The sequence below is a fragment of the Aegilops tauschii genome, chromosome 3 (genome assembly GCF_002575655.3).
Source record: "Aegilops tauschii subsp. strangulata cultivar AL8/78 chromosome 3, Aet v6.0, whole genome shotgun sequence".
Lineage (NCBI taxonomy): Eukaryota > Viridiplantae > Streptophyta > Magnoliopsida > Poales > Poaceae > Aegilops > Aegilops tauschii.
Genome location: NC_053037.3, coordinates 79,224,063 through 79,295,592, shown reverse-complemented (window position 1 = coordinate 79,295,592; position 71,530 = coordinate 79,224,063). Strand labels below are relative to the sequence as shown.

The following is a 71,530-nucleotide window of genomic DNA, read 5'->3' as shown; positions in this document are numbered from 1 at the left end:
TGGGACCGATTCGCTCATCTCGGTGAGACTGAAACGTTACGAAGGGGAAACAGAGAGTTTGCATTGCGAACTCGATGGGACCGATCGCTCATCTCGGTTGGACCAAAACGTTACGAAGGGAAACTAAGAGTTTGCAATCCCATCTCGGTGAGACCGAGATCCCTATCGGTGAGACCGAAGTGACTAGGGTTTGTGGCAGTGGCTATGTCAAGTGAACTCGGTGGCGCAGGATAGAATATTTTGGTGGGGCTGAGTTTGACTTTTGGTTTAGAACATATGTGGATATGACAAAGTGGTTGAGGGTTTTTGGAGCATATCACTAAGCATTTTGAGCAAGTAAGCCATTAAGCAACACCTCACCCCCTTTTAATACTATTGGCTTTTCCTATGGACTCAATGTGATCTTGGATCACTAAAAGTAAAATGTAGAGTCTTGAGCTTGAGCCAATATGTGTCCTTAGCATTTTGAGGGGTCCACAATTCTAATCCATGCCATGCCAATCATTGAACTTTCCTGCAATATTTATCTTGAAATAGCATTAGTTCAATGAGCAATATGTTGTCAAATTACTGTCGGTGCACAAAAGGAGGGGTCCTATTTTGTACCCCTTTACTTGTGCGCGGCAATTGGAGCCGCACCTGCGGCCACATTTAGCGGGGCAAAGGAAGGAAGCAAAGCCATGAGACAACCAGAGCAACGCCAAGCCAGAGACACGAAGAGCAGAAGGGTGAGGAGAACTCCCCCGGCAAGACCCTTGCCGGGGCGGCCTCCACAACCCCGGCAAGAACCTTGCCGAGGCAACTTGCCCAACGCTAGCAAAGCTGCCGCCCTTGAGCCTAAAGGTTCCAACGGCCTCAGCCACATTGGAACCAAGGCTCGGGAAGCGCCTCCATGGTGGCATGCAGATCTTTGTGAAGACCAAGAACATACAAGACTAGATGAGAATCAGAAGACGAAGGTCCTCGGCAGGATCCTTGCCGAGGATACCCACGAGACCCCCCCCCCCCGGCAAGACCCTTGCTGGGCACGCCCACGACGCCGCGGCAAGACCCTTGCCGGGGCCCCGGCAAGACCCTTGCCGAAGACATCAGCAGGGCCGCAGCCAGGCCCACATCTGCCAAGACTCCGCCGACGTTCCCATACAGCTGCCAACCTGCCCACTAGGCGAGCACCTGCGTGGTGACATGCGGCCTCTAGGCCAACTCAGCAAGCACCTGCGTGGTGGCATGCAGATCTTCATGAAGACTCTGCCACCGCACCAACTCAGCAGCCAGCCAGCCAGCGTGGCGCTACACGCCTCGTCAGCTCGGACGCGTGTCAAAGCCAGGCGAGGCGGCGACAGCTGGGACGAGCTTCCTTGCCGTCCCCGATAAAGCAAGAAGGGCACGTCGGCAGCGCATTAAATGCGTTTGTCCTACGGTGCCAGGAGATAGACTCGACTGCTGTACAGATTTCCACCTCCTATGTGCCACTGTGGCAACCCCTTTTGGCTATAAAAGGAGGCCCACGGCGTACTGAGGAAGGATTCGGACTTTTTGGACCCTGAACACTTTGTAGCTAGTCCAAGAACACCAGATAAACATAAACTAGCAGGAGTAGGTATTACGCATCACTTGCGGCCCGAACCTGGATAATCCCGCTGCGTTGACCTCTCAATCCCGCTCTTTCCACGGCCCCGCGCCCGCCAACCGTAGCAAACGGGATTCCTCGTGATCCCGTAGGTGGCGTTTCCCCCGACATCTTTGGCGCGCCAGGTAGGGGGCGCAAGCCATGGAAACCTAGTTTTGGAGCCGACGCGTCGACTCTTTCATGGGGATGGCTCGAAGGGAGAGGGCGATGTCGATCAGCCGCCCTCTGGTGTCGTCCGCAGCTTCGACAGCCATCCGCGTGGCCCCGAAAAGCTAAGTCATGCAAAATTTTGGCTAATTTCATTTATATCAGTCTATCTTCCTCGGAAGATCTCGTTCCTTGTATGGAAAACATGCACGCAATGGGATCCTTCCGCTATTGGCAGCGCCCTTTTCTCTGTCTCGAGTCCACTAGACAGTTCATGCGGCCGCGCTGAGAACGGCAAGGTGGCCTACCCGCTACTAGCCACGCTCTTGTCCTGTTTCGTGTCCGCTCGACAGTTCAAGCGACCGCGCTGGGAGCGGCAAGGTGGCTTGCCCGGCAGGCTGCTAAGGATCCGTCCTCAAAGCACCCCGACATGGGTTTACGCGCCGGCAGCCTTATCCAACAAAGCGTAGGGTGCGAACATACAAATAAAGGTCTAACAGGTAGATAGCGTGCTTGATCTCAAAGTACTGCAGAGTTATATTACATCAAATAATTGTTGTGGTTCTAACTTAAGATAAAATTGTCTTGGTCCTAAACTCGCAGCGGCGAAGAGAAACGGGTGCCTAGTCCCGGCGCTGGCCCTCCACCCTCTCAACTCCGTCGACGCAGTCGATGATGGGCTTGATGCGCTCCTTGAGCACCTGTCACAACCGGTTTTTCAATAATATAATTATTGAGAGACCAATCCCTTTTACGGACCAGTAAGGAAGAATTCCTTCTCACTGGTAGACAATATCATGGTCACAGAAGAAAAAATACCAGGAGTACTGAATATAATACAAAGTTGAGCGGCAACTGCCCAACAATTTATTACATGCACGCCGATAAAACAAGACGGCGGATAGGGTGGCATAACTACTAACTCACGATAATAACGGTGGTGGAAATATCACCGCGAAGCGAGTGATATGACTCCTGAAGACTACAGCTCTTCGAGCGTCGGAGTGAGGCTCGAGGAGACTTATTGCGGGTGGCGGAAGCGTATATAATACAAGTGACCAATATCCGGGATCGCGCAGGACTGACTGGGACTCCTCTAGGCATCGGACGCGCTATCAAACTCTTCATCCAAGAGATCGCCTTCGTCAACATCTGGCCAAATCAACAAGCCAGGTGAGTACTATGAAAGTACTTGCAAGACAGTTCGGACATAAGATATAACAAATGCAAACATGAAGCATACGAACAAGTTAACCAGTGCGTTCAGACATAGAGATAATAAATACTGGGTGCCAAGCGAGGGTCTGAATGACTCCTCGAGCGGAAACTGCAGAATAGTAGTACTGGTGCCAAACGAGTGTCTGAATGACTCCTCGAGAGGTAAATGCAAGAATAATAAGACTTGTGCCAAACGAGTGTCTGAATGACTCCTCGAGAGGAAAATGCAAGAATAGTAATACTGGTGCCAAACGAGTGTCTGAATGACTCCTCGAGAGGAAAATGAAAGAATAGTAATACTGGTGCCAAATGAGTGTCTGAATGACTCCTCGAGAGGAAAATGCAAGAATAGTAATACTGGTGCCAAACGAGTGTCTGAATGACTCCTCGAGAGGAAAATGCAAGAATAGTAATGCCGCAGTCGGGCGTCAGGGCGACACCACATAAAGGGCTTTCAACAGAAAGTAAAAGACATACATGCCATAGTCGGACGTCTGAGCGACATCACATAAAGGGCTTATATTGTAACTCAATAATCCAGCAGCTCGAGAACGTAAATTATTACAAGTACGAGACAAAATATAAGATTAGTCCATCCACAGTAACTATAATAAAACTGGGTTTACCACTTGAGTTTGTTCACCGGGAACAATTTTTCCATGCGGATAGAGATGGGTATACTGATCTCACTACTTGATCATGGATACGATGACTTGGAAGGAATTTGACTCTGCAGAGTTTGTACTTAACCACAGCCAACGGATTTCAGTAGTCACGGGGACTAGTTCCGTTTACGGTGTTTTGGAAGAAACACGTCTAACCAGTACACACCCATTCAACATTCCGAAGCCAGGGATCACCCTCGGCAACGTTCAAGAAAAACCTTGAGACGGGGAGGCTACAACCTCGCGTAGCATGGGATCAAATTTCTATACGCGCGCTCTAAGGGGGTGCCCCCCCTCTCGGTCCCAACCGGAAACACCCATGCCCCCTGACCGGATGACTGGCTTTAATCCTGGGCCAAGGTACCATCATCCTGGCCCCTCTGTTTGGTGTGTACACGGAAAGAGGTTACCAACTTACTAAACCGCATCCTGGCAAATGAAACATGTGGTAGCACGGAAGGGGAAAGAACGATAACGTGACTCCGTCCACGTTAACGTCGGAAGTTGTCGGATGACGCAAGGCTGGCATGCTACAACAGTGCCACCTTGCTGCCCTTCATGTCACTACATGATTAGGCCATCTCTCACCAGAGATCATCGCGACTTCGGAAAGATGCGGGTAGTTGCCTCACAAGCAACGGGGAACTCACCGATACTCATATGCCACGCACAAACTTTCGCGCAAACATGCAAAACACTTATCATATAAAATGTTCAAACATGCTTGCCTGGTTCGGAGAAGTCGGAGTCTAGCTCGGCGAAGTTCGCGGCTCCGTCACCTCTTCCGGAACCTACGGCAATAACGAAAACGGGTACTAACGTGAAAATCAACACGTCCACAGAAACTTCTCCAAAAAATTTCCAAATAACTCCCATAAAAAACTAGACAAAATTTTAAGAAGGTCAGAAAAAGAATCACTCAAAAATTCCTTTTTATTAAAAAGTTATAAAGGTTTCTGTCCAGGGACTTATCTGTAATGAAACAGAAAAGTTTCAGGGTTTTAACTGAGAAAACAGAAAACGGTTCGATTGGAAATGCGCAAGCTCAAGAGGGAAAGCGTATTTTGCCCGAAGGCGCCAACAGAAAACGGTTCGCGAGTGGAAACAGAAGAGAGGCTGACAGGGGGTCCCACATGTCAGGTTTAAAAAGCTCGCCGGCGCCCGAAGACTGCGATGGACGCCGGCGTCGAACCACGGCGAGTTAGGAGGATCGGAGGGTACCAAGAGCTTCAGCGTGTTCTTCCGCGTCGGTGGGTGGTGGACTCGACCAACGGGGAGCACCACGTCGACGGCGACACTTTCTCCGGCTTACGGCGGCTTGGGTGGTGGTGGAGAACTCCGGTGGAGGGCTGCAAACCTCGAATTGAAGCGCGGGTCAGAAGGAGGGATGCATAGTGAAGCTACTGGCAAGAGAAGGGAGGCAGAGGCGCACGCACGGGAGCGAATCGAGCCGGATCCCGTGGCGGGTCGCGGCGGCCGGAGTCGAGGAAGGAGACCTCCTCGAGGCTCTTCCAGTGGCTAGGCGTGCTCTAGGTGGAGTGCAGGGATGGTGTGTGCTCGAGTTGAAGTTCGGGGCCTCTATTTATAGGCGGATCAACGGGGTGGCCGTGAACGGAGAATCTCCGGCGAGCAATTACGGCGATGCAGTGGATTGGCAGGAGGTTTGAGTGGCCAGGCAGCATCAGTGGAGGTTACTGGTGTCGTTCCTCCGCTAATCCCGGCTGGTCTTGGCGTAACGGCGTCGGTCCACGGTGGAGTGGCCGCACGGGCACGTCGGCGGCAGAGAGCACGCTCCGCGCCCTGCGGTTCACGACGAGAGTGGCAGCACATTCTGGGGAGTGAAAGGCCACGCGGCGAGCTCCGGTGGCTTGGGCGGCGCTGGGTGGCGCCGTCGGCGCTGCGCCTCTCTCTGGCGGCCGCAAATCCGCCGCTAGCGTCGGTCACGGGGCGGCGCACCTTCTGCTGCTCGTCACCGACGTCCGCAAGGTGCCAGGCATTCGTGCGGAGCAGGAACAAGGAGGAGGGGACGAGGAGCAAGGCGCCAACGCTGCACTGTCGAGATTGACAACATGTTCTGAAGAAAACGACAGTAGCACTGAAATGTTCTCTGAACTTTACTGAACCTGAATTTGACAATGCACTGCAGGTGTTCGACAGAATGATTAGGCAAGCAGAAAAAATTTTCTGGAGCTGGTACTTGGTGAGGTGACCACTCAATGCACCCAGAGGCTGCCTGATTTTACTTGGAATTTTTGGAGAAAGGTTTGAATGAATTTCACCAAATTTGACAAATCTGGTCCAAACTTGCAGTAAGTGTAGTTTGAAAAATTTGAACTGAAGACCAGTGGATCTTCATGGATCTTGGTTGAGGGTTCAAAGGACTAGGGAGGGGAAAAGGTTTGGGGGTAAAAATCAAAGCAGAGATGGTAGCTCCTTTGTAAATCACCAATGGCTAGAATAGAAGACAGAAGTTTATTTGAATAAGTTTTGAATGGAAAAATTTATATGGAGAGGTACCACTTGCTGGATTTGATGCAAAAACATGATCCAAAGATGAGGGGAGGGTTAGGAGAATGGATTTGCACTAAGGCCATGGCAAGGGAGAAAAGTTGAAAGTGGTAAGGGATTATTCCAAAAGCCATAGTGCATTCTCAAGGAGATTTTCAAAAGTCATTTTCCTCAAGTGAAAAGTATTTTGTCTTGAGTCCAAAGTAAAAGCAAGAACCTCCAAGACCAAAAACAAGTCTTGGGTGAATCCAAACAAAACCCTTGTCATGAGAAGAATATTTGAAAGGGAGGGTCCTTATGAAGGAAATTTTTAAATCACCTCCCTCAAGTCAAAAAAAATCTTTTGAAAAATCCAAATAAAAACTTGGGTGTCACAACACCTACCCCCTTAGGAAAAATCTCGTCCTCGAGATTTCTGCTGATCCTCAAATAGATATGGATATTCTGCCTGAAGAAAATCTTCCCTTTCCCATGTGGCTTCATCCTCAGTGTGGTTGCTCCACTGAACTCTGAAAAACTTTGTCGTTTTCTGACGGGTCCTCCGTTCAGACTCTTCTAAAATCTTTACTGGCCTCTCTCTGTAGGTGAGGTCTGGTTGCACATCAATGCTCTCATGGGGTACATGCTTCTCCGGGTTACTCACACATTTTCTCAGTTGAGAGACGTGAAATACGTCATGGACGTCTGATAGCTCCTTGGGTAGATCTAGTTGGTAGGCTACCGTGCCTCTTCGTGCCTTTACACAAAATGGTCCAATAAATCTTGGGGCTAGCTTTCCCTTAATTTTGAACCGTTGCAGACCCCTCATAGGAGATACTCGAAGGTACACGGAATCACCGGGTTCAAAGCTGACTTCACGATGCTTCTGATCATAGTAGCTCTTTTGTCGGCTCTGCGCTGTCTTCAGTCTGTCCCTGATCTGCTTAACTTTCTCCTCGGCCTCCTTAAGCATGTCTGGGCTGAAGATACGGCTGTCACCTGTTCTGACCAATTCAGTGGGGTACGACACCTCCGTCCGTACAATGCTTCAAAGGGTGCCATTTGCAAGCTGGCTTGGTAACTGTTGTTGTAAGCAAATTCGGCATACGGTAAACTCTCTTCCCAACTGGCTCCATAGGTGAGCACACAGGCTCTTAGCATATCCTCTAGGATTTGGTTTACACGTTCTGTTTGTCCATCAGTCTGAGGGTGGTACGCTGTACTGAAAGCTAGTTGTGTGCCCAGAGCTTGTTGTAGGTGATCCCAAAATCTGGAGACGAATTGAGTGCCTCGGTCGGATATTATAGTCTTTGGGACTCCATGCAAACAAACTATACGGGAGAGATAAAGTTTGGCCAGTCTTTGTGTGGAGTAGGTAGTCTTCACGGGAATGAAATGAGCAACCTTGGTTAGTCGGTCTGTGATGACCCATATGGCGTCATTTCCGCGTTGTGATCGGGGTAACCCGACAATGAAGTGCATTCCTATTTCATCCCATTTCCACTCCAGTATCCTGTTTGGCTGGAGTAGCCCTGCTGGCTTTTGATGTTTGGCTTTGATGCGCTGACATGAATCGCAACAAGCACTAAATGTGGCTATATCTCTTTTCATACCGTGCCACCAAAATCTTTCCTGAATGTCCTTGTACATTTTGGTTCCTCCAGGATGGATCGAGTATGGAGCGGTGTGGCTTTCGGTTAAGATTTGTTGCTTGAGTTCCTCAATGTTAGGTACGCAAAGTCTGTCTCCGTACCATAAGGTTCCTTCACTGTCTGTGATGAACTCTGAAGCCTTACCAAGGTTCATTTTCTTCTTTATACCTTCGATGCTGGGATGTCCCTGTTGAGCCTTCTTAATTTGTTCCATCAAGGTGGGTTGTATCTCCAGATTTGATACGGTGCCTTCAGAGACTAACATCATGTTGAGCCTAGCGAACTCTTGCTGAAACTCAGGCCTCAAGTTTTGCGGACCGTCATTGTCCGGGCTGGGGTTTCGACTAAGGGCATCAGCCACTACATTTGCTTTCCCTGGATGGTAGTGAATACCGACATCATAGTCCTTGACCAGTTCCAACCAGCGTCGTTGGCGTAAATTTAGCTCTAGCTGTGTGAAAATATATTTGAGGCTCTTATGATCTGTATATATTTCACAGCGATTTCCCAACAGAAAGTGCCTCCACTCCTTGAGTGCATGAATGACTGCTGCTAGCTCCAGATCATGTGTTGGGTAATTTTCCTCATGTTTTCGCAGCTGCCTGGAGGCATATGCGACAACTTTGCCATCCTGCATTAGCACACACCCGAGACCTTTTTGGGACGCGTCACAATATACTTCAAAACTCTTGTGTATGTCTGGCACAGTTAAGACTGGTGCGGTTGTCAGCTTCTTCTTGAGTTCTTGGAAGCTTTTCTCGCATGCTTCCGTCCATACAAATTTCTTGTCCTTCTTGAGCAACTGTGTCATAGGTTTTGCCACAGTGGAGAATCCTTCAATAAATCTTCTGTAATATCCGGCCATCCCTAGGAAACTCCGCACATCTGTAACGTTGGCGGGCGGCTTCCAGTCAAGTATGGCTTTGACCTTTTCTGGGTCTACGGCCACGCCTTCTTGGTTCAATATATGGCCTAAGAAACCAACTTGTGTTAGCCAAAATTCGCACTTGCTAAATTTGGCGTACAACTGATGTTTCCTCAATTCTCCCAGAACAATTCTGAGGTGCTCAGCATGCTCTTCTGGCGTCCTTGAGTAAACCAGAATATCGTCAATGAATACCACAACAAATTTGTCCATGAATTTCATAAACACTTTGTTCATGAGGTGGACGAAATATGCGGGGGCGTTTGTTAGACCAAAAGGCATCATTGTGAACTCATATAATCCATATCTGGAAGTGAATGTTGTCTTGGGGATATCTTCTGTCCGTACTTTCAATTGGTGATATCCCGATCTCAAATCAATTTTTGAGAATACCTTGGCTTGTGCGAGCTGGTCGGACAAATCATTTATCCGTGGCATCGGATATTTGTTTTTGATGGTGACCATGTTGAGGGCTCGATAGTCTATACAAAGTCTCAGTGTCCCATCTTTTTTCTTGGCGAACAACACCGGCGATCCCCAAGGTGAGGGGCTGGCCCGAATAAATCCTTTGTCCAACAATTCCTTTATCTACTTCTTCAACTCCACTAATTCTGAGGGTGCCATTCTATAAGGCTTCTTATAGATGGGAGCGGTGCCAGGTGCTAGTTCGATGCTGAATTCTATCTCTCGGTCTGGTGGCATGCCTGGCAATTCTTCAGGGAACACGTCAGGAAACTCGCATACCACTGGAACTTTTCTCAGTTCTGCAATGTCCATCTTGTTCAGTTTTGGTTGTTGTGTTCGTGGCCTTTCTTGAGCTGTGACCTTAATGGTCTTGCCATGATGGGAGTGAGAATCACGGTCCGATTGAAACAGTCAATGAATCCTTTGTTGGTGGTCAACCAGTCCATCCCTAAAATGACATCCAGTCCTTTACTCTCCAACACGATGAGATTTGCTTGGAATTGTAGTCCTTCGGACTCAATGACCACTCCTTGGAAGTAACCCTGAGCGATTTGCTTATTTCCGGGGGACTTAATGATCATAGATTTTTCCAAGGGAAGTATCGGAAAACCATGTTGTAAAACAAAACTCTTCGAAACGAACAAATGGGAAGCTCCAGAATCAAACAAAACCGTGGCAGGTACTGTGTTGACAGGGAACGTACCGAGCACGATGTCTGGGGCATTCTGCGCTTCTTCCCTGGTCACATGGTTCAGGTGACCCCTCCTGTGGTTGTTGTTGGGATTAAAATTGTTGCGTTTGGGGGCTGGATTGTTTCCACCATTGTTTGGTTTGGGGGCCGCGTTCCTCGGCTTTGGGCATTGTTTTGCATAGTGCCCTTCTTGACCACAAGCATAGCAGGTGACCCCTGAACGGTACGTGTACTCCTTGTCCCTGGCATGAAACTGTCCGACGGGCCTTGGATCAGTAGTCGTGGATCTCCTTGCTTCTGTTCGTGGAACCTCAGCCTTGCTTCGGTTGTTGCGAGCAAGGGTCGACAAGTCCCTCTTTCGCTTACGGATATCTTCCAGACTACGGCGCTCATTCTCCAAGGTAATGGCCTTGTCCACCAGAGTTTTAAAGTTCGGAAAGGTGTGTACAATCAGTTGGCATCTTAGTGCTGGTGCCAGGCCGTCCAGGAATTTTTCCATCTTTTTGTTTTCTGTCATGTGCTCGTCGTAGGCATAACGAGACAGCTGGGTAAACTGACCATTGTATTCTGTCACTGACATGCCTCTCTGCTTCAGGTCATCAAACTCTCTCTTCTTGATTTTTATGATGCTCCTGGGGATGTGCGCCCCACGGAAGCCTTCCTTGAACTCTTCCCAGGTGATGTTGTGTTCACTGGGATGCATGTGTGGGAAGTTTTCCCACCATGCTGCAGCTGCTCCAGTAAGGTAGTGTGGTGCATAAAGCACCTTCTCGTGATCCGAACACTAAGCAATGATCAGTTTCCTTTCAATGTCACGAAGCCAATCATCGGCTTCCAGTGGCCTATCGGTGTGAGCAAAAGTTGAGGGGCGAGTCTTCTGTAACTCAGATAACTTGGACTGTGGTTGATAGGGCTCACGGTGGTTTCCCATATTGATGACATGATTCATCATCTCTTGGTGCTGTTGCTGGCTTTGCTCGAAGAGACGGCATACTTGAGACAGGGCTGCTTCGCTGTCTTGCTGACTGGACTGACCCTGAGTGAAATTGTTGCTAGTCTGTGTCCCATAAACCTCTTCTGGCTGATTGGGCCTGGAGCGAGTCCACGGACGAGACATTTTTCCAGTCTGGGGGTATTATTTTGCAAAACCCATGAGAAAAACTGTGTAGCACAAGGAAAACTTTTGCAAAGGCAATAATTTAAAAGACCTCAAGGTTTTCACGGAAAACATAAGCGGTTTTGCATGGAGAAAAGACTGCTTAACACAAATCTTACACGCGAAATACAAACACATGATACAGCACTCAGGATGTGCGTACACATTCCTGACATGTTATTAGGACTAGCGTACTCCTCCGGAAGGCAGCAAGCACACCAATACAAACTAGCGTAAAGAGGGAACACATCATACAAGCAGACATAACGCGCGGCTACTCGGTGCTCTCAGTCGGAGATGGTGTAGATTTCCTTCCTCTTGCCGATGGCAAGGCTCAGCGGTCCAGGAGAATCAACCTCCACCTCCTCTCTAGCTGGCTCCTGGCGCGTAACGCTGCGCTGCGGTGACGGTGCGGGAGCGACGGGTGGCAGAGCGGGTGCGGCGGGCGGTGCGGCTCTGACTGGAGTAGGAGCGATGACTCGGTCGAACTCCTCAGTGGTAGGCAGACGGCGAGCAGTGGCCAAAACGGCCGGTGCATACGAGGCTGAAGACGAGACGAATGTCAGAGGCGGTGCCGTGTGGAGAAGCTCCTTCCTGCTGGCAGGACCGCCCCGGACTAAGTCCATGCGGGCAGCCACAAGATCGTCTACGAGGTTGTCGAAAGACTCCTCCAGAGCCTTGAGATACTCCACAACCATCTCGATGGCTTCATCTCGCTCTCCCCGATGGCAGGCGAATGCATAGTGACTGGTGTATGGCACATGGCATGGGAGGTAGCGGTAGCGACGAGTCTTCATCGTAGGAAGGATGTCCCGAAGACGAGCTATCGCCTCACGGGCAGCCATCTGCATGGCATGCCTCTCCGTAGGCATGGCCCTTCCCACAAAACGGAAGTGGCGAGCTGCAGAGCGTCCTCCCTTGAATTGCACCACAGCTTGGTGCATAGACACGTCGTCGCTGAGCTTGTGCTGATAGAGTGTGAACTCCGGGTGAGTTGCTGGCCCGAGCGCGAGCTTGGTGATGGAGACGAGGAGCTTGACAAACCCCTCGGGCACGTTCGTGAACACTCGATTCTCACAGCTGCTGCCAGCCATCTACAAAAGTAGGCAAAAATTCTGAGTAGTCATGTCATAAATTTATGATGACCAACAGAAAATAGCTACAATTGCAAAATGCTGAAAAAGCACAAAAGACGCTAATAACTGATTAGCGATCGCACCTAGTGGCTTCCTACAGTCAGCCTGGCTCTGGTACCAAGCTTGTCACGACCGGTTTTTCAATAATATAATTATTGAGAGACCAATCCCTTTTACGGACCAGTAAGGAAGAATTCCTTCTCACTGGTAGACAATATCATGGTCACAGAAGAAAAAATACCAGGAGTACTGAATATAATACAAAGTTGAGCGGCAACTGCCCAACAATTTATTACATGCACGCCGATAAAACAAGACGGCAGATAGGGTGGCATAACTACTAACTCACGATAATAACGGTGGTGGAAATATCACCGCGAAGCGAGTGATATGACTCCTGAAGACTACAGCTCTTCGAGCGTCGGAGTGAGGCTCGAGGAGACTTATTGCGGGTGGCGGAAGCGTATATAATACAAGTGACCAATATTCGGGATCGCGCAAGACTGACTGGGACTCCTCTAGGCGTCGGACGCGCTATCAAACTCTTCATCCAAGAGATCGCCTTCGTCAACATCTGGCCAAATCAACAAGCCAGGTGAGTACTATGAAAGTACTCGCAAGACAGTTCGGACATAAGATATAACAAATGCAAATATGAAGCATACGAACAAGTTAACCAGTGCGTTCAGACATAGAGATAATAAATACTGGGTGCCAAGCGAGGGTCTGAATGACTCCTCGAGCGGAAACTGCAGAATAGTAGTACTGGTGCCAAACGAGTGTCTGAATGACTCCTCGAGAGGTAAATGCAAGAATAATAAGACTTGTGCCAAACGAGTGTCTGAATGACTCCTCGAGAGGAAAATGCAAGAATAGTAATACTGGTGCCAAACGAGTGTCTGAATGACTCCTCGAGAGGAAAATGCAAGAATAGTAATACTGGTGCCAAACGAGTGTCTGAATGACTCCTCGAGAGGAAAATGCAAGAATAGTAATACTGGTGCCAAACGAGTGTCTGAATGACTCCTCGAGAGGAAAATGCAAGAATAGTAATGCCGCAGTCGGGCGTCAGGGCGACACCACATAAAGGGCTTTCAACAGAAAGTAAAAGACATACATGCCACAGTCGGACGTCTGAGCGACATCACATGAAGGGCTTATATTGTAACTCAATAATCCAGCAGCTCGAGAACGTAAATTATTACAAGTACGAGACAAAATATAAGATTAGTCCATCCACAGTAACTATAATAAAACTGGGTTTACCACTTGAGTTTGTTCACCGGGAACAAGTTTTCCATGCGGATAGATATGGGTATACTGATCTCACTACTTGATCATGGATACGATGACTTGGAAGGAATTTGACTCTGCAGAGTTTGTACTTAACCACAGCCAACGGATTTCAGTAGTCACGGGGACTAGTTCCGTTTACGGTGTTTTGGAAGAAACACGTCTAACCAGTACACACCCATTCAACATTCCGAAGCCAGGGATCACCCTCGGCAACGTTCAAGAAAAACCTTGAGACGGGGAGGCTACAACCTCGCGTAGCATGGGATCAAATTTCTATACGCGCGCTCTAAGGGGGTGCCCCCCCTCTCGGTCCCAACCGGAAACACCCATGCCCCCTGACCGGATGACTGGCTTTAATCCTGGGCCAAGGTACCATCATCCCGGCCCCTCTGTTTGGTGTGTACACGGAAAGAGGTTACCAACTTACTAAACCGCATCCTGGCAAATGAAACATGTGGTAGCACGGAAGGGGAAAGAACGATAACGTGACTCCGTCCACGTTAACGTCGGAAGTTGTCGGATGACGCAAGGCTGGCATGCTACAACAGTGCCACCTTGCTGCCCTTCATGTCACTACATGATTAGGCCATCTCTCACCAGAGATCATCGCGACTTCGGAAAGATGCGGGTAGTTGCCTCACAAGCAACGGGGAACTCACCGATACTCATATGCCACGCACAAACTTTCGCGCAAACATGCAAAACACTTATCATATAAAATGTTCAAACATGCTTGCCTGGTTCGGAGAAGTCGGAGTCTAGCTCGGCGAAGTTCGCGGCTCCGTCACCTCTTCCGGAACCTACGGCAATAACGAAAACTGGTACTAACGTGAAAGTCAACGCGTGCACAGAAACTTCTCCAAAAAATTTCCAAATAAATCCCATAAAAAACTAGACAAAATTTTAAGAAGGTCAGAAAAAGAATCACTCAAAAATTCCTTTTTATTAAAAAGTTATAAAGGTTTCTGTCCAGGGACTTATCTGTAATGAAACAGAAAAGTTTCAGGGTTTTAACTGAGAAAACAGAAAACGGTTCGATTGGAAATGCGCAAGCTCAAGAGGGAAAGCGTATTTTGCCCGAAGGCGCCAACAGAAAATGGTTCGCGAGTGGAAACAGAAGAGAGGCTGACAGGGGGTCCCACATGTCAGGTTTAAAAAGCTCGCCGGCGCCCGAAGACTGCGGTGGACGCCGGCGTCGAACCACGGCGAGTTAGGAGGATCGGAGGGTACCAAGAGCTTCAGCGTGTTCTTCCGCGTCGGTGGGTGGTGGACTCGACCAACGGGGAGCACCACATCGACGGCGACACTTTCTCCGGCGGACGGCGGCTCGGGTGGTGGTGGAGAACTCCGGTGGAGGGCTGCAAACCTCGAATTGAAGCGCGGGTCAGAAGGAGGGATGCATAGTGAAGCTACTGGCAAGAGAAGGGAGGCAGAGGCGCACGCACGGGAGCGAATCGAGCTGGATCCCGTGGCGGGTCGCGGCGGCCGGAGTCGAGGAAGGAGACCTCCTCGAGGCTCTTCCAGTGGCTAGGCGTGCTCTAGGTGGAGTGCAGGGATGGTGTGTGCTCGAGTTGAAGTTCGGGGCCTCTATTTATAGGCGGATCGACGGGGTGGCCGTGAACGGAGAATCTACGGCGAGCAATTACGGCGATGCAGTGGATTGGCAGGAGGTTTGAGTGGCCAGGCAGCATCAGTGGAGGTTACTGGTGTCGTTCCTCCGCTAATCCCGGCTGTCTTGGCGTAACGGCGTCGGTCCACGGTGGAGTGGCCGCACGGGCACGTCGGCGGCAGAGAGCGCGCTCCGCGCCCTACGGTTCACGACGAGAGTGGCAGCGCGTTCTGGGGAGTGGAAGGCCACGCGGCGAGCTCCGGTGGCTTGGGCGGCGCTGGGTGGCGCCGTCGGCGCTGCGCCTCTCTCTGGCGGCCGCAAAGCCGCCGCTGGCGTCGGTCACGGGGCGGCGCACCTTCTGCTGCTCGTCACCGATGTCCGCAAGGTGCCAGGCGTTCGTGCGGAGCAGGAACAAGGAGGAGGGGACGAGGAGCAAGGCGCCAACGATGCACTGTCGAGATCGACAACATGTTCTGAAGAAAACGACAGTAGCACTGAAATGTTCTCTGAACTTTACTGAACCTGAATTTGACAATGCACTACAGGTGTTCGGCAGAATGATTAGGCAAGCAGAAAAAAATTTCTGGAGCTGGTACTTGGTGAGGTGACCACTCAATGCACCCAGAGGCTGCCTGATTTTACTTGGAATTTTTGGAGAAAGGTTTGAATGAATTTCACCAAATTTGACAAATCTGGTCCAAACTTGCAGTAAGTGTAGTTTGAAAATTTTGAACTGAAGACCAGTGGATCTTCATGGATCTTGGTTGAGGGTTCAAAGGACTAGGGAGGGGAAAAGGTTTGGGGGTAAAAATCAAAGCAGAGATGGTAGCTCCTTTGTAAATCACCAATGGCTAGAATAGAAGACAGAAGTTTATTTGAATAAGTTTTGAATGGAAAAATTTATATGGAGAGGTACCACTTGCTGGATTTGATGCAAAAACATGATCCAAAGATGAGGGGAGGGTTAGGAGAATGGATTTGCACTAAGGCCATGGCAAGGGAGAAAATTTGAAAGTGGTAAGGGATTATTCCAAAAGCCATAGTGCATTCTCAAGGAGATTTTCAAAAGTCATTTTCCTCAAGTGAAAAGTATTTTGTCTTGAGTCCAAAGTAAAAGCAAGAACCTCCAAGACCAAAAACAAGTCTTGGGTGAATCCAAACAAAACCCTTGTCATGAGAAGAATATTTGAAAGGGAGGGTCCTTATGAAGGAAATTTTTAAATCACCTCCCTCAAGTCAAAAAAAAATCTTTTGAAAAATCCAAATAAAAACTTGGGTGTCACAGCACCGCGAGGTCTTCCTCCTCCGGCAAGCTCTCCAACGCGTTGGCAAAGTTGACAGTGGGGTTCCAGAACGCCACCTTGGTGAGCACCTTGGTCAGGGCGCCCCGGCAAAGCCTCCGCGACTCGTTGGCCAGATAAGTTGCCCGGTTGGAGTGGAGCTGCTCCAGGGCTCCAAGAACGCCCTCGAAGAATAGGGTCAGTTTGGCATTGGGACTCACGTTTGGCTCCGGGGCGTACCTCACATTCGGCATCCCCATGGCAGCCAGCTTCGTGGTGGTCCTGCCGGTGACGTCGGCGAGGCGGCTGACCCAACGGTTTATGCCCTCCGCATACTCCTTGTGTTCGGCGGCCTCATTCCTCCGTAGCTGCCTCTCCTCCTCCAGGTCCTTGGTCAGGGTCTCTTCCCGGGCCCTGACCTCCGAAAGCGTCCCCTCAAGACCCTCCAGCTTCAGCTTCAGGTCTTTGATGGAATCGTTGGCCTTGGAGAGCAGCTCGGCCTTGCCAAGGACTGCGGCCTGCGCCTCAACCAGAGCACCGTTGATCGTGTCCTTCTCCTTCGCCAGCTCCAGGACATGTTTCTTCAGCCCATCCCGCTCCACCTCCAGCTCCTTCACCTTGCCGGCATGGACCAGGGCTTGAGCATTGAGTGCCTCCTTGTGCCTCTGCTCCAGCTCCTGGGTCCGCTGGACGGCAAGCTTCGCGACCTCCTCATCCTTGCCGCGGAGGGTGGCGGCGAGCGCCTCCTCACGAGCGGCAAGGTTCTCCTCCTGGGAGTTCAGCTCGGCCTGGTGCTGGTGCCGAGCGGCCTCGTCCTTGGCAGCCTGTTCCTTCGCCACCTCCAGGGCTTTTTCGACATCGGCCTGCTTCAGGACGAGCTCCTGTTTGCACTCCACCAGCAAATCTTGGGCAACCTTCAATTCTTCATGGGCCTGGCGGAACCAGGCCTGCGTCTTGGCAACGCGCCCCTCGAGATCCGCCTCTGCCTTGTCCACCACTGCCAGCCTGGATTTTGCCTTGTCTAGGCGGGCACGGTGAAGCGCCTGGAGCTTCAGGAAGTTGGCACTCATGGCCCGAAGCAGTTGCTCCTCTTGGGAACCGCCGCCACCGACGCTCGGTTTGTCAACAACCTCGAGCCCGGCGGTGGCGAGCGCCTCATCGTCGAACACCTCCCCCTCGGTTGGCGCCCTGGTGCTCGCCGTTCCCGGGAGGTGGACGAACAGGTCGTCGGCCACCTTCAAGTATTTGCCCGAGCCAGAGGCAGCAGAGGAGGAAGGTTGGTCTTCAACCACCCCCTCCCTGGCAGCGGCCCTGTCGGCCTCTTCGGAGGGCCCCTTGCCGGCCTCCCCGGTAGGCCCCTTGGCGGCATCCTCAGCGGCAGTCTTGGCGGCCTCCTCAGCAGCGATCTTGTCGACCTCGGCCTCGGCGTCCCTGTCGACCTCCTCGATGACGGTGTCGATGTCCCCCTGGTCCGCCGAGGAAGGGTCTGGATACCAAGAAGGGGAATAAGGCGAAGCCAAGATCGAGGTTCAAAAAGAAGAAGAAAGAACAGGGACAGAAAGCAAATAACTTACCCACACCGGGCTGGGAAGAAGTGGCGCCCTCCCCGCCAGCATTCGTTGCCGGGGCAGAACCCCCAGCACCCAAGTTCGCCTCCTCCTCCTCCATATGCGTGGGCTCGGTGGTGGATGCCCTTGCCGGGGACGCCCCTCGGGGCGGCGTAGTCGAGAGGGGCGATGTGTTGGGGGTGGCCCTCGGCGGCTCCTCCTGCTGTCGTTCTTCTCCTGCAAACCCGCCAAGATCAGCGTCAAGGATTCACACCCCAAAGTTCATCAATGGAGGAGTGAGTGATGAGCTTACGCTGGGGGCTGAAGCGGGGGCTACGCCGGGGGCTGCTATCCACCAGCAACGGCGTATGCGAAGTACCCCTCGGGGGCTTGTCGCCCGTCGAGGCCTTGGCCCTCTTCGCCACCCTCTGGGCCAGCGTCTCCACGTCCCTGTGAAGATAACATCAAATCAAAGAAGGATAACACTGGAGTAAAGCCAGGAGATGATGTGGGGAGCGAAATACTTACTCTTCCTCCACTAGCTTCCTCTTCCTCGCCGGGCTGAAAGATCCAAGGTCAAACTCGGCCTCCAAGATGTTGTCCGAAGGGGAAGGAGATGGGGTCCGGTACCGCTTGGACGAGAAGGAAGCAGTCGTCTTCCTCTTCGCCGCCTTCATCATTGCCGCGGCCTTCGCCCTCGTCTCACGCACGAGCTGCTCCTGGGGCGGCTGCCGCTGCGTGATCCTGCCGGGCCGGACCAGCTCACCAAAGCTGGCCCGCCGCAGCACGCGCTGCCTCCCCGTGACCGGGGGGTCGTTCACCTCGACTTCCTCTTCGGACGACTCGTCGCCCGCGTCTTCAACAAGGGGGGCCTCGGCGTTGGCGCCATTGGCCTCCCCGGCAGCCTCCGCCCACTGGGCGAGCTCCGTCTCCTCCGCGGCCACGTCGGCCTCGTCCTCCATGGCGCCAACGCTGCCGGCCTCCCTGGCAAGCGTCGCCTCCGCCGCCCTGGCGGCGATGTAGTCCAGCTCTGCATTGGTCGTGTCCTGGATGAGCAGCGGCTCGTCACGGACATAGCCCTCTGACAAGGTGTCGAAGAACTCCTGCACCTTCTCCGCTGGCGGCTCGGCCCAGGCCGGGTCAAGGCCATGCGCTTTGAAGTCCGGCGTCATGGCGATGATGGCGGACTGGCGAGAGTTGTTGCTCAGCGGAACCACTCCCGCCGGCAACCCAAACAGGGGCCCCTTGACGGCCTTGCCGGCATTCGCGGCCCTTGTCGGTGTCAAAACCAGCGGATCTCGGCTAGGGGGTCCCGAACTGTGTGTCTAAGGTCGATGGTAACAGGAGACAGGGGACATGATGTTTACCTAGGTTCAGGCCCTCTCTATGGAGGTAATATCCTACTTCCTGCTTGATTGATCTTGATGAATATGAGTATGACAAGAGTTGATCTACCACGAGATTGTAATGGCTAAAACCCGTGACTATGGTAATGAGTATCTCTCCCCTCCGTACTAAGTCCTCCGGTTTATATAGACACCGGGAGGATCTAGGGTTACACAAGGTCGGTTACAAAGAAAGGAATCTACATGTTTGAACGCCAAGCTTGCCTTCCACGCCAGGGAGAGTCCTATCCGAACACGGGTGCAGTCTTCGTATCTTCGCAGCCCATCAGTCCAGCCCATGGCTAACAGGCCAGACGCCCGAGGACCCCTTAGTCCAGGACTCCCTCAGCCCTGCCGGGCCTCTCAGCCCTGCTGTCACTATCCACGTCGAGCTTAAAGAGCCTTTGACATAAATGGGCAAGCCCCATCACCGTGAAGTTATGCTTCAAGCCAGGGCGGAGCCTCATGATGTCGGCCGCATTCCTGAAGTCCCAGGCCGGCCTTCCCTTGTTGTGCAGTGGGGCGATTCGGCGACGGATGAAGTCCGCCCCAATCATCTCGAGGGTGAGCCTGGCCATGGTGAGGTGATGGATCCTGGTGGTGGCGACCGTGAGCTTCTTGTCGTTTGCGTCGAGGTCGCTGCAGTCCCCACGGCGGGTCGGCGGGCTCTGACGAACCCGGAAGAACTCCTGCGGGCCCTTCTCCTCGATCCAGCACCACCGGCCCCGCCACTCCTCCCACCTCTCCTTCTGGGCGCCCTCCGGGTACATGCCTTTCTCCTGGGTCCTCGGGATCCAGGCGATGCTCCCAGAGATGGCGCCCCCTGGTTGGAGGCAAGGGTAGAAGTAGTGGAGGAAGAGCTCCGTGCTAGGGAGCACCCCGGCAAAGCCCTCGTAGAGGTGGGCAAAGAGAGCCATGCACGCCACGGCATTTGGCGTAAGATCCAAAAGATGGAAACCGTAGGTGTGCATGACGTCGTTGAAGAAGTCAGAGAAAGGGAGGCAGAGCCCGCAAGAGAAGAAATCGATGAAGAAGGGGTACCGATTTGGGCCGTCCTTGGCAAAATTGTCGGGGACGACGCGCGTGGCAGGGTGCCCCGTCGTCTTCCTCCCCCATAGGGGCAAGAAGAAGTTCTTGAGATGGACCGCGTTGACCGTCGACGGGAAGTAGGCGAGCTGCGTCCGCCACACCGCCGACTCGCTCTCCGGCGCCTCCTTATCCCCGGCATCCTTGGCCGCTCCCTTGCCCCTGCTGGTTTTGGGCGCCATGGCAGCTGGGAGGGGCGAAGGATCAAGAGAAATGGGGGCGCAGTGGTAGCAAGCAGAGGCAAGAACTTCGGATTTTTCGCCCGAGGAAGAAGAGAGGAATGGCGGTTCCGAGATTGGAAGAGGCGCAGAGGGTAAATGAGCAGCGCTTCTGTGGTTTTTCCTTTTTATGGGGAAGGCGCGGGCCGCCTCTTTACCATTTAGTACAATGTGACGCATGAGGGCAGCGACCGCCCCACGCATGACCCCCACGTCACGCGTGACCCCCACGTCGCGCATTCAACGCGGGTCGTGGGGAAGCGCAACTGGAAAAGGAGTTACTATAAAACTCGGCCCCGCATGCCCGCGCACCGTTTTGGGCCTAGCCCAACAACGCATCGCGCTTATGTGTGGCCCAGGCCAGGGGGTTCCTGTCGGTGCACAAAAGGAGGGGTCCTATTTTGTACCCCTTTACTTGTGCGCGGGCAGTTGGAGCCGCACCTGCGGCCACACTTAGCGGAGCAGAGGAAGGAAGCAAAGCCACGAAACAACCAGAGCAACGCCAAGCCAGAAACACAAAGAGCAGAAGGGAGGAGAACTCCCCGGCATGACCCTTGCCGGGGCGGCCTCCACAGCCCCGGCAAGAACCTTGCCGGGGCAACTTGCCTAACGCCAGCGGAGCTGCCGCCCTTGAGCCTAAAGGTTCCAACGCCCTCAACCACATTGGAACCAAGGCTTGGGAAGCGCCTCCATGGTGGCATGCAGATCTTTGTGAAGACCAAGAACATACAAGACTAGATGAGAATCAGAAGACGAAGGTCCTCGGCAGGATCCTTGCCGAGGATACCCGCGAGACCCCCCCCCCCCCGGCAAGACCCTTGCTGGGGACGCCCACGACACCGCGGCAAGACCCTTGCCGGGGCCCTGGCAAGACCCTTGCCGAAGACATCCGCAGGGCCGCAGCTAGGCCCACATTCGCCAAGACTCCATCGCCGTTCCCATATAGCTGCCAGCCCGCCCACTAGGAGAGCACCTGCGTGGAGACGTGCGGCCTCTAGGCCAACTCAGCAAGCACCTACGTGGTGGCATGCAGATCTTCGTGAAGACTCTGCCACCGCACCAACTCAGCAGCCAGCCAGCCAGCATGGCGCTGCACACCTCGTCAGCTCGGACGCGCGTCAAAGCCAGGCGAGGCGGCGATAGCTGGGACGAGCTTCCTTGCTGTCCCCGATAAAGCAAGAAGGGCACGTCGGCAGCGCATTAAATGTGTTTGTCCTACGGTGCCAGGAGATAGACTCGACTACTGTACGGCTTTCCACCTCCTGTGTGCCACTGTGGCAACCCCTTTTGGCTATAAAAGGAGGCCCATGGCGTACTGAGGAAGGATTCAGACTTTTTGGACCTTGCACACTTTGTAGCTAGTCCAAGAACACGAGATAAACATAAACCAACAGGAGTAGGGTATGACGCATCACTTGCGGCCCGAACCTGGATAATCCTGCTGCGTTGATCTCTCAATTCCGCTCTTTCCACGGCCCCGCGCCCGCCAACCGTAGCAAAAGGGATTCCTCGTGATCCCGTAGGTGTCGTTTCCCCCGACAATTACCAAAACCACCCAGGGATAGTTGCACTTTCAATCTCCCCCTTTTTTGGTAATTGATGACAACATATAGATCAAAGCTTCGAAAATGATAATAAGGTTGAAGTACATTGTCGCTTTGAGAAGTATGTGATAAGCAAGAGCTCCCCCTAAATTTGTGCATAATTTAAAATTTGCTTTTGAATGCAAATGCACAATCGATTAGGATAATGGGTTACTCTTCCATGTCACATACATCTTGGTGGAGCGCTCAAAATGATAGAAATTAAAAGCATACACTCATCACCAAGCAAAGTGAATGATCATATATGAAATATAAGAGATAATATCATCCAAGCAAGCATTAAAGTAGCATATGATCAAACACATGATCATACAAGTATCTCACACAAGGACATAGAGTATCAAACAAGCACACAATAAAGTTCAACCAAATAGCAAGAGAGACAGAGAAGCAAAACACTCTCTCTCGAAGCCTATGATCTATACATTTCTCCCCCTTTGGCAACAAGTTACCAAAAAGTTTGAAAATGCATAGTGTTATGCGTCTCTCAGGCTTGGTCTTCGGGAGGTGGTGTAGAGAGAACTCCAAGGATGAAGGCATCAGTTGATGTAGTTGGAGCTGATGGAGTGGCTGCTGGAGGTGGAACTAAAGCTGTTGCTGCTGGTGCAGATGAAGTAGCTCGTGTATCTGGCACAGGCACTGCAGATGACCTCTAACCTCTTGGCACTCGCTGAAAAGCATCTGTAGTACCTTGTCCTCTCTTCTCCTCTGCTTCCTCCTGGAGCTGGTCAGCTGTTGTCTGAATCTCAGTGACCTTCAGATCAAGATCATAAAACTTGGTCTCTATGATCTTCTCCAAGCTCTCCTGATTCTGAGTCAGGGTGGCCAAGCCCTTCTCAATCCTCAATGTAGCTTGAATCAGATAGGCTGGCTGATCTTGTTTGCTCTTCAGGAACACTTCATATGCCTCCTCAATACTTGGCATCTTTGCAGCTTTCTCTGCCCTTGCCTTAGCTCTCTTCTCTTGTGCTTGCACTGATGATGGTTCATCCGCATTCATCACAACTGTGTTATCTTCAAAATCTGGGTGCAAGGGTAAATGCTCTTTGTCCAAAAAGTAAGTACATGTGCCCATCTTTGAGTTGATGAGCACCTGAATGTGTGGAGCATACCCACAAGATCTTTTCTGGTCAGCAGCTGCCCTCTTGATTGTCTCCACAATCAGACTCATGACCTTGAATTTTTGTGGTACATCAAAGATCTGCAACAAGTTGATGGAATGTCCTCTAATCATCTTGTGATCTCCAGATTTGGGTAATAGAGTATGCCTTAAGATGGTGTTGATAGTAGCTAGACCAGACAACAAATAATGCACAGATCCAAACGTGTGTGTGTGTGTGTGTGTGTGTGTCCAAAGCTTTATCTGGGATCTCTTTGTGCATATTAGCCATAGAGTTGTGGTCTTTCTTCTTGTTGGCATACACATCCAAATCATCCTCATGCTCTTCTCGGGCATTAATCAACTTGGCCCATTCTTCAACAGTTGATTGGTACCTTGTACCTTCAGACATCCACACTATCCTTCCATCTTGATAGAAATGAGCAGTGGAGTAAAACTGCATAATGAGCTCGTCATTCCATTTTGTGAGCTTCTGTTCAACAAACTTGTCAACTCCATAAGCTTTGAAGCTTTCATGTACACCTGGGAAGTGATCTTCATTCTCATCAATGAATTCCCTATCAACCCACTTCATATCACAGACAATTGGCTTCTTGTCAAGCAGAATGGTCTCATAGAAATTTTGTTGTTCTTTAGTGTGGAACCTGTAGTCAACAGCAATCCTCCTCCTCACAGCATAGGGATCAGACTGTCTCCACAATCTCGGTCCTGCATCCTTCCTGATGTGCATGTCCTCGGCCACTGGATGAGTGTCATTGTGGTCTGGAATCTTTGGTTTCAGTTTTCTCAACACTTGGGCTTCATCATCTTCTTCTTCAACTTCAGGCACTGGGGCCTTGTTCTTCTCTTCAGCAGGAATGTTTCTGGTGCTTCTCTTTGGCTTAGTAGGCTTCTGAGCTTGAGCTGTTGCTTTGGAGCAGTTTTGGGCTTTGATGGAGCAGCCCCTGACTTGATTGCATCTCCCATAAGTCTCTGGGACTTGGGTGTTGGAGCAGCATCCTCTTCCTCTTCATCTTCTTCTTCTGGATCTCTAAACATAGAGGACTTGCCAATAACTCTGGCAGTGGTCTTCTTGACCCTCTCCTTCCTCTTCTTGCCATCTCCAGCCTCTTTGGGTTCAAGAGTGAACTCCATAGTTTTTTGAGTGGGGGTTCTGACCTTAGACATAGGAACTCTTTTTGCTGGTGCCTTCTTGTTCAACCCTGGCTTGGTTGCAGCAGCTGTGGTATACTCCTTCTTCAAGACATTCTTCTTTGAGCTCACTTCTTCTTCAATAGCCACATAATCCTCATCCTCAGAATCAGAGGTTCTCTTCTTCCTTGATCTGGTGGCTGCTTTGGGCAAGTTACTTGGTGTGCTCCTGCTGCCCTCATCATAGCTGCTTGAGGGACTAGTGCCCTCACTCATTTGCACTTGCTCTTCAGTTCTGTTATGGCTGTCACTCTGGTCAGACATCTTGGCAAGCAAACTGATAGCAAACCCTGTGAATAGATATAGATGAGGTAGAATAGATGAGCATCACAAAGTGCAGAGTTTTCGCAAAACAGATGAGTCAAAAACTTAGTTTTAGTTCTCCATAGAAAGCATTTCGGAGCTACCGATTTGTTAAACTCGGTGACACCGAAGCAACTTTTGGAACCTAAACTAGTGAACTCGGTCAGACCGAGTCACAGTTTGGTGGCTCCGAGATTGCTAGGGTTTCACAGAGAGTTGAACTCGGTCACACCGATTTGCAATTTTCGGTCAGACCGAAAATTGCATGTGCAATGGCCTAAGCCAAATCGGTGAGACCGATTTCTACAACTCGGTCGGTCCGAGATGAGTTCGGTGGAAACCTAACCCTAAACTTTCAAATCAAAACTAACCTAAAGGTTGTTTTCTCTGGATAGATTGTTTTCATACGTGGTAATGATCATGGCAAAACAATGTGCTAGGAATCGGAGTAAGGAAATAGCACAAAGTATCGAACCCATACCCTAGTTCGGCAGGAGTTCGCTACGGCGACAACGGCGGAGCAGAATTCCGTTGACGGCGACGGAAACCAGTGGCGGAAGGTCGCTGGCGCCGAGGAGACGATCCGAAGACCCGAGGAGGCAGAGCAGGATACGCGCGAGCTGAGGGCTTTTGAAGAAATTTCCAAAATCTCACCCATGGATATATATATATCCCGACCCTGTCGGTGTGACCGAGTGGAACAACTCGGTGGCACCGAGATGCAGAATCGCAAGCGGTTACTGCAACTCGGTGTGACCGAAGAGTTCAAATCGGTTGCACCGAGATGGAAAACCTAGATCAACTTAGTGAACTCGGTGTGACCGAAGTGGATGACTCGGTCATACCGAAATGCAAAAAGAGGTTTTGGAAGTTTAAGCCTATGACGAATCGGGGACTCTGAGTGCTCCTCACACAGAGTAGTTCGAATCTGACTTGATCAAACTTTGTGACGTAGCATGAATAGAGTTTGAGACGAGAAAAGCATAGATGATCAACTTGCTCAAAATGCATAGTGATATTGCTCCAAAGCCCTCAACCACTTTCTCATTCCAAAGAGAGAAAAGTCCACTTTTGGTCCCTCAATTCTTCGGTCTGCTCACTTTTTGTCCTCAACTCTAAAACCGGACAGATTGCACCACAAACTCTCGAAACCAGCCATTTTTCGTCCCTGCGGGGTTTCGTTGCCGAGTCAGCCTGGTTTTGACCACGACGTGAACACTGCTCCGATGAACAGTAAATTCGAAAAAAGTTAGCAATAAAAAATTCTGAAATTTTATGACATCGAAGATACTCAGATGCGCAAGGTGCGTGCCAATTTTCGTCATGTTTGGACGTTCGAGAAGCTTGTGGCAAAGAAAACAAAAGTAAATCTACTCTATGATGAACACTAAATTCAAAAAAATAGCAAAAAAATAAAAAAAAACTAAATTTTTTTGGCATCAAAGATGCTCAGGTGGGCAAGGTGCATGCAAATTTTCGTGCTAAAATGGCATCCGGGGGTTTGGAAACCACACGAAGCGGCACACACACGTATGCTATTTTATTTTTTTCCACGAGCTCCTCGGATGTCATTTTAGCACAAAATTTTGCACGCACCTTGCGCACTTGAACATCTTCGATGGCCAAAGAAAATTAGATTTTTTTTGCTATTTTTTTGAATTTACTGTTCATCATAGAGTAGATTTACTTTTCCCGCGAGCTTCTCGAACGTCCAAACATGACGAAAATTGGCATGCACCTTGCGCATGTGAGTATCTTCGATGTTATAAATTTTCAAATTTTTTTAATCTGTTTGCTATTTTTTCAAATTTACTGTTCATCGGAGCACTATTCACGTCATGGTCAAAACCAGGTTGACTGGGCAGGGAAACCCCGCAGGCATGAAATATGGCTGGTTTCGAGAGTTCGTGGTGCAATCTGTCCGACTTTAGAGTTGATGGACCAAAAGTGAGCGGACCGAAGAATTGAGGGACCAAAAGTGGACTTTTCTCTTCCAAATATGTCGAAAACACAAAGTCAAACTCGGCCCCACCGGTATCTCCTATCCGGCACCACCGAGTTCATTTGACATAGCCACTACCAGAAACCCTAGACAGTTCGCTCACACCGATACGGATTTCGGTCTCACCGAGGTGGCCTTTCAAACGCTCTGTGACTTGTTGCATTATTTCGGTCTCACCGAGTCATGCAATTCGTCTGACCGATTTTTCTTCACATTCGCTCTGTTGCCTTATTGCTTCACTTCAGTCTAACCGAGTTGATGCAATCGGTGCCACCGAGTTGATGTTTGCCCTAAGCCCTAGCACATCGGTCCCACCGAGTTGTTCCAGTCGGTCCCAACGAGATTCCTAACGTTCACATTTTAAACTAAATCGGTCTCACCGAGGTCTTCTATTCGGTTTGACCGAGTTGTATCAAATGTGTGTAATGGTTGGATTTTGTGTGGAGGCTATATATACCACTCCACCCCCTTCTCCATATGAGAGAGAGCCATCAGAACATGCCTACACTTCCAGCATATATTTTCTGAGAGAGAACCACCTACTCATGTGTTGAGATCAAGATATTCCAATCCTACCACAAGATTCTTGATTTCTAGCCTTCCCAAATTGCTTTCCACTCAAATCATCTTTCCACCATATCCAAATCTGTGAGAGAGAGTTGAGTGTTGGGGAGACTATCATTTGAAGCACAAGAGCAAGGAGTTCATTATCAACACAACATTTATTACCTTCTGGAGAGTGGTGTCTCCTAGATTGGTTAGGTGTCGTTTGGGAGCCTCCGACAAGATTGTAGAGTTGCACCAAGAAGTTTGTAAGGGCAAGGAGATCGCCTACTTCGTGAAGATCTACCTGAGTGAGGCATGTCCTTCGTGGACGATGGCCATGGTGTGATAGACAAGGTTGCTTTTTCGTGGACCCTTCGTGGGTGGAGCCCTCCGTGGACTTGTGCAACCGTTACCCTTCGTGGGTTGAAGTCTCCATCAACATGGACGTACGATAGCACCACCTATCGGAACCACGTCAAAAATCTCCGTGTCTTCATTGCCTTTGCACACTCCAATCACATCCCTTTACTTTCTTGCAGTTAGCATGCTTTACTCTTTTCGCTGCTTATACTCTTGTCATGCTTGCTTTAAATGTATTGTGAATACTTAAACTTGTGCTAAAACTCCACCTTAACTTGAAGAACCTAAAAAACTGCCACTTTTACTTGTTGAGGGTATAATCACTCTCCCTCCCCCCCTCTAGACTCACGTTCTCGATCCTTTCATAATGGGTGAGCAAGGAATACTACATTTTCCTAAATCCAATGTTTTCTCAGTCTTACATGTGTTTGGCTAGTGCTGATTTATCAAAGTTTTGACCAAGTTATTTAGCATGGATGACTGATTATTAGCGGCTCCTAACGGCGGCCGGCTGCATGCAGCCACCGTGCACACGTCCGCCCGACCTGGATGCAAAGAGCGTGTGGGAACATCAGTTCATCAGTTAACTACATTGAAGTAATACAATCCTAGAAGCATGTTGCCATTATATGTCTATACGTGCATGTCCTTCCAGGCGGTCCTAAATTCTTTGTGCCGTCGCTTACACTGAATCGGCTAGCCAGCATATATAGCCTGCTGCGTACGAGTGTTCTCCAGAAGGATCAATCGATCTAATCAGTGCGCTACTCGCCGGAAATAAATTGGCAGCCAGGAGTCAGTCTGAATCGGCTATAACCAGAAGATATAATAATACAGGTCATTTACCATATAACAGAAAGAACGAAAATAAGATATTAAAATGTCTTAGTGTGTCCGTACGTAGTCCATATTAAAATGTCCAAAACATCTTATATGTATGAACGGAGGGAGTACATTAGAATAAGAAACTACACAAGAGGAGATCAATTGGGACCATAGCTTTACACATACAAGCAGCAATGCAGTATTGAGGTCACTACAAAGCAACAATTCAACCATGGCATAAGTACCACTTCGAACAATTTAAAAATGGACCCGATAACTGCCGAACGGCAGATTTCAAGGAACCTCCCACTGAACGATTCGTTCGGGCTGGGATGATCGAGCGTCCGAACAAAGTCGTTCGCTAAAAGGAGACCATCAGCCCGCCACGTAGACAAACTGATAGCTAACATATTTTTAGACAAAAACTGATCGCTAACAGAAAACAAAAGTTCTCGACCAAAAAAATTGGGCCAAAAAAAGCCCAGAAATGAAAAATAGGAGAAAAAAGCCCAGATTTTCCCCTTTTTTTTTGCTCTGACAAAAGAAACATTTTTTTCTTTGTTAAGTGAAAAGATGCGATCAACTTTCAAACACAGAAAAATGCCATGGGTGAACAAGAATACATTTTAACAATAACCCAAAAAAGAAAAAGAAAAATTCATTTCATTTTCTATCATACAAACAATAATAATTTGCATAGGCACATTCATAGCAAAAAATGTCAATGGTATTTTTACTTAAATTTACATGTAATGCATGCGAAAAATGCTGTGTGTGAAAAAACACAAAATCATATTAAAATTTGCATATAATTGACATGGCAAAAAAGTAAAATTTGCCATGTTAGTAAGGTCAAATAAATAGTAAAACTTGCCATGGCAATAAAACTTAAAAATTGCCATGGGATTTAGGTAAATTTACCATGATAATAAGGGTCAATTTCTCGTCGGCAAATAAAAAGTAAAACTTGCCATGGAAATAAAAGTTAAATATTCCCATGGGGATTTAGGTAAATTTGCCATGTTACTGAATGTATATTAGCCATGGCAAAAAAAAATAGTAAAACTTGCCATGACAATAAAAATTGAATATTGCCATGTTAATAAAAGTCAAATAAATATTAAACTTGCCATCGCAATCAAAGTTAAATATTGCCATGGGGATTTAGGTAAATTCGCCATGGCAAATAAATAGTAAAACTTGCCATGGCAATAAATAGTAAGAAATTGCCATGGGGATTTAGGTAAAATTCGCCATGTTAATAAAGTGAAATAATTAGTAAAACTTGCCACGGCAATATTTGCCATTTTGTGTTATTTTTGACAATTTAAAGAATTGCAGCGGACAATTATAAAAATCAAAAGTTGCCATGGCAAGAAAGCAATGAATTTACCATGATCCGAAAACTAAATTTGCCATGATTCGATATCTATATTTGCCATCTTACAGGAAGAAAATTTGCTACAATGCGTAAATTAAATTTGCCATGTTCAATTAACTAAAATTTTGAAGTTTACATGGCAAAAAGTATAAGATTAGTTGCCATGGTCTAAAAATAAAATGCCATGGTAGAAAATAGTAAAATTGCGCCATGATCCAAAATAAAAAGTTGACATGGCAAGAAATCAATAAATTTTCCATGATCCGAGGACTAAAATTGCCATGATACGATAACTATATTTGCCATCTTCCAAGAAAATTAAAGAAAAATTATACAGTGAGACAACAAATTTAAGAAAACAAATATATAGCATGGTACATGCTTAGTCTTAAATCCTTCTCTCTAAATTATTTGCCATGGTAACTATCTACTAAAAAACAGAAGATGGTACCTATACAAGATTGTGAAATTGCCATGTCAATTGATTATAATTTGCCATGGCAAACGATCTGCAATTCATAGTGAATTCCCCATGGTCATATTCAAATTAAGCGAAGTAAATCATGATAAATTTAGAAAAAATGATATGTATTATAGATCATTTGTCATGGCAATTTTAGAGATCTCTAATTAGAGTTCTGAAATATTCCCTCCGTAAACTAATATAAAAGCGTTTAGAATACTAAAATAGTGATCTAAACGCTCTTATATTAGTTTACAGAGGGAGTACATGGCAAAATTTTGAGAACATACATGGCAAAACGATCTATAAAAGAGTGAATATCAATTTACCATGGTCTGAGAAACAATCATAGCAAAAACGTGGCGAATTTGCCATGTCAACTATTCACTTTACGAAACATGGTAGCTACAATTTGTTGATGTCAAAAAATTGATGAGAATTTACTCTGTTGCTGCACAAGTACAAAAAGCAACAACAATCAAAAAAATACAAAAATCAACAGACTTTTAAGCCATGATGCCAACTTCATGTTTACACAAAAGTTGCGCACCGGAGCCTATGATCTATACATTTCTCCGACAGTGACTCCGTGTGCTCGTGCTTCCAGCCTCGCCAGTGATCGATCGTAGATTTCGCCAATGGTTGTAGCTCTGGAGCACTTGGTTGTAGCATCTGCAGTACAAGGTGTAGCAAATCGTCGACAACGACGATGTCGCCGATTGCTGCACCGGTGTGCACGATGGTAGCAGCGCCGAAAACTAGTTGTACCTCCTGCGGTATACAGTTGTAGCATTCGCCGCTGAAGCCATGCAACGGTAGTGTGGTGAGCTCGCTGACTAGGCCAATGGACGTGGGAGAGCAACATCAACCATCAGGGCCCGCCATCGGTCACAACGCTCGACCACCACCGTCCCAGCACGCGGTGCCCACTGCCGGAGCTCAAAAAACAGGAGCCCGTCTTACGCGTCCGTTGCGCCACAACCACAATAGAGTAGCGAGACGCCAACGATCTCGCTGCCACTCCAGGAAGGAGATGTGCGTCTGGGCGGTAGCAAACATGATACTCAAGCCAGAGGGGTGGAGAGAGAGAGGAGAGGAGAGTCGAGGGCTTTTATCGCAAGATGATTTGCACTAAGACTAGCCGGAGCAAGAGCTATTGAGCCCCCGTTTGGGGATTTAGGTGCGAGATAGCATCTTAAAGTTTAGCTGGGAGCTGGAGGCCGAAGACGTCCCTCATATCTCTTTGCTCATGTACCTCTCTTTTTCTCTCACCCTGATCACTTGATCAAACTTTGTCTCCCATATGCTCTCTCCTAAATCAATCAAAGCCAGCCAAGCTGGATCTTTCAAAAAAAAAATTGCACTAAGACAAAAAGGGAGATGGATGCGGCTTGAGAGAGAGAGGTTGAGGACCCCCTCGCTAGAGATAAGGAAGGAAAAGCGGTGTGTAGTGCCGCATCAAGTCGCGTGTGGCGAGCGACCGGCGGAAAACGTGGCCAGTCGGCCAGGGAGAATCATTTACCTATAAAAAAATAGGACAACAACATAAAGTTGACACAGATAAGCAGTTCCATCAGCTAATCAGAATCAGAGGGCAGATAGAAGGGATCCTAGACGGCTAGGCATGCACTGGGATCACGGGCAAACATGCAACCCGTGAAAACAGACCAGGCCACAGTTACTTCCATCTCGCATGACCCAATCTTCATGATACCGCAGCTTCTACCAGCTTTCTTAGGCGTGAAAACCATATCAGCACTCTCTCCAACAGCTTCCTTGTCTTCACCTCGCGCCGCGACAGAAACTTTGAGCTTTCCATCAAGTTCAACGCAAGCAACGTCTCGTGAAAGCGCGATCATGCCACAGGAATCAACACGTAATTTACCATCTCGAAAACCAAGCAGGGTGACCTTCATGTGATGTATGCTGGCGGTACTTGCGGTAAATACACCTCGGAAACCATCTGGCCATGTCCCACCTATGAATCTCACACTTATTGTGGCCTCCACTGAGCGAACAATGTGGCCAAATGTCAGCTCAAGTGTACTAAGCAGGCTAGTCATAACTCTATTAATCACGCGTGAACGATTCTCCGAGTCGTAACAATTGTACCGTGTAATGAGAAAGCTTAAATCCCTGTCCTCAGATTCAGTAGAGCCCTTAACTTTCAATTTAACCTCGAACTCCGTAGGATCCACCACCACAACACCACGTGTAGGACCTGTTAGTTCTAGATATGGATCCTGCACGCACACAACATTAGTTAAGTTGGTAATAATGCATAGTTCATCGCTAATAAGACTGCATTAGTGGAATATACATTATACATACTGATGACTCCATCCAATGCCTATACATAATTCATCTATCAAGTGAAATTGAACTATTGCAATTTAATTTAGTTCATGGTGCGCATAACTGAACTTAAATCTAAGTTAGGCCTTGAAGGACGTTTAAATCTTCGGATCTCATCAGATGCAAGGAACCAGTTTAAACAGATAATAAGTAAAATGAAGTGGAAAAGAGGTAATGTTGATAACTGAGCAGCATAATACAAAATAATAGCACGAACCATGGTGCAGTGCAGTGCATCGCACAAAGGATGTGAGCTGCGTTACACAAATGCTGGAAGAAAACTAGCCTAAACCTTTTGTTGCAGAGTAACAAAGTAAGATACTCCCTTCGTTCCAAAATATAAGGTTTGTTAGTTTTCTCAAAAGTCAAAATTGTGCATTTTTGCGAAGTTTTTAGAAAAAATAAATCAATATCTACAATATCAAATTTGTGTCATTTGACCCATCATGAAAAGTATTTTCATATTTGATCTATTAGGTACTGCAGATGTTGATATTTTATTTTATAATTTTGGTCAAGCATACACATGTTCTAGAACGAAAAATTGATGCACCTTATATTCTGGAATGAAGGGAGTGTATGTTAAGGTACAGACATACTCAAACACATTAAAGCATGCTTATTTAAGAGATCTTTGGCCCATGCCTTACAAACAATGGTAACACATTACCAAGAAAAATATATTCAAGAGAACACAATACTATGAGATACAAAAAGATATAATACTAGCTAGTGTCAGCTGAGGCCAAGGGATGCATCGCGGGACACATTTAAGCGGCTTATAATTCTTGAATGAGTTCCCCTGCACCTGAAAATGTGATGTATATTGAGACCAGAGTGCACAAGATTGTACTCAAATAGTCAAATGTGAACCTTCACATTGACAAATAGGAGACATGCATCACATGCGATTTAACTTCTAGGGTGATGGACATGCATCACATGCGATTTAACTTCTAGGGTGATTGCTTATGTGCAATAAGCTTACACAAAGCTCCCACAGATCAGAGAAATATGTTTCACACCGAGCGTGTGTACTTATATATTGGCTTCAACCATTGGACAACAGATACTACTATGAGCTAATGCGCAATACGTTGGCAATGAAGTTACTGTGCATAGAGTATGTTAAACAAGTCAACATTTCATGAAGGTCAGCTGGGAGAGGAGTTAGTTATCTTTCCTTTGCTTGATGTTCAAATTACAAACTAACTCAACCGTTCCCTCGTATCTAGCTAAGTCAGCTGAAGAAGCAGAGGATGCATGGTTACGTACCTTCTGGTGGATGATTTGGCAGTTATCCCTGTCCCGAAGAAATATTATATTGCGATTGTGATCCAAATAGTCCCGGGCAGCAACGATACCGAACACATGCAATGGCCACCGTAGAGAATCATCTGTTCCAGCAAGTTTAACTGAAAAGACGTTCAGAGTATGCATGTAGGAGCAGACGGAGAGTTCAGAAGCAGGTGGTTTATCCGTGTAGTGCATCGAGGGGATGAGCGCTGCGCATATGCAAATGTGGCAAGTTACAAAATCAATTGAGAAGATTGGAATAGCCAGCGCTAGGGAGGGGAGCAAGTTGATTACTTACTAGTGTCCTCGAAGCAGCCAAATGTACCAGCCCACAGCTCCTCCCATTCATGGCGATACATGCAGGCCTCGTCGTAGCTATCGTCAATGCGCATGTCCTCCTTTGCTTTCACCGCCTTTGCTCCCGCCATCGACTTGGCTCTCTTTTCGTCGAACATCTCCGATGCTTCCAGCTTGTTTGCCGTCACTTGTGCGTCCTTCCTCTTCAAAGTATTGAGCTGCTTCATCTCCTCCGCTTCCATTGTTTTCCTCCTCACCTCCTTTGGATCCATGGCGTTGGTCCTCCCTTGTGCCGCATCCTCCAACATCTTTATCCTCTCCCGCTCCCCGGCCATCGCAGACTCCTTCCTTGCCTCTGCAATCAACTCCTCAACCTCTGGATCGATCGCTTGAGTCTTCATCGCCGCCGCCATGAACCACCGCTCGACTAACGCAAGGGAAACCTAGATTTTACTCCTTAGACTACGCGTACCGAGGTTGGGTTCAACAAATATAGCTTCTTTTTAGAAGGGTTCTACAATATAGCTTCGGGAAGGACGGACTCGATTACAAGAAGGATTGGCCTTCAAGGTGGTTCAAGGGTGGGGCTGCTATAACGGGCCCACTAACGTACAAGATGTTTCTCAAAAACAAAACTAACGTACAAGATGGGCCAGCCCATTAGCAGCTGGCGGCAAGCGTGCGCGCGAGGGCCTCGCTGCGGGCATTTCCTATTTGGCAAGCCGGTACTGCTAAAAAAAATTGGCAAGCCGGTTTCGCAAACCTTCTAGAAGCTTTTCGACGGGGTTTTTTTCTATTTTTTCCTTGTTCGTTCCTCTTTCCCTTTTACTGTTCTGTTCCTATATTTTTTGCTTTGCTATTTTATTTTCATTTTTCGTTTATTCTTTATCATTTTCATTCTTTATTATTCTTTACTCATGAAAATTTGAATGTGTGAATTTTTTTCTCAAATTCGTAAACTATTCAAATGTGCAACACTTTTTTCGAATCCATGAACTTTTTCAGTTTTTTCACAACTTATTTTTTCCAAAATCCGCAGATGTTTTTCAACTATGTGGTATTTTTTAAAGATTGATCAACTTTCTTCAAAATCTGTGAACTTTTTTCTCAAAATCCATGAACTTTTCTCAAATCCATGGAATTTTAAAATAAATGAAGTTTTCTAAAATTGGTAAATTTTCTAAAATAGGTGAACTTTTTAAAAATACATGAGCACTTTTAAAAATTGAATGAACTTTTTTCAAATACATGGTTTTTTTACTTCATGAACTTTTTCGAAATTCACAAACTTTTTGAATTTTGTGAATTTTTTTCAAATATATGAACTTTTTCCAATTTTCTGATTTTTTTAAACCCAACTATCAGCCGATCTGGACCGAGCAAACGAGGCGGTTTTTTTATCGGGTGAAGCAGTTCACAGCAACATAGATGGGTCAGCCCACGCTAGCTAGCACGTGAGCACCGGTTCACTCGGCAGCGCTTAAGCTCTGAATAGGAGCTTCCCTTGCTGCGTTGGTATTATATCTCACTTAGTGCGAGATATATCATCCTTTTGTTTAGTGGGCCGGCTAAATTGAATGGTTTTTTAAGAGATAATGGGGAGGATCTTAAAATTCATACGGGTCTAGACCTTCCAAGCGGGTTTTTGTTTTTCTGTGTTTCTTCAGTTTTTATCTGTTTTGTTTATTGGTTGTGCTTGGGCTTTTCTATTTGTTTACTTAATTATTTTTATTTTTAAATACACATTGACTTTTTTTAATAATGGTTGAACATTTTTCATATTAGTAAATGCGTATATGCAATGCACAAATTTATTGGGAGGAAATTAAGTACACGTTGATATGATATCAACTATGCATTAATAATGTTATTTGGCAAACGTCAGATGGGAAAGGTTTTTTATGGCAAGTTTACGTGGTGGGAGGTGGAAACCGGTTATAAATTTTCTGCCGAGCGTACCAGGTTTCCATACGGTGGAATCATCTCCCTTTGAACCGCTCCTGCGCTCAGCTCGCTTCCAGCTTGATGCACGCCTTCGCTCGGCTCCTCGGCTCATGGTGGACATCCTCCTGATGATTGTGGACCTCTTCGTCAGATGTGACATCCGAAATTTTTCTCAAATTTGGAATATTAAAAAAATCATAGGGAGTTATTTTTAAAAAAATGCTTGTGATTGATTGATATTAGCTAGTTTTGACTAGTAGTTGATTAAATTAATTGAAAATGTGCCTTAGGTAAACATTTGGAATTATTTAGAAGCATAAATTGTCATTTAGAGAATATTTATAAAATGCAAAATTGGAATCACAAATTTTATCGACCTTAGTTTAATATTGGGTTGAAAATTATTTTTCATAACTTCTTTTTTTTTGCGAGGAAAACTTCCAATCTATTCATCAACTGTCAAGATACTACAAAAGAACACTAGAAGTAAAAATACATCTAGGTCCATAGACCACCTAGCGGCGACTATTTTGAGTTTTGTTAGGGTTTGTGTCCTACTCAGAGATGCGAGGAGGAGGCGGCTCTTTGCAAATGGAAGGTCCTCCCCACCTAGCCCACGTTCCGATGGTGTTCCTAGCATCGTCAGAGGGCGTGTGAAGGTTTGTCTTCGGCGGATCTCATGGGATTCGGTCGGCGTTTGTCTTTGTTGGATCCACATGGATCCGGTCTTCGTTCGCCCATGTTTGTGTGTCTATAGGTTGGATACCTCCGACCTACGGTTCTCTTCATCGGCGACGGTTGCTGTTCTGGTGCGCTGATCCTATTGGACCTTAGCACGAAGACTTTCCGACTGTCTACTACGACAAGGTTTGCCCGGCTCCAATAAGGGAGGAGCACTAAAGTTGAATTAATACCCCAAAATAGGGTGATACTTCAATTGTTGGGTAGAAAAGTATTTTTCTTAAATCCCAAATAATATTTCGAGCCTCTAATAAATTTACCAAAAAAAGAGTGAATTCGATTTTTCAATCAATTCATGAATCAAAAGGGAATTATTTCAAAACAAGGCTACATATTTTATTTTGGTAGGAAATCATTTTCCATAAGTCCTAACTACTCCCTCCGTAAACAAATAACAAGAGCGTTTAGATCACTACTAAAATAGTGATCTAAACGCTCTTACATTTGTTTACAGAGGTTGACTCCTTGTAAATTTTCCTAAGCAAATTTAGAACATAAAAAATAAAAAGAAATATGGGAAGAAATCAAAAATAAAAAGGCCCATGTAGGTTTTTTGGATGTTTTTTAGAGGTCATACATTTTGTAGAAAGGCTAGTTTTTCAGGAAATCGCAAAGATGGAGGCAAAGTTGTATAGCGGCCCAAGTTCAAGTAAGAGGTCTTCTAATGGATTATTAAAACTCATTCCAAGCCCAACTAGAGGCATATGGACGAAAGGACACAAAATTATGTAGCTCTACCCTCTCACCTCCTCTTCCAACGTTTCCCTCAAAAAACAAAAAACCCCTCCTCTTCCAAGGGTAACCTTGGTCATTTGGTAAGAACCCCTAGGCTATATAGGGCCCCCATGGGTATGTAACTAATTCACTCCCACTTGAATAAACTCGAGAGGAGTTAATCTCCCCTCCATAGAGCCTAGCTCGACTCGTACTAGTGCGGAGTCGTGTGACTTTGCAAGCAGCAACACTCCAACAAGTTTTCCTTGTGCAGAGCATCACTCTCGATGACTCACGTCATAGGACATAGGTCATACAATATCGTTGCGCCACTTTGCCAAGTATACGACGACTTTCGCTATAAGGCCATCATACATACCCCACCAACTCATCACTAAGACACTAACCACGTTGCTAGGGATACCCCTCGTCTAAAGTTGTTTTCTAAACAACAAGGCATACATTCTGAAGTTATCTTAATCCAAAATTACATCCTAAGGTGACAAATGTACAAACCCATATCCAATCACCAAATCACAAGGGCTCTGATCCACAGGGTTACTCAACACAAAAGAATAGGAAAAGCGAAGCATTGGTGTGTCATGTAATTCAACATCAAAGATTGTTTAGCACATCATAAGAGAAACAAAATAACTGTAGCAGAAGGGAAAATTCCCAAGGAAAAGCAAATCCTACTGACTCAAATCCTCCAAAGTTCCTGTCAAATTCTTTTGAATCAAAAGGAGCCCTAAGTCGTTCAATGCTGATACCGAACAAAAGCTGTTGGTCCATTAGCAGTATGGGTGGCAAAAATTACATGCGTTGAAACAGAATTCCTTTGACTGAATTCACCCTTCAAAATAGCAAATGTTGCTTGAATCACATCTGAATTAAAACAAAAGAAAATAAACTAGAATCAAGCAACATTGGAACGTGGTCCAAAAGAACATATGCCTACCATTAGAATATGATATTTTATATAAAAAATATATAATGATGATATATTCTGCACAATGCATATCGTAGCAGCAACAGAAGCAAAACAAAATGCATCACCACACTGGCCAATACACATTAGATGGATAAAGAAAAGTTTGCTATGTCAGGTCTATTTTGCTCAAGGGTAAAATCAGAATGGGTAGGCACGCACCACTTTTCTTTTGTAACAAAAGGTGTTAGAGTTCGACTTGGACTCTGGACCTGCTGCTACGGTGCTGCCTGCCTTCCTAGCTGCACAATGGGAACACAATCCCACATATGCCAAACCAAGACACAGAATATCCCTATTGCAAAACAGAGTATGATGTTTAATGTATTTAATCATACCATATCCTTTCAAGTAGCTAGGTGCCGCGAAACTGATACAAACAACAGTCACAGATAAGTCGCGAGAAAAAAAAAGTAGCAGTGGAGGTAACATCCATTAAAGGAATGGAACTAAGGCTAACAGAGACGTATGTCATCCAGTTGCAAGGCCGTAACCCGTAAGCCTGAAATTTCCAGAAAAAAGGTGCAAGATGCATCAGAGGAAAGCACTAGTTCCATAACTGATGAGGAACACTAGATGAGAAGAAAGAAAACACATGCCAGATCTGTTTGGCTACTTCTAGATGCTTCCACTCTAGTGTAGTATTTCTTTCCTTTTCTTTCTAGTTGTGAGTAGCTATGAGTAGAATGGTGAAACTTACATAATGTTTTCTAGAGTATTCCAGCTATAAGTAGAAGTATGTGAAGGCTTCCCACAGCCCTATAAACAGAGGTCCTCGCCTCTACTTTGGAGGCAGACTATGTACCCCTACCTATAATAGAACTTGTTGTTCTTATCTAAGATCTTGGAGTAGATCTTGTGCCCTAGGAATTCTGGATTGAACTCTTGCTGCCCTATCAACCTACATTCGCCTCTAGAGCGATATCTAGCGCAGCACGTTGAAGCTGTTCCTTCAACACTTGTGCTGTACACATTGTAGCAGCAAGGTGAAGTTGCTCCTCCACAAACTTTGTGCTGCTTCAGGTGGTATCAGAGCCTCGTTGACCCATACTAGTTCTTGCTGTCCTCTTCGAGAGTAAGTTGCAGCAAGCAATGGAGCAATTGGAGAAGAGGATGGATGCTGCTGAACAACAAATCAAAGAGCTGCGTGAAGATCTTAATAGGAGATTTGACCAGCTGGTTGAGATGATAAGAAAGGGTGTCCCCCCTGCTACCAATGAAGGAGATTCATCTAAAGAAGAGGAAGATGTTCATCAAGGAAGAAGGAGAGGTAATCTTGGAGCAAGACCGCCACGACAACATGTTGTTCAACGTGCTTCAAGAAGGCCAATTTATGTTGAGGCTTCTGAAGGTGAAGAATATGATGATGCCCTTGAAGAGCCAAATCTCTACGCATATCGGAGAGCACCCAACCCTACATATGCAAGAGATACATACAAGGTGAAAGCTGAGATCCCAAGTTTTAATGGAAATGTTGACATTGAAGGGTGCCTGGATTGGTTATATGAAGTGGAGACTTTCTTTGAGGTCATGGAGGTTCCGGAAGATCGTAGAGTTCCTTTGGTCGCATACAAACTGAAAGAAGGAGCCGGTGCATGGTGGCATCGCGTTCAAGAGGAGCGCAGGCTGAGAGGAGAACCTCGTGTTAGAACTTGGCGACAAATGAAAGGCCTCTTGAAAGGGAGATTTTTGCCCACTAATTATGACCAGATCCTATTTATCCAATTTCAAAATTGTGCTCAAGGAAATAGGACTGTTTCAGATTACACGGAGGAGTTTCTAAGGCTACAAGTGAGGTGCAACCTTGCTGAAACTGAAGAGCAACAAGTTGCAAGGTACATCAATGGTCTCAATGATGCTATTCAAGATCGATTGATGATGCAACAAATCTGGTCCGTTGATCAAGCACAAGCTCTAGCCTTAAAGGCCGAGAGGTTTGTGAGGATGAGAAAGACAACTAAGGCTCCATATCCTCCATATCCTCATACCGAAGGCTCATCTAGGAGCCAACCTAATAGAGTGGAAGAAAAGACCACTCCACCAAAGACAAAACAGCCCATCTCGAAGCAAACTAGAGGCAAGGGTAAGGCAAATGAAGGCCCAAAGTGCTATAAATGTGGTAAAGAGGGACACATATCCAGCGGCTGCCCACTAAGGAAATTTGTTAACACGACTATCCATGATGGTGAAAGCGATGAGGAAGAATACGAATCTGAAGATGTAGACGGACAAGAGGTTTGTCAAGAAGAAGGTGAAGAGGTGGTATGTGTGATCCAGCGTGTCCTATGTTCCACACCACAACTCGATGACACACAACGGAAGAAAATATTTGAGAGCAAATGCACGATGAATGGCAAGGTATGCAAACTAGTGATTGATAGTTGCAGCTGCGAGAATCTTATCTCCCAGAAGTTGGTGGACCATTTAAAGCTTGAAACCCATGATCATCCAAATCCCTACACTATTGGATGGATCAAGAAAGGAGTGAATATGAGGATCACCAAACAATGCAACCTGCCACTTTCTTTGGGTAAGCATTATCGCTCAAATGTGTTGTGTGATGTGGTTGACATGGATGCCAGCCATGTTCTTCTTGGGAGGCCTTGGCAATTTGATGTGGATACTACACACAAGGGCAAGGAAAATTCTTACTCTTTCGTTTGGAACAAAAGAAGGATCATTATCTTACCAAACAAACCCGAAGGTAATACCTCTAAGGAGGAGGGGAAAACTATGTTAACTATCTCCCATACCTCTCATGAGTTTATGGAAGACTTGAAGGAGGCAGATTTGTGTGCTGCACTTGTTGTAAAGGGAGAAGAGCACCTGACTGTTGAAATTCCAGCAAAGGTACGTGGTTTATTGGCAGAATTTCAGAACATACTTGGGGAGCCACATGGCTTGCCACCGATGAGAGGAATTCAACATAGAATTGACTTAATTCCGGGAGCAAGTCTTCCTAATCTTCCACACTATCGAATGAGCCCAAAGGAGCATGGTATATTGAAGGAGAAAGTGGAGGAATTGTTGCAAAAGGGGCACATTCGAGAAAGTATTAGCCCATGTGCTGTACCAGCCCTACTCGCGCCAAAGAAAGATGGATCTTGGCGCATGTGTACGGACAGTAGAGCCGTTAACAAGATCACCGTAAGGTATAGATTCCCTATTCCCCATCTGGATGATATGTTGGATCAGCTTAGTGGAGCAAGAGTGTTCACAAAGCTAGATTTAAGAAGTGGATATCATCAAATCCGTATAAGACCCGGGGATGAATGGAAGACCGCCTTCAAGACAAAGGAAGGGTTGTTTGAATGGCTAGTCATGCCATTTGGACTCTCAAATGCACCAAGTACCTTTATGCACTTAATGAATCAAGTCCTTAGACCCTTCTTATCCCACTTTGTTGTGGTCTATTTCGATGACATCTTGATCTATAGCAAGGATGAGGATGAACACTTTGATCACATTCGGAAGGTGCTAGAAGTACTAAGGGAAAATGAGCTCTACGTCAACTTGAAGAAATGTGTTTTCCTGCAAACACAACTTCTTTTCCTAGGATTCGTCATAACATGTGACGGCATTCGTGTTGATGATTCTAAGGTTGAAGCAATCCAAGAATGGCCAACTCCTAAGACCATTTCTGAGGTAAGAAGCTTTCATGGCCTTGCAACTTTCTATAGGCGATTTGTTAAGAATTTCAGCACTATCATGGCACCAATTACCGAGTGTTTGAAGAAAGGAAAGTTCCAATGGGCAGAAGCAGCTGAAGCTAGCTTCAATGAGATTAAACAAAAGCTATCACAAGCTCCTGTCTTGGTACTACCTGATTTCAACAAGACTTTTGAGTTGGAGTGTGATGCAAGTGGAGTAGGCATTGGAGCTGTCCTATCTCAAAAAATGAAGCCCATTGCTTTCTTTAGTGAGAAGTTAAGTGAAGCTAGACAGAAATGGAGTACCCATCAGCAAGAATTATACGCCGTTTTCAGAGCGTTGAAAACTTGGGAAGTCTATTTGCTGCCTAAAGAGTTCATTGTTTATAGCGACCATCAATCCTTGAAGCATTTTAGAAATCAAAAGCATGTTGACCGCATGCTAGCAAGATGGGCAGCATATCTTGAGAGGTTTAACTATCTCATCGTGCATAAATCTGGAATAACTAACAGAGTGGCCGATGCTTTGAGTCGTCGTGCATGCCTCTTGACTTCTTTTGAAGCCGAACTTCCGGGCATGGGTCAAATAAAGGAGTTGTATGAGGGTGACGAAGACTTTGGCCATGTTTGGGTAAAGCACGCAAGGGGCCAACCATTAGGTGATGACTATTTGATGCAAGATGGATATCTCTTCAAAAATGATCGTTTGTGCATTCCAAGAAGTTCTCTACGTGACAAGCTGGTTAGAGAGCTCCATTCAAGTGATCTTAGTGGCCATGTTGGACGGGACAAGACTATCGCTAACCTGGAAGCTCGCTACTTTTGGCCACAACTAAAGAGAGATGCTGGAAAGTTCGTTCAACGGTGCCCCGTATGTCAGACCTGCAAAGGCCAAGTCCAGAACACAGGGTTATACATGCCTTTGCCTGTTCCTGTTGCTCCATGGGAGGACATTTCTATGGACTTCGTCTTGGGCTTGCCAAGAACAAGACGAGGAAGTGATGCTGTATTTGTGGTCGTGGATAGATTCTCTAAGATGGCTCATTTCATCCCATGCCGCAAGACAACCTATTCTTTCGAGAAGTGGTCAGACTTCATGGAGTTCCAAGGTCCATTGTCCCAGACCGTGATAGCAAGTTTCTTGCTGCATCTTGGCTCACTTTGTGGAAGCAATTCAACACTGAATTGAAATTTTCTAGCACTGCTCATCCACAAATAGATGGACAAACAGAAGTGGTGAACAAGTTTTTGGGTAATCTGATCCGTTGCATTTGTGGAGAAAGAAAGGGGCAATGGGATTTGGCTTTATCTCTTGCAGAGTTCTCCTACAATAACTCCAAGCATAGATCCACAGGAAGGAGCCCTTTTTCCATTGTCTACACTAAAGTTCCAACACATGTGGTGGACCTGGTGAAGCTGCCATTAAGGGGAAACTCAAAATCAGCATTGTCCTTTGCTGATAATTACACCGAGTTATTTGAAGAGATTCGCGGCGCTTTGGAAGCACAAAATCAGAAATATAAACAACTTGCTGATTGCAAAAAGAGGCCAAAATCATTCCAAGTCGGTGATAAGGTGATGGTCTACCTCCGAAAAGAGAGGCTGCCTTTAGGTGTTAAAGGGAAACTTAGGCAGCGAAGGTATGGGCCCTTCTCTATCATGAGGAAGATAAATGATAATGCTTATGTGATAGATCTTCCAAGTGACATGGGTATCTCCAACACTTTCAATGTTGCGGACTTGACTCTCTACCATTCAGAAGAAGCGCTCTATGAAGATAACTCGAGGGCGAGTTCCAAACAACCAGGGGAGAATGATGAGGAACACTAGATGAGAAGAAAGAAAACACATGCCAGATCTGTTTGGCTACTTCTAGATGCTTCCACTCTAGTGTAGTATTTCTTTCCTTTTCTTTTCTATCCTACCTACTGTTTTGTAGAGTCTTCTAGTTGTGAGTAGCTATGAGTATAATGGTGAAACTTACATAATGTTTTCTAGAGTATTCCAGCTATAAGTAGAAGTATGTGAAGGCTTCCCACAGCCCTATAAATAGAGGTCCTCGCCTCTACTTTGGAGGCAGACTATGTACCCCTACCTATAATAGAACTTGTTGTTCTTATCTAAGATCTTGGAGTAGATCTTGTGCCCTAGGAGTTCTGGATTGAACTCTTGCTGCCCTATCAACCTACATTCGCCTCTAGAGCGATATCTAGCGCAGCACGTTGAAGCTGTTCCTTCAACACTTGTGCTGTACACATTGTAGCAGCAAGGTGGAGTTGCTCCTCCACAAACTTTGTGCTGCTTCAATAACTGCCTCCCAGAAGGAACATTCTTATTGACGTTCCATATTGGTCTTTGTAGAGGAGAAACAATACATCATAACTCAAGTAAATAAAAGGAATGCACTCAACGAAGAGCAAAGAGAGTGCAAAAGAGCTGCATGAAAGCCCAAATTGACTAATAAAATATGGTTTGTCTGACAATTTGGAGACTCAAACCGAGGAAGTCCTGGACGTTAAACAGGTGCGCCGAACAGTAATAAACACAAGCAAATACTCTACCTTTTGAGTTGCTGAGTTACATTGTAAAACGAGAAGCAAGAATTCAACTCCAAAAAAAGGTGAATAACACAAAACCTACCTGATCATTTCTATGTCCAATGACCTAAGCCATTGCGTTGTTGGATGCATGGTACTCAACCTCTAGATGAACTTGACTCATAGCCATGTGAATCGTATGCATTTCGTCAACACTTTTTTTATTCTGATAGTTCAGTTGTATACTAAACACGCTGAAGCATAACACACATTATCAGAAGTTGATGTGAAAGGGAGCTATTGAAGCTGGGGCTGAGTGCTTAATAGAATTTGATAACTTCTCAAGGATACTACCAGAGCCTAAGACAAGTCTGCTTGCATATCTCCTAAGCTTACACGATATGGGTGGTGAGTGCTGACATGCCGGTATGGCAACAAAGACAAGTATGAGTATGGAAAAATGTTACTGCCTGAATAAAAACTGTATATCTAGTCTCCTAATACTCTAAATTGGATATTACAATAGAAGGGCATATTCGTCCTACTCCCTAACCGTTTCTTCACAAAACACACCGGATATTCTTAATTATGTTCCAAATAATATTCGTATTCATATTTGGCCCAAGAGAAAATGGAAAGGGTGAGGGACAGCTGGCTGGGCCCATATAGGCCTATATGCTCGCAGCAAACGCGGCTACACGCAAAGAAACCTAGGGCTGCCCTTGCGCTTGGCAGCCACCACCCATGGGGCGGATGCAGCGCCGCCAGGCCAGCGCCTCCGCAAGAGCAGTTCCATGATGCCCTCTTCCACCAAAAGGGTTGCCATCCTCCTACGCCGGCGGCCTGGCGCATCGATTCGGTGTTCCTTGTGCATCTCGGCACCGCCGGCTGATGAGTAACCAAGCCGCTCCTTCCGCTGAGGCAAGCGAAGCCACCTCTTCCTCATGGCTTGCCGGGTTGGAGCGCCATTGCTGCCGTATGGCGCAGGCATGGCCCAATGGACCAAGGAAGCGATGTCAAGGATTCACCAAGGGCAGCGTCGAGGGTTCCCAGGTTAGATCTGAGATTGATAAGGTTTGCTAGCGTTTGTAGTTATAGATCTAATGGCTTTCGTGGGGTTAGATTCAAATCTTTTTATGGGGAGGGAACTTCAGGGGGTTCTAAACCATGAAGTGTCGGAAGCGTTGAAGAGTAATGGTGGGATATCATGATTTCTTAATTTTGAAAGTCAAAGTTCTCCAATACTCTTTGATGCCCGTATCTCCAGGTATCGAACACACATATGGCAGTTTGGCAAAGTGGTGGGCAGAATAGCGTATCCCCGTGGATAGTTACTGTCATATTGTAGAACCAGAAGCTAGAAGTTAGTCCACGACACAAAGGGGAGGTCCTAGAATGTATTGTGGATTGCTAGATTATAATTTCTTCTAAAAGTTTTTCCACTTCAAGATTTTTTGGGGAGCACTTCAGGAGGCATTGAACCACGAAACATCGGGAGGTATCAAAGAGTGATATGAGGGGGGAAAAATGGAAGACAAAGTTTCCCAATATCCCCAACGCGTGTATCCCCAGGTATCAGACACATATATGGCAGTTTGGCAGAGTGATTGGGTGGTTACTGTCATACTGTAGAACCAGAACCCAGGAGTTAGTCCATGACACATATGGAAGATCCTAGAATATGTTGTGGATGTCCTATGTTAGAATTTCTTGTAAATAGCACATTTAGGAAATATGTTTCCTGAATAAGGCATACCAATATTCTTCATCTGAGCAAATTGCCTTCTGTAGCTTCACTGCCAATTGCCCATAAACAAAGGAGAAAGTAGTATACTGATCAAGCACATTGTTTAGCACTTGTTGTCTTTGCCATGGTATTCTTGCAATTATATCAGTGTTAACAAGTAGAAAGTAGGGCACAAAGAAAACTACTTGGAAGAACCAGTGCCAGCACAGGTGATTGAATCCATAGATTATGAAATTGGTCAGAAAAACATAGTGATTAATGGATTGTCCCTGCAGTGAGGAACGCAGAAATATTTTTATAATGCTCATTACTAGTAATATTCAAAGTCCTCTGAAAAATTCATGGATGCCAGCTTTGCAAAACTATAACAGTTGCAAACTTGTTGTGAGATCAAATTGGAAGCAGGCATGTTGTTGTCATCATAAATTTACTTGCATACTCTAAACATATGATGTGAAAGCCGAATTTATCTTCTCTAGACATAAAAATAGAAGCTTGACACTGCAAACCTGGTAGGTTAGCCATCAGTTTGACATCTTAGGCACTAACAAGAAGGTTAATACAGGGCCAACAGATTCATCCACCAGGAGCAGAACTGGCCGGAATATGATAGTACCTGCCGGCGACCAGTGCCTGGCCTTGCCGGCCGTCGCCCCTGAAGCGGCGATTTACCTGTTGCTGAAGCCCCTGCTGCATCCTGTGGCCTGAAGTGGGGATGATGAGGAGGCCGGTGCGGGGATTAGGACGAGGCAGCCCCTGCAAGATCCTAGAGCTTCGGAGGCCGCGTCACGGGGAACCGCCGGCGGGCAGCGGGCGGCGCCGTCGTGTGTGGCGGAGCGGCGACGACGGACGGACGGACCGACCGACGAAGGAGCAGAAAACAAAGACCACCGCACGGGGCGCTTTTTATTTTCCGCCAGGGGCCATGCTCCCCTCCCACACTGATCCCAGCCGTCCGATCGCGATCCGACGGTGCGAGAAACCCGGCTACGTGACCCGCCCGGTCCTGTCCCCAACCCTATAATACAGGGACTGATTCGGAAAATTTCCCCTTCCCCAATGTCCCCTTCTTCCTCCTCCACCTCCCCCTCCGGCCTCCCTCCCCGCCGGTTCCACCCAAAATTCTCGCCCCTCCTCCGCCTATCAACCCCAGCCCGCACCCCAGGACACGGAGGGGCGCCAGGGGAACCCACGGCCGGCGTTTGATTGGCGTGGATCGACCTCCTCCGCTCCTGGTATGGAACCCTAGCTTTTTTCCCCGGCCGGATTGCCCCAGGAGAGCGTTTCTTGATCCTTGTTCGCTGTGGCGGTGGCCGGACGGGGACAAGACCGCTCTTTTCTTTCCATTCCGGCCGGTTGCCGATCTGTCTCCTGCCCTGTTGCCTGTTTTTCGTTAATCTGATTCATCCGTGCATGGTTTCGATTAGGTCCCTGTTCTCCGGCGAGCAAGATCGATCTGGGACCCGCTGCCCGGTCGTGGAGCAGCTTCTTGTCGAGGGAGACAATTGGGGGTTCAACTGAACCCCCATGCCCCAGGTTAAGCCCGCCCCTGCACCCGAGTCACTCCTGGGTTTAGATGGAGATGACGAGACCTTGTCTGAGAGGGGCTCGGTTGGATCTGGGTCGGGCCCAAGCACGCCGGATGCTCGTGGTGGCAAGGAGGCCTCTTCCAGCACCCCCTCTGCTTCAGGGAGTAAGAGGAAGCGTGAGAGCTTGAGTTGTGACAGAGTGGAAGCTGATGGTCCAGAGCCAACGAGATCCGGCTCAAGTGACACCACATGGAGCATGGACAGTTTGCACGACGGCTGCCCACGCTCCTTGTCGAGGAAAAAGAATGGCCGCTCTGAGCATTCGGTTACTTCCGCCGCATTGATCAGCCGGCCTCGCGGCGTCCTGAAGCTAAGGAAGCTTCCCCAGAATGTCAGTGCCGAGACTGGGGCTGGTGGTTGTAATGTGCTTCAACCCAATGGCATTTCTAAGCCTGCCCATTTCATGAGGAGGAAAAGGATAAGGAAACCAAGGGCGCTCAAGGAGAACAGAGTTGGTGGCGATGACCCTGTCAGTTGCTTAAAAACTGAGAATGGCACTCATGATCAGGACATCACAACAAAGTCTTGTTCGGAAAATGATCTCTCGGTTCCAAAGCTACCAGGTGAACCATCTAAACCTGTTCATGTTGATAAGGATAGTGCTGGGCATGCGCAAGGGCACATTGATGTTAGCTTGGAAGAAAATGCTGCTATGATGCTCTGTTCTCTGTCAGATAATAGACATGATGACCCATTGAGGAACCGAATGTCATCACCAGATAGATCATCAAAGGAATCTAATCTTCACCGCTCTAATCGCTTGAACAATCCATACAAGAATGAAGATGATGTAGCAGGTCCTTCTAGGTTGCTACGGAAGCGTGACGGTAAAGGGCCATTCAGGAAGCGTCGCCCACGTCGTCATTTTTATGAAGTCAGCCCTCATGATCTGGATCCATTTTCCATTGTAAAAGAGAGGATCAGGGTGTTTTGGCCTCTTGATGAGACTTGGTACTTTGGCCTGGTCAAGAAATATGACCCTGTGACAAAGAGGCATCATGTCAAATATGATGATAAGGATGAAGAATGGATCAATCTTCAAAATGAGAGAATCAAGCTCCTCCTTTTGCCAGGTGAAGGTCGCAGGAGATGTATTAATAATACTTCAAGGAAAGCACGTAAGGTGAACTATGAGGGGGAGAAGAGAGTACACATGGATCAAAACGGTTCAGGAAGCGAGTCAGAGCCCATCATCTCATGGTTGGCTCAATCAAACCAAGCAAGATCTGGTACCTCCAGTAGCATCAGCAAAACAGTTCTTGGTCACCCAAATTTTCCTGTGTTATCAAAGTCTTTCGATGCCAACCCGGGATTCTTTGGCTCTGATGGTGCTATACCAGGAGGTTTACATGCAAATGGTGGCCCAGAAGTTCATAACGATGTTACTGTACCTCGGGAAAGGAGATTCCGCTTTGTTTATTATAGGAGGCGATTTCGCAGGAGAAGGAATGGTTTTGTCAACATTTCAGAACATGATTCACATCTTAAACGCAGATCAAGTTCTGCGGTGGTTCTTGCTTCAGCCAATAGCAGGGAGGCTGATACTGAAACTGGTGCTCCAGTGGAATATGTCATATTGGTATTAAGCCTTCCACTTAAATCTGTTTGCAAGTTAATTTCTGAAGCCTGCAGTGTTTGGCTTCCCAGTACTTTCTTACACCCTCAGCATGGTTCATTGATTACCTTATGGCCTGCAGTATGTCTGGACATACTTCTTGTTGATGGTACTTTAGGTTTGAAACACTTGCTTCTTGAGACTTGCTTAAGATCAGCAGTATTTCTTTTCTGTTCACTTGTCGGAAGCTTCAATCAGGATTCTGGGCTGAATGCTTTTGATGAATCAGAAGCGCCATGCACCTCGGTCAGATTCCAGATATCTGGTTTGCATGGTAGGAGCCAATCAGTGTTTGTGCTGTTCAGCCTCATCGGAATTGGCAAGACACAATGGAAGAACCTGCATGCAAAGTTCAGATATCACTCTTTGAAAAGGGAGCTGTCTAACGTTGACTGCACATATGCTGATATCAAACAACTTATCAGTGGAAATGGCCAGAATGTCCGGACTTCAATGAATCTCTTTTCAAAGGTACAGAACTCACCTTATCTGTGCAGATTTAATTGACCTTAAAATCATGTTTTTCGGTTGATTATGGGTATTACATGCCAGGATTTTATAATAGAAACATAAAAGAATAACTACTATCCATGGTTTGCACGTTAGGGAGAATATGCTGATTAATAGCTAGTATTAGTAGTCAGCTGCACCCCAAGTTAGACTATACGTGAGGGTTAGTTAGTTGTTGTACCAGTCACTGTGGAGTTACAAGCCAGAATATCTGCGGGAGAAACCTAGGCCCAGCATCTTATTTTGTCAGTTGGAATTACAAAATTTGTCAAAATGTTGACCTTTATTGATTACTATCCAGTTTATCTATCTATTTCTTTTCTAGACATGCCATTATTTAGTCTGTAAGTTTGAATGCATCAGATCAAAGTATTTTGTGCTGAAATTTTAGGTGTCCAGCCATTACCAGATGAAATTATCACTGACTACATTTCCTGTTGGCAGAGTTTATCCTCTGATGTTCAGGAACCTCAGTTCTGCTCAGAATCTAATTATCCTGATGCTGATCCTGTCATATTTTGTCTTGATAATCAAAGTGATTGTACTCGAAATCATGTGGACGTGGCAGCTGCACGTCATCACCTAAAGCTCCTCACTGAAACCAACTTGACTTCCAATGCTGTAGTTCACCAGGCTGCTCCTTCTGAAATTTCTGTAGAAGTGAATCAGCAGTCTATTTCACAACATAGATCTGCTTTGGTTAAGCAGGCTTGTTCCTTGGAGACGGGTACCGTAAGTCTGGATTGTGACAACAGTGGTGGTGATATCAATGTGATAAGCAGAAGGTTGCCAGATCAAAATGGGACTTGCATAGCTGGTGACAAACTTTGTTCTTCGAATCATAATGTTACAAACTCTCCAGAGAAATCTAAACAAAGTTACCCTTCCATGGATATTCCTCAAGATAATATATCTGATGCTCTGGATGATGAGTTACTTAGCAAAGATGGCAAAGCCACAGAGCCTGTATCTAACTTGGTTCAGGAATTGAATGAGCATCCAATTGGTCGTGTCACACCAACTGCCCCAAGGACGTCCTACCATCGGAACAGGTTTACATCCATATCACGCACATTTGGAGATGGTTCAAAATTATGGCCAGAAGATAACATGTCAACTGGCAGTGCTGGTGGTTCTAAGAAAACACGAACCCATGTTTCATACTCAGTTTCTCCTAGAAGTGATGAACTAGGATCAAAACACAAAGGACATTTCCGCAAGATACAACCTCACAACATCGCCAAGACTAACGGTTCGAAGAGGCTTCCTGATAATACTAGAAGTGGGGAGAGCAGCCCAGAGTCATTGGCTTGTGTTGCAAATGTCCTGGTAACAGTTGGTGATAGAGGATGGAGGGAATATGATACTCAGATCAGAATTGACACCGATGGGCAGAGTGATCGAAGTATCTGTGTGAGGCTTGCTGAAGGAAAGAAGTATGTTCACAAAGTTTCTCAAGTTTTGCAGCCTGGTGCTACTAACCGCTATACTCATGCTATTTTGTGGAAAGGGGGCCCTGAATGGTACCTAGAATTTCCTGACAGAAGCCAGTGGTCGATTTTCAAACAAATGCATGATGAATGCTATAGTCATAACATCAGAGCTGCATCTGTTAAAAACATTCCAATCCCTGGTGTCCGCTTGGTTGAAGGTCATGATGATAATGAGGTTGTATCGTTTGTGCGCCCCCAAGATTATCTTTGCCATATCGGACCAGATGTTGAAATGGCTCTTGACGAATCCCGCGTGATATATGACATGGATAGTGACGATGAAGAGTGGATTTCAGGATGGAGGAAGTCTCAGCGAGATAAGAAGTACACTATGTCTGAGTTAACAGAGGATTTGTTTGAGAAGATCATGGACAAATTTGAGAAATTTGCACATACCCATAACTGCAGTGCGCTCACGATTGATCAGATTAAGGAATTAGATGTGGATAATGTACCGCTGGACATCACTGAAGTGATACATGATCATTGGCATGACAAGAGGCAGAAGAAGGGAATGCCGCTTGTTCGACATTTTCAGGTCATATGTCTTCTCATGCTCTGTTTTGTCTTGTTAGCTTTGCCTTACTTTCCTGTACATGATCATCATGTTGATGGTTTATGATCATCTGTTTTCTATCTTCTTCGGGATGTTTAGTTATATATATATGCCTTGGCTCCTTTGTGGTCCTTCCTACAAACTAATATTTTGTAAACTGTAGTTTCTTATGCTTATGTAGGTCTGTTTACTTCTATTTGAATTATTCCAACTATGCCATTGATGGAGCACTGTGCTAACATAATGTTCCAAAATGGAAATTTTGCTTGTTTTTGGCTCCAATCTTTGACAGCACCAATCGATTAAAGCAAAACATTCTCGGGTTAGTTCAAATAGTTTAGGCGGTAGCTTATTTTGTGTAGTGTAACTCGATATGGAGTTTCTCTTCTAATATGGTTCATTAAATGGCTGCAAATAAGCTCATGCTTCCAGGGAAAGGATTGATTGTTGCATTTTTTTTCCGGCTATCATGCTCTCATCTTAGCAGATGGTATCATCGCAGTCTAGCAAACAATGTTGAGACTTAAGTGCATACTCCCTCTGACTTTACTTTCTATCATTTTCAGCCTGTTATGTGGAAGATTTATGCTCAGCAGCTACAGGAATGGGAATCGGCAGTAAACAGAATGCAGGGTTCATCAAATGGGTACCAAGGAAAGAGGCCGCCCCCCAAACCTGCACTCTTTGCCTTCTGTTTGAAACCTCGTGGACTCCGGCTTCAGGTATCCAAGGGACCGAAGCAGAGATCACATAAGAAGCTTATGTACTCTGGATGCCACAGCTTTTCGAGAGAGCAGGATGGCTTTTACCGACAAGGTACACCCTTTATGTTCTGTAGTCAAATCAACGGCTCATGCTATCCCCCCCTGCATTTGCTGATACAGTTTCCTGTTTGTTTGTTTTTTGTAGGCCGGAGAAACGGCGAATATGTTGGGGATGGGAGGACATATGAATCCTATGACGGTGGTTCTCTTAATTCACCAACAGGGTACTCCCCCAGGTTCTCTATGAGAACAGATTCCCCTCGCGCGTCTGATGCTTCGGACAGAGGTTCTACTCCAAGATTCAGGACTAACAGTATGAAAAGGAATGCTAGCTTTGCATTCTCTGAGGATCACCAACCGTCCCTGTCCTTCCGCAGCCAGAAAATAAGGCGAGGAGGTGTGCCTGATCACTGGAACACTGCAATCCATGAGTACCAGAACTCGAAGCAGGCGCTCCAAGGGGGGCCGCCCCAGAGCCACCGTGTGGACGTCGAGGAACTCAAGCTGCGTGACGCCACGAGCGCCGCGCAGCACGCCGCGACGATGGCCAGGCTCAAGAGGGAGAAGGCCCATTGCCTGATGCACAAGGCGGACCTCGCCCTCCACAAGGCCTCGGTGGCCGTCATGATCGCGGACGCGATCAAGGCGTCCAGCAGGGACTCGTCACGGGCGGCGGACAGCAGGAGGGACGACTGGCGGTGACGCCTCGTTGTCGAGCGTGAGCTGATGCGTGCGGACGCATCGTTTTGTCGATAGGATCAATGCAGTAGATAGCGTCGGGCCGTAGAAAAACCAACCTTCCTCCAAACCCCAAACCAGTTCTGTTTGATCCTTTTGTACATGTGATATTTCTTCCTCCTCCTTACCTTGTCCAGAGTCTTGTCTGGGGATGATGGCTGATGCCTCCCGGGTTGTTAACTGTGTTGTTGGCAGAGATGGTTGTTGATAGGGCAGGTAGCTGTTGTTGCATGATTTTGCATTCTCATTGTTGTTGTAAAGGTTGCTTCTTCCATCCAAGGGAAACGGCCATGGCTTGTGCTGCCAGCCGCTACCCGGCCCAAAGAAAATGAAATATGAAGAGAATAGTTGAGGACATATGGCTCTGCGTCTCGCAAGTGTTGGTGATGCTATCGCACTGTTTGTTTTTCTGTTTGGCCTAGCTCAGACATGGGCCGGGATCTCCCAGCGGTGGAGGTTGGGGTAGTAGTCTCATGTGGCTCTTCCAAATATTTGAGATTGGTTCAGCTCGGGCATCCTTGAAACTTCCAAGGGTGTGTACGGCGATGTGTTTGGACATGTTGAGCATAGATTATCTCGTCAGTGGTCTGTATATGTCGAGAACATGCTGAGATGAGATTTTGTTTGTTTGCTACACAATATCTAAGTTAGACATGCTGAGCGGTGATGTGAAAAATAAATTGTGTAGAAAATTATACAAAGTGGTTTGCATTTGAAGATAATAATCTGGTCCACAGATTGGCATACAAAAATGGCAAACCATGCATCTGACAGAAGTAAACAGATAGTCTCGTTCAAATCATCTACTCCCTCCATCCTACTCCCTTCGTTCCAAAATAGATGACTCAACTTTGTACTATAGTTAGTATAAAGTTGAGTCATCTATTTTGGAACGGAGGGAGTATAATATAAGACGTTTTTTGACACTACACTAGTGTCAATAAAACATCTTATATTATGGAACAGAGGGAGTAGTATCTAACAAACAATAAATGTATTCATTTTCACCATTTTATAACAATCTAATTCACACAAGAAGAAATTTTCTACACCATTTCCACGATGCAGTCCATCCAACGTGTATTCTCCTCTAGTTCATCCATTCACTCCCTATGCACTACCTGTTCTCCTCTGTTTGACATCTTCCCTGATCAGCCCATCTATAACGACAAATCCTCCTCACTAGTACCGTGGACAACCAACTGTTGAGCATCGGAGTCAGTAGCATATGGGTTTACCCGGCTAGGATTGGCCGACTTAGAGAGTTGAGTGACTTAGGGTCACTGACATGTGGAGCCGCAAACCAGATGATCCACATGTCAGTGACGCAAAATCACCTGACGTTACGTCAACCAACCTAAGGCCGGGTTGACCACTTCTTGCACCCGCACAAGAGCCAGTTTGTCAAGAAGTTACCTTATCCATGAAATGCAAGGCTCAAGAATAAGGAAGGGAAGACACTCATTGCTCAAGCTTCCGACGACTCCGACCCTGAAGATGTTGTGGGTGTAGCCCAATTAAAGGTGGTCAAAGATGACAAGATAATCAAGTACGATTGCATGAAGAACTACAAAGGCGACTCCCACAAGTGCCTTATGACCATCGAAGGTCAAGGATGATGAGCAAGTTGGCTCCCACGAATGCCTTATGGCAAATAAGTCTTAAGGTACCTCCCTCCCCTCTCTCTCTCTCTCTCTCTCTCTCCCCTCATACCAATGTTTCTCGTGATGCAAAGGGTGGTAGTGATGAGGATGATGTGGAGCAACGTATGTTGGTGGGCTTGCATAAATTCATGGTTACTCTAGGTGGTCAAAACCTAGCTAAGTTTCTCTACCTTATGAAACTTGTTGTTGAGGGCAACGAGACCATTAAGGAACTCGAAACCTGTAGGATCGAAAGGAATGTCTAGAGAGGGGGGGGGGGGTGGTGAATAGACAACTACCACAAGACAATGACCAATTTTAAAATGTTTGTTATTTAGGCAGATTTTAGTATATCTAACAAGTCATAATAGCGTCCTACACATGCATATCTAGAGTATAGGAAGTGAAGATCATGCACGTGCAAGAAATTAAGGAGTAGTTTGAGAGATTCACAAACAATGGTTGACATGGAGGATTTTTTACCCTTGGTTCCGATAGGTGGTGGTATCGTACATCCACGTTGATGGAGGCTTCAATCACAAGGATTACGGTTGCAAGATTCCACAAAGAAATCGAGTCCACAGAGGGCTCACACACCCATGAAAGGTTTATGAAGAAGCAACATTGTCTATCCCATCATGGCTTACCACTACTGCAGGATGGTCCAAACGCGACACTACGATCAGAGACCCTTCGACCAAACTGTGTGCGATGCCATAATCACCAAATGGTGATGTAAAAAAACCGTCAAAAAACGTGCAAAACGTTTGCGATGACAGATGCATCAAACACGGTTCAGAATTTAGTTGCGTGTGCCATGCAGGGCATATGGTTCAGCTCAATGAACTGTTTGTGATGAGGAGGCACAAAAGAAACGGGCAGCCAGATGAAGGCGTGTGCGATATACAACATACGGTTCACTGGGATGAATTGTTTGTGATTAGGCAACATAATGGAAACGGTTCAACCGAACAAGGTGTGTGTGATACGCGGCAAACAGGTCCGTAAACTGAAATGTGTGCGAAGACCAATAATAACACAGACGATTGCTGCTAATAAGCCATGTGAATTGCTCTGTCTACAGTAGAATAACATGTATATATATAACTGAAATAAACATCCAATTACATAAGTGACTATACAGATCATTCGCACACAACTCAATAAACAATTGCATGCATTCTAAAGTAGGAGAAACGATCGCCTAGTCATCTACTTCTTGTGACGCTCCCGCCACTGCTATGTGGCTCGATCCCTCGTCTCGGTCAGGAAGAAGACAATTCCTCATGTCAATGATCCGCCTGTACATCTCGTAGCTTGTGTACGCGTCCATGGCCGCGTACTTGACATGTTGTTCATCCAGTCTCTTATGCCACACACTGTGCCAGGCGTTCTTGTCCTTATTGCTCTCTTGCTTCATCTTCGCGTAGTAGGGGTCGATGATGGCCGAGGCAAGGTCAACCAGGGAGTTCAGTTTGCTTTCGTCGGTGCCCCAGACCTTGTAGTGGTGCTGGATGTTGACAAGATTCGGGCATTTCAAGTCCGAAACCTTGAGCGCTTTTAGATCGTTGGTGGTGTCCACCGTAGCAATTGTAGTCGGAGCTCTTGATAAACCTGGAGAAACGCTCGCAAGGCCTTATGGCAAGGTGGAAGTGGTAGACGAGGACGTCATGTCGCACGCACAACTGGAAGACGGCAACCTTCTGATCGTGCCCGGCACGACCAATGGTGTACTCGAGGTCGAAGCCGACCACTCGGTACTTGTCCTCGGCAAGGAACTGCTCCATAGTTTGGATGGAGCTCTCCACCGAGACCAGAACGTTCGTGTACACCACCGAGAGGGCCTTCCCCCTCACGTGGGTGTCCACTACGTGATGCGTGGTGAACTGCCCGCCGTTGTCGTCGTCGGCCGCTGGGAGCGCCATTGGAGCCACGGGGAGCGTCATTGGAACCGCTGGATGTCCTCTTTGTATGTGTCCTCGTGGGTGTGCTTATTGTGACGTGTGAGACGAGAGATGAAGGTAAATGGCCGCAGGAATAAAAGGGGGTCGGGCGGCGTGGATTCTCGGCGCGTCCGCATGGCAGTTTTTGCAGCGGGTAACTGCATCGTCGTGCCGCGCCCAGCGCAACCGCTTGCACACGAACGTGCATGATCGTGCGCCGGCCCAAAACAGTGATAGTGCGCATGGAGGGACGAGGGCAGAGCACCCGAAGGGACGCGAGAGCAGAGCGCGCGCGGCGGGACGCAAGCAGAGTGCGTCGCGGCCGCCTGAACCGCAAGCAACCACACGCATGAAGCAGTTGAACACGCAACAAATGGTCGCCTACAAGCCGGCCGAAAGTTGCGTCGCTGCGTAGAGAGCGGCCGTGTGGTACCACCTCTGTCTAGTCTATAGTCTCCTTTATATTCCGTGCCATACTTTGCCCTCAAATTTAACCAACAAAATGTTAATGCATGTTTTAAAAATTATATAATTGGAAACTATGTTCAAATACAAATCCAACTATATAATCATTGCGACATGCATTCGTATTTTATTAGTTAAATTATACTTATAAACCAGGACGGCGGTATAGTAGGTAATTAAATCGCAAACGTTTTTTTTAATAACCGTATGTGTATGTGGCCTTTCGTCCTCCTCTCGCACGCCTTGTCACCCCGCTGCCGCAGACGGCTTACAACGCAAGCTTGCGCAGCGCGCGGGGGCGTTCTTTTTGCCAAACGGTGGCGCCAATGAACCGTCGGTGAGCCCGTTCCCGCGCAACCTCGCAGGTTCCCGCGCAAGCTTCCCGCCCGACTCGGTGAAATCCCCCAAAATCCCAATGCTTACCGGCCTGCTATAAAAACCCTCATGACCGGCGAGTCCTGTGTCGCATTTTCCCCTCCATCCCTGTAGCTTATCTCGTCTACTTCTCCCACTGTAACATCCCCAGCATCACACTACAGTAATCTCCCCCTAATGAAGGTCATGTCATCATGATCATCATGCCAAAATGCCACTTGTCCAAAATCTGCTTCAAATTGAAATTCAAATTGCATGTCAAATATTTGCTTCTTCTTTCATGCAAATAAAATAGTTCATCCTATGGCAAATAATCCCTAGATATTTGTCATGTTGAATCCAACATTTTTGGAATTCCCAAATTGCCCCTGGGAATTTATTATCTGGTCCAGCAGTATTTAAGGTGTCCTTTTCATTTTCTAAAATGCTTGGACAACTCCTGATGGCCCCAAACTTTTTGTGGCAGTGCCCAATAATTGTTTAAAATTGTTTTGGCCAGTGGCAAATTTTTGCAAAGTCAATTGTGGCTAAAAGGAAATGCAAAAGCTGCAAAAAAAAGAAAAAAAGAAAAAGAAAAGAAAAGAGAAAGAGCACAGGCCACTGTGCACTGGGCCAAGTACACAGTGCCTGGCCCGAGCCAACTGGGCCAGCTAGGCCGGCCGCTTCCTGTTCCCCCGACCGGGCGGGACAGCGCGCGCCCGTCGCCGCCTAGCCACCTCGTCGGCGACGCCCCCGCGAGAGGATAAGAGCGCCCCCTCCGGCTCCTCGAGTCCTCCCCCACCTACCTCCACCCACTCCCAGAATCCCCTCGCCCTCTTCGCCTCTCCCTCTCCCTCTCCTTCGTTCTGGAGAGGAGGCCGACGCGGTCGCCGCCGTGCCTCGCCCGTCCTCGCGGCCACCGAGACCCGTTCGCCTCGCCGACCTGTCCAGTAGCTCCGCCGTCGTCGACTACCTCCTCCCCGTCCACGAGCGCAAGCCGGGGAGCACCGCAGGCCGCGGATCGAGCCGCCCCCTTCCGCCTCATTCGCCGGCGATCTCCCTCCTCTCCGACGCTCCTGCTGCTCCTAACCTTCCAAGGGCCACCGTGCGTGCCGCTAGGTGAGCTCCTCCGTCTCCTGCTCCCCTCCTTTCAGCCTCTTCGTGCGCCATAGCTAGCTGTCGCCGCATCCGTGCTCTGCTCGCCGCCGACGAGCTTGTGGCCGTCACTGTGGTCAACGTCGCCGCCGCCTGAGGCCACCGCCGAACTCCTGGAGCTCCCAGGAGCCCAACGAGCCCGAGCATGTGCCTCCCCGTGCCTCCTAGCGTAGTTTCCATCGAGGTCCCGTACGCGCGGCCGCCGTAGCTCGTCGCCGGTCCCGTTTTCGTCGACCTTTTGGTCCGGCACCACCACCAGTCGACGCGGAACGCTTCCACGGTTCGAACGCAAGTTGTCGCGCGCGGTTTGGCACTTCGTAGCGCGTTTCCGACACCGGGCCGCGTCCTCCGCCGCGCCTGGAGGGCGCCGGCATCAAGCCGTCGGCCGCGCTGAGTTGGCACACCTGGGGCCACCCCCTCGGTCACTGCCAGTGGGGCCCCTGGTCCCCTATTGACCAGTTGACCTGGTCAACTATGCTGACTGGGCAGGCCCCAGCCACTGACGTGCGGGCCCCACCGTTTAATCCTCTAACTAAAATGTTTTAATAATTAAAACTAATTATTTTAGCTAATTAGCCTATGACAGGTGGGGCCTACCTGCTAAATAACTTTGTTTAGTTAGTTTTAAAACTCTGTTAGCTCTCTGTCTATGACATGTGGGTCCCACTGGTCAGGTTTGACCTGGCCAGCCGCTCTGTTGACTGCTGAGGTCATCAAGACGTCATGCTGACGTCATATTCCATTTATGTTAATATAAATAAATCCAGAAAATGGTTTAATCTTTGAAAATCATATAAAATAAACCGTAGCTCGGATCGAAAAACTTTATACATGAAAGTTGCTCAGAACGACGAGACGAACCCGAATACGCTACCCAGATACCTGTCATATGCCTCTAACTATCTGAACATGGAACTTTCCCCCTCCGTTCATCTGTGTGACATAGGTTCGGAACCAGGGAATACATTCCCGGTTGACTTCCCCCTTCGCCGGTATCGTGTAGCACCGCGTTAGAACACGTCTAGCTCTGCCTGTTGTCTTGTTATGCACTTGTTTGCTTTATATTTACTGTTTCTTCCCCCTCTTCTCTCCGGTAGACCCCGAGACCGATGCTGCCCCTGTGGTCGACTACGTCACCGATGACCCCTCCTTGCTAGAGCAACCAGGCAAGCCCCCCCTTTGATCATCCCGATATCGCCCATTCCATTCTCTCATGATTGCATTAGATTTTGCTACTGTTATTGTTTGCTCCTATTCTGATGCATAGCCTGCTTTTGTAACCTGCTCTTTGTTACCTACCTGCTTATCCTAAACTGCTTAGTATAGGTTGGTTAGTGATCCATTAGTGACCCCCACCTTGTCCTTGTTGCCCCTGCTTCATCATCGAAGACCCGATCAACGGGATCGAAGACCAGGCCCTGACACCGCACATCACTTTCCCCTTAGTTGCTCGACACTACTGGGTTACTATCGAGTGCCGGGGGTGAGACCTCATCAGCACTTCTGATGTTACCCTATAGTGTAGCTATTCGGTCATGGTCGTCGAGGGTGATTCCGCCTTAACCACTTCCGATACGACTCTGTCGTGCAACCCCTCAAGTGTGAACTTCGAGGGTGGTTCCTCTTACGTTCACCTTGATGATTACATCGAGTGGAATCCGTCAAGGGTGATTCCTCAGGTTTTCCCCTTGGTGTTGGACACACAGTTACTATGGTTACTATGACTTTACACTGAACCATGTTACTATAGACGGGTCGGCTCTGAGGGGTACCCGTGCGAGCTTAATTGCGAGTGATGTGGAGTCGGGTTAACCTGGAGGGTGCCCGCGAGATAATTACGAGGCGTGGCCGGGCAGTCTTACCCCTTGCCGCAAGTCCTCGAGACGGGGCGACAAGGTCACATCTTTCGTGAGTCTCTGCTTGTTACCGCGCGTTCCTAATCCACTACGATTTGGATATTTGATCCGAGGGGCCTCTGGCCTGATAGCACTAACCATCACGTGGGCATAGTATGGGCGTTCTGCATCGTATACATCAGCCGAAGCTTAATAGACGTCAGCGACTGAGCGGCGCGCGCCGGTTAGACTGCGTAAGCACCTGCCTTGTTGAAGGAGGTAGCTAGGTCTGCTCACCGGCCGCCCACGCAACATGCAGGAGTTCCCGGGGCGATGGCCCATGACCCCTGGGGGCATAGGTTTAGTCCGGCATGCTGGCCTCTCTATTAAGCCTAGGTCGGCTTGCGGCGTATTGTTTGGCCGAGGCCGGGCATGACCCAGGAAAGTGTGTCCGGCCAGAGTTAATCGAGCGTGATGGGTAAGTTGGTGCACCCCTGCAGGGAAGAAAACATCTATCGATAGCCTGTCCTACGGTAATGGACACTTGGAGTTGTATCCCGATCGATACAACTAGAACTGGATACTTGAGATGAGACATGGATATGAGAATTGGATTATGATTGGAACTGGATAGTATGGCTCTGGGATTGCTTTCTCGCACGGAGTCGAGAAAGGATCTCTGGCCAAGGTTGATAACACTTCTACTACTTTACTTTATGCTACTCTACTCCCTCCGGTTGCTGCAAGATGGTGGTTTCCAGAAGATGCTAGTCTTCGATAGGCTAGGCTTTCCCCTTCTCTTCTGGATTTCTGCAGTCTAGTCCAAAGATACAACCCTTTTCATTGATACCGATGCATATGTAGTGTAGATCCTTGCTTGCGAGCACTTTGGATGAGTACTCACGGTTGCTTTGCTTCCCCTTTTCCCCCTTTCTTCTTCTTTCCGGTTGATGCAACCAGATGGTGGAGCCCAGGATCCAGATGGCACCACCGATGAATACTACTACCCCGAGGGTGCTTACTACTACGTGGAGACCGCCGACGGTCAGGAGTAGTTAGGAGGCTCCCAGGCAGGAGGCCTTGCCTTTTCGATCGTTGCTATTTTTGTGTCAGCCTTCTTATGGCAAACTTGTCTAACTTATGTCTGTACTCAGATATTGTTGCTTCCACTGACTCTTGAGTATTCGAGCTTATGTATTCGAGCCCTCAAGGCCCCTGGCTTGTAATATAAAGCTTGTATTATGTTAATTTGTGTCTAGAGTTGTGTTGTGATATCTTCCCATGAGTCCTTGATCTTGATCGTACACATTTGCGTGTACGATTAGTGTACGATTGAATTGAGGGCGTCACAAGTTGGTATCAGAGTCGACTGCCTGTAGGTAGCCCTCTTTCCAACTCCTTGGCCGAAGTCGAGTCTAGTCACTACAAAAACTTTTACTAACATTTGGCTGTGTGTCTTACGGGCCCACGTTGCCATTGGGTGGTATTAGGATCTTTTATTCTTTGTCTATACTCTGGGACTCTGATCTCTCTTCCATTCGGGTTAAACGATTTTGCTAACTCTAACATTCGGATCTCGTAACTACTCCCCCCCGGAGAGCCCCTTATTACAGATGATCGCCTGCTGCACCAGAAGATTCCGAAGATACTCTCCGATGTTATCCCGATAACTTGTGCTCATCGCGTTTGCAATTCCCTACCACCGATAAGCCCCTATGACTAACTGCATATCCTTGTCGCTCATACCTTCATCCCCAGTTGCTCTTGTTATTACAAGATGCCCCGAAATACTTGTCGTTGTTCCGAGAATCCTTTTGTGCCTACTGCCTTGCAGTTCCTTGTCGCCTGAATACACCGACAAATTAATCCTCACACATATCGAGGATTTGTTTTTCCCCAGTTGTTCATATGTTTCACAAAAGTCTTTGAAATACTATTCGATCTTCCGAAAATCCTCAGCAGCCTATTGTTGTTGAAATTCTTGTTTGCCTGCATTATGGTTAATTCCATAATTCTAGTAATCTTCGTTGACATACTCTGTCACTATCGTTTCGAGTCCCTTGATCCAATATGTCGCAAATGCTCGTAATCCTCAATCAGATCCTAGCATTCATCCTTCCAGCTCAGACGTCACTCCAAACATGAGCTTGTTATTGTCAAATCAAACCTTGTTTGATTGTCGATCAGTATCGATTCAACTCAATTATCTTTTGATCAGAGCCTCTGCTTCAGATCTTCTGATTTGAAAATCGTAATTCCTTTGTATTCAAGCTTTGAAGTTATCCAGTTATATCTATAACCCGATGCCTTTGCATTCTTTCTTCTTCTGGGTGAGTATCGATACTCACATCAGATCTTTTATGGACCGCCATATCCTTGGTTGGATTATTATCCGACAATGTCCTTCATATTCATTAAACTTGTGAGTTTTGCCCTGACACATAATGCCTTTGGTAAATTCTATCATCTGCTTTTGCCAAACATGCTCTGCTTTCGAGCTGGTATATTCTAACGCTGAAGTTAGTGGTATATGTTCCTAAGATACCCCTATGGGTTGAACCTATGCCTTCCCTACTCCATGTGAACTCGAAAGAGATGTGAGTCATACTCTTATGGTGCTTCACCAGATAAATCTTCCGCACTACAAATTCTTCGAAAACGAGGAGTGAATGAAAGGTTATGCATTGAAGAAGTGGGAGTCGACCTTGAACCTTTGTGTTCACGCCCATGGAAACGATGTAGATCCTATCATGGAAGCTCCTTGTAATAATAGTTATTCCCTTCTTATAATACCATCTCGTATCTGTGTTATGTCCCTTGCAACCATGGTCTTGACCATGATTGTTCTTCTTTGATCCCATTTCGCGGACAAGCTAAAGCACTTGTCTTCTGCGAATCAAAATACCTGTCCAACCTCTAGACCAAACTACCTCGAGCATTACCCCCCTGCTATCTCGAGGATATCATCCTATCGTACTACATCCTATGAATTTTTTCCGATGGAGTGATACCTTTCCCTGTCATAGTCACTCCATGGGTTCTGGGTTGTCTTCAACCGAGACCACCGAACAATGAATCAATTCCACTCGCAGCACTCCTAGTACTTTGTTGCTGGGGAGTGGGATACTCCATCACATCATTCCTAGCTTGATCGGCTATGTTTTATCGTGCCAACTTTTAACTGTGCTACCTGGTCCTTATTTCTGGAGCACAACTTTTCGACGATGAGCTAAGCATACGTCGCTCTTCCTCATCATATCATTTCGCCTTGAACAACAAGCTTGATTTCGAGTTTGTGCCGTACCTTTGGTTCCAATAACCTTTTGCTTTATCATTCCTTTGACTTGATTTCATCGCCGATCGATTACATATTCATGAAATTTCTCGACAAATGTATCGTGATCATCATCAACATTCTGAGCTCTTCCAGGATATTAATTAAATTCATGATGAGAAATACCATCCTTGACCTTCGATGATTTGAGTTATCATCGACAGCCCCCTTGTCTTCTTTCCAACACATGTTTGATCATGTCTTGGTTATACCTTTGACTCCTTGCTATTCCTGCAATTGTTCCTTGAGTATTTCTTGTGGTCTTCAACTCCAACCCCTACTTGGAACACCATGTTAATGCTACCTCGAAGCATGACTGAGGTATTCCGAATATCAACAAGAACATTGGAAGCACATTGCCGAATGTTTCTTGATCTATTATCCAAACACCGCTGTATGGGTAATATCATGATTCTTCCCTCGCCCCCTTTATCTAAATGCTTTTGAACTTGCTGTCATATCATGTATATCTTGCTCCGCTTTCTCTTGGGAAGGATATACTCCTAATTCTTGTGTGTAAACACATTTTCCTTTCCAGTGGTCTGATTAATCTGATAATTTCATTTTCCTTTCCATTGGTTTGTTTAACCTTCTTGTGATCTATATGATATATGCAGAAATAATTCCCTGCTTATAAGACCCCCCGATGTACATGTTACTATTGTTGATGACATTCCGGTAGCCATCGATGGATGAGAACTTTGCCTATTGGCCCGCCTCGTCTTACGAGCAGGAAAATGGTTCTCTTCGTCCCTCGCCCTTGGTACCAACGTTGTTGCCAACATAATTGACAGGCTATCCTCTGACTTGCCTTGCCATCATGACCGTGCAAAATGATAGCGCCTTCCTGCTTTTAACCCACATGGTGGGCCCATAACCATAGTTCCACAGGATCGAAACCTGACTCTCCTGGACACCCATGTTGCCAAAGTTATTCCTCATACTTGCCTTCTTATGTAACTCATGAGCCACCGTCTGAGAGATGATCTATTTCGATGCTTTGACCCCCCCTTCTCACACTCTATTCAAATATCGATCGTTTGTCCTTTCGTTTGAAACTTCCTACTGTACCTTCTTACCTTGCTCTCGACGACTTTCTTGAATTTCAACTCGAGAGATTCGTCCTTGCCACGTTCACTGAGATAGTCCCCAGGTAACTATATTGTGTTGAGCTCCGTCCTTCCCGAGTCTTTTCCCCTTACTCCACCCCTCAAATCTCGGGACGAGATTTCTTGTAGTGGAGGAGATTTGTAACATCCCCAGCATCACACTACAGTAATATCCCCCTAATGAAGTCATGTCATCATGATCATCATGCCAAAATGCCACTTGTCCAAAATCTACTTCAAATTCAAATTCAAATTGCATGTCAACTATTTGCTTCTTCTTTCATGCAAATAAAATAGTTCATCCTATGGCAAATAATCCCTAGATATTTGTCATGTTGAATCCAACATTTTTGGAATTCCCAAATTGCCCCTAGGAATTTATCATCTGGTCCAGCAGTATTTAAGGTGTCCATTTCATTTTCTAAAATGCTTGGACAACTCCTAATGGCCCCATACTTTTTGTGGCAGTGCCCAATAATTCTTTAAAATTGTTTTGGCCAGTGGCAAATTTTTGCAAAGTCAATTGTGGCTAAAAGGAAATGCAAAAGCTGCAAAAAAAGAAAAACAAAAAGAAAAGAAAAGAGAAAGAGCACAGGCCACTGTGCACTGGGCCAAGTGCACAGTGCCTGGCCCGAGCCAACTGGGCCAGCTAGGCCGGCCCACTCCCCCTCCCCCGGTCGCTTCCTGTTCCTTCGACCGGGTGGGACAGCGCGTGCCCGTCGCCGCCTAGCCACCTCGCCGGCGACGCCCCCGCGAGAGGATAAGAGCGCCCCCTCCAGCTCCTCGAGTCCTCCCCCACCTACCTCCACCCACTCCCAGAATCCCCTCTCCCTCTTCACCTCTCCCTCTCCCTCTCCTTCGTTCTGGAGAGGAGGCCGACGCGGTTGCCGCCGTGCCTCGCCCGCCCTCGCAGCCACCGAGACCCGTTCGCCTCGCCGACTTGTCCAGCAGCTCCGCCGTCGTCGACTACCTCCTCCCCGTCCACGAGCGCTAGCCGGGGAGCACCGCAGGCCGCGGATCGAGCCGCCCCCTTCCGCCTCGGTCGCCGGCGATCTCCCTCCTCTCCGACGCTCCTGCTGCTCCTAACCTTCCAAGGGCCACCGTGCGTGCTGCTAGGTGAGCTCCTCCGTCTCCTACTCCCCTCCTTTCAGCCTCTTCGTGCGCCATAGCTAGCTGTCGCCGCATCCGTGCTCTGCTCGCCGCCGACGAGCTTGTGGCCGTCACTGTGGTCAACGTCGCCGCCGCCTGAGGCCACCGCCGAACTCCTGGAGCTCCCAGGAGCCCAACGAGCCCGAGCATGTGCCTCCCCGTGCCTCCTAGCGTAGTTTCTGTCGAGGTCCCGTTCGCGCGGCCGCCATAGCTCGTCGCCGGTCCCGTTTCCGGCGACTGTCGTGGAATTCTCACGGCAGATTTCCTTGTGAAAGGACTTAAACGTGGAGGCATCGCAACTAGGAAGCTTAAAGGGGCTAAAGCGGGACAAAGGACACAAGGATTATACTGGTTCGGCCCCTTGCGGTGAAGGTAAAAGCCTAATCCAGTTGAGGTGGAATTGCTAGGGTTTTGATGACCAGGGAGCGAATCCGCTATGCCTGGCTCTCGATTTGATGTTACTTGCCCTAAGCCGCCGCCGGGTCGTCCCCTTATATACACGGGTTCATGCCCCACGGCCTACAGAGTCTCGGCCGGCTCATAAACAGTGTCCGGCTCGGTGATTAGTTAATCTTGCCTTACAATACAAGTCATGTCATTATGGCGGTTTATCACTACGGGCCTTAAGTCGCCTGTGGGCTTTGGGCCCTTAACTGAACCTCCATCTTCAAGCTTGATACTGGGCTTCATATGATGAATCAATATAGCGTAACCCGGCCCCTCCTGAGCAGGTTACACTAGTAGTTATATCCCCAACATTAGGCCCCAGATTGATTTGAACCGGTTCATGTCAATCTTTAATACTTAAGAAAAAGTCTTCTGCCTTCTTCCTGTGCAAAATTTATAACCCGCCGTGACGGCATCTTCTAGATTCCTGATAACCCGCCGTGACGTCATCTGCCATTTAATTTATATTTTATTCAATCATATCCCAACGGATCCTTATCTTTAATGACCATCCCAAAAATCGAGGCGTCTGAGTAGCTGGATAACCATGTTTCAGCGTCCTCGTTTCTTGCGCCCGCTCTGTCAGTATTCTCCTTATAAATAGGCACGACCTTTAGGTCTTTCTTCATTCTCCCCTTTTCTGTCGTCTTCTTCCTCTCGCAACTCCACTGCTGTTCAAGCTCCGCCGCCGCCGCCGCCGCAGAGCACTTCGTCTTCATCGACCTCGGCCGCTGCATCAACCTGAGTCGGTTCAGAGAACGGCGACGACCCTCCGTAGTAGATCTGCTGCTGTAAGCCTTCGTCTTCCCGCACCTCAGAACCGCATTAGGGTTTGCGAATTCCTCTGTGTTCTTCGCTGTTCATCATAGATTCTCCATGGTTTCTTCATTGCATCCTCTTTTGATCCAAAGAAGTACTAAGCACATGCGGTAGTTGTTTCGCATCCATTTCAGATGCTAGTAGATCCCTTTTTCTAGCTCAGAGGCCTCATCAGAACTCACAAGCTCATCTGCACTTATATTTTTAGGTCTAGAATATTTTCTTTTCTGAACAGCCGTTTGATCAAAAATAATAGCTGGAATCAGTGAAACTTGTTTGTAGAACACTTAGGCAAAATCTGTATTTGTTAGACCCACCTGGTCATGGCGACTCACACCACCGGCTTTAATTTGGGATGCTCAATAAATAACTTCAACCACGCCCGGTGGCTTAAATAACTGTAACTGCTCATGGTGGCTTAAACAATCTGACATAACTAGCCATACACCATTAGGCCCCTCTTATAAGCCGCCATCTTGAGTATGATTTGAAGTATTTCTCTCCGGCTTAAATTTGAACCAGAAATTTTTATTTTGCCGTAGGCTTCCATCTTTAAAATGCTGCCGAAAGCGCCCAAATAACTCGTTACATGCAATTGGGTCAAATCCATCGTCACAGAAAGCACCCTTGCTGATTTTGTGAAGACCGACTATCTACCAAAGAAGGAAGTCATGTCCTATCGTGCTCCTGATCCAACAGAGGAAAAACCTCAACCCAAAGAGGGGGAAGTCATCGTCTTTACTGATCACATGAACCGGGGATTTTCTCCACCCGGCTCAAAATTTTTCAGAGATGTCCTCCACTTTTTCGATCTCCGACCTCAAGATATCGGTCCCAACTCTGTATCTAACATTTGCAATTTCCAAGTGTTCTGTGAGGTGTATCTTGGAGAAGAACCCAACTTGCTGCTCTTCAGGGAATTATTTTATTTGAACCGGCAGAATGAACGTGCCAACGGGCCTAGCTTGGAACTTGGTGGGATTTCAATCTAGCGACGGAGAGACTGTCTTTTCCCGTATGCCGAACCACCAAGTCACCCTAAAGACTGGAACCGGACGTGGTTCTACTATCAAGATACTTCTCCGGCTGATGAGAACCCTCTACCCGGCTTTCGTGCCCTGCGCCTCGAGTCCACTCATCCTCTACCAGATAAGCTGTCAGCCGCTGAACGCCAGAAACTTGCCCCCACCATGAGCAAAATCAAGGCTCTTCTGGGGAATGGCTTGAATGGCATTGATTTGGTCCAGGTTTGGCTTGCCTGGTGGGTTATTCCATTGAGCCGCCGTCCTGGTTTGATGTGCAAATATACAGGCCAGAAGAATGATCCTCTGCGGCACAGCCCTAACGATTTACCTGATGACGTCATTGATGATAAGACAAAAACACTTCTTAATGAGAGCCTGGCAGATTGTGGCAAAGTAGGCTTGAGCCCTTTCTGCAAAGCTAACCCGGCTCCAGCGATAAGCTAGTAACTTAAGCATTTTTATTTCGTACTCTCACCTTTTGACGTTTTACCTTTGCTCAAAACTTCTTGTTTGAAATTCACAGGCACTGACGATTTTTGGAAAGCCAACTATGACCATGAGGCTGCAAAGAAGGCCAGGAAAGCTAAGAAAGCCGCCAGGAGAGCCGCCGCCAAGAAGAAAGGACATAAACCCAGTGCCTCAGACATGCTTCGACTAGAGGACACCTCTGAGTCAGAGGTAGCTCTTGATTCTCTAGGCTCCTTTTTTAACTATCTTATTGACACCGATTATCATCAAGAGGATACAGGAGCGAGTCATGCAGCGGTTGAAGAGGTAACTATAATTTCCTCCGACTCCGAGCCTTTGCCAAGACAGAAAGTCCGAAGAGTAACCCGGAAAGTAAGATTTTCACATCCTTTAGCTTACCAAGATCCTCAATTTATTTTGAAGCGACAGATTCATGAGAGCCGGAGGCAGACCCGGACAAGTAAAGATGCGGAACTCTCCTCTGGCTTACTCGATGTAACAAGAAAACGTCGGACCGAGGTCATCTTCGATTTACATTCCTTTTATGCTTTGGCGGGTCTCACTCGTCAACCGCTCAATTCTTCTGACTCAAATTATCAAGGAACTTCACCTTCTTCTGGCGAATCAATGCAGTCCAATTTGCCGGCTTTCAAAACCGCTCCAGGGTAATGATAACCTACTTAATCTGTGCTTAGTTCAACTTGTTGTATTTTTACTGACCTTTTGATTTTATGCAGTGGTCAAGCCAAGCCCACCAAAAGGGCAAAGAAGAACAAGCCGGCCGAAGAGCCGATCTTAAATGAGTCGGAATTTGGAACGGCTGCTCCTAACACCTCCATTCATGAACCGCCGCCCGAACCAGCCCACAATATTCCAATGCGTACTGCTGATCCTCCTGTCGAGCAAGCCATTGATGGTTCTGAAAACCCGGAGATCCCTAGCTGTGATGCCCGGATAATTAAGCTACAGTGAACCTCCGTTAATGATGCCTCGTCACCTCGGTTACTGTTGATAAACTCGTGTCAGATCGAAACCCAGTCCGAATTTCAAATCTTAAAGTAAAACCAAACAACAAAAGTTTTCAAACAATAAAACAAAAATGTTCGGGTTGTGACAATTATTGCATAGGTAGATCTGTTGAAGAGCCCATATTTAAATAAGATATTTAAATGCACGATAGTAGATAAAACCGTGACAAAACAATTATTTAAATGCAAATACTAAACAAATTTTAAACTATTTCATTTGGTCACCAAGTTTTTTGGGGAAGTGGCCTATGTTATTATGATAATTTAAAAGCTGGGGTTATATTTTTGTAAAATGGTTTGCTAACTAAAATAAATAAAACAGAGAGAAAAATGAACAAAAGACAAAACAAAATAAAACCCCCCTCTCTTCCCTGGGCCACGGCCCAACCGGCCGCTCACTAGGCCGGCCCATCACCCCGCTCTCCCTGGCCATATGACCTCCCCACGCAGACCGAACCCTAGCGACCCCTCCCCACCTCCCCACATACCCTACTCCCCCCGTTTCACTCCTCTCCCTCGTCACCCCCCACGATCCCGATCTGGATCGGGACCCCGCTTCCCCGACGCCGCGCCCAACCCGCCGGCCATGGAGACCCCGTGCGCCCGCAGCTTCACCTCCAGCAGGCCGTTGCCTCGCGCCGTCCCCGTCTTCGCTCATCCTCAAGCGCGGCCACGCCTGAAGACCGCTGTCCCCGCCCCCGCTTCTCCTTCCCCGACCGGCTCCTCCACCGGACTCCGTCGAGCCTCGTCGCCCCCGACCCGAGCCGCCACGACATCGCCGGATCGCTTCTCCGGCCTCGCCCTCACCGGACCACCTCGACCCCCACTGCCTAA

The 71,530-nt window shown here is 47.3% G+C and overlaps 2 protein-coding genes and 1 long non-coding RNA gene across 4 annotated transcripts; 1 reads left to right on the top strand and 2 right to left on the bottom strand.

The window, feature by feature from the left end:
- Positions 1–31,841: 31,841 nt before the first annotated feature.
- Positions 31,842–34,749, bottom strand: LOC120975582 (uncharacterized). Its single transcript, XM_045234143.2, has 3 exons — positions 34,338–34,749; positions 34,019–34,248; positions 31,842–32,631 (listed from the first exon to the last, which is right to left on the bottom strand). The coding sequence occupies exons 1-3, from the start codon at positions 34,747–34,749 to the stop codon at positions 31,999–32,001; spliced, it is 1,275 nt and encodes a 424-aa protein (XP_045090078.1). The 3' UTR covers positions 31,842–31,998.
- Positions 34,750–38,438: 3,689 nt separating this feature from the next.
- LOC141042278 (uncharacterized) lies at positions 38,439–42,998 on the bottom strand. The gene is made up of 2 exons (XR_012204314.1): positions 38,886–42,998; positions 38,439–38,620 (listed from the first exon to the last, which is right to left on the bottom strand). It is a non-coding gene; the product is annotated as an uncharacterized lncRNA (long non-coding RNA).
- Positions 42,999–47,708: 4,710 nt separating this feature from the next.
- On the top strand, positions 47,709–54,279 carry LOC109738691 (uncharacterized). 2 transcript variants are annotated; one of them, XM_040403537.3, is made up of 6 exons: positions 47,713–47,892; positions 48,085–48,809; positions 48,921–50,332; positions 50,816–52,402; positions 52,987–53,236; positions 53,330–54,279. In XM_040403537.3, the coding sequence occupies exons 2-6, from the start codon at positions 48,185–48,187 to the stop codon at positions 53,884–53,886; spliced, it is 4,431 nt and encodes a 1,476-aa protein (XP_040259471.1). In that variant the 5' UTR covers positions 47,713–47,892; positions 48,085–48,184; the 3' UTR covers positions 53,887–54,279. The 2 variants fall into 2 exon arrangements, with proteins under 2 accessions (XP_020153371.1, XP_040259471.1); XM_020297782.4 differs by having other exon boundaries at positions 47,709–47,892; positions 48,085–50,332.
- The last annotated feature ends 17,251 nt before the right edge of the window (positions 54,280–71,530 follow it).

Coding starts and splice junctions, on each gene's coding strand:
- LOC120975582 (XM_045234143.2), bottom strand. CDS start 34,749: ATGGCGGCGGCGATGAAGACTCAAGCGATCGATCCAGAGGTTGAGGAG. Junction 34,249..34,337: donor TGGCTGCTTCGAGGACACTA/GTAAGTAATCAA, acceptor GCATATGCGCAG/CGCTCATCCCCTCGATGCAC. Junction 32,632..34,018: donor GCCAAATCATCCACCAGAAG/GTACGTAACCAT, acceptor GTGTGCGTGCAG/GATCCATATCTAGAACTAAC.
- LOC109738691 (XM_020297782.4), top strand. CDS start 48,185: ATGCCCCAGGTTAAGCCCGCCCCTGCACCCGAGTCACTCCTGGGTTTA. Junction 52,403..52,986: donor CGCTTGTTCGACATTTTCAG/GTCATATGTCTT, acceptor TATCATTTTCAG/CCTGTTATGTGGAAGATTTA. Junction 53,237..53,329: donor GGATGGCTTTTACCGACAAG/GTACACCCTTTA, acceptor TGTTTTTTGTAG/GCCGGAGAAACGGCGAATAT.